This window comes from Oxyura jamaicensis, chromosome 6 (assembly GCF_011077185.1).
Source record: "Oxyura jamaicensis isolate SHBP4307 breed ruddy duck chromosome 6, BPBGC_Ojam_1.0, whole genome shotgun sequence".
NCBI classification, from domain to species: Eukaryota; Metazoa; Chordata; class Aves; order Anseriformes; family Anatidae; genus Oxyura; species Oxyura jamaicensis.
The window spans coordinates 22143176-22210899 of NC_048898.1; the positions used below are offsets into that span (position 1 = coordinate 22143176).

The 67724-nt window shown below is 54.9% G+C and overlaps 3 protein-coding genes across 6 annotated transcripts; all 3 read left to right on the forward strand.

The window, feature by feature from the left end:
* Nucleotides 1-1617: 1617 nt before the first annotated feature.
* Nucleotides 1618-29849, forward strand: KCNIP2 (potassium voltage-gated channel interacting protein 2). Of its 3 annotated transcripts, XM_035329689.1 has the most exons (9): nucleotides 1618-2086; nucleotides 26721-26816; nucleotides 27713-27837; nucleotides 28030-28099; nucleotides 28168-28238; nucleotides 28470-28577; nucleotides 28837-28941; nucleotides 29174-29236; nucleotides 29500-29849. In XM_035329689.1, the coding sequence occupies exons 1-9, from the start codon at nucleotides 2029-2031 to the stop codon at nucleotides 29545-29547; spliced, it is 744 nt and encodes a 247-aa protein (XP_035185580.1). In that variant the 5' UTR covers nucleotides 1618-2028; the 3' UTR covers nucleotides 29548-29849. The 3 variants fall into 3 exon arrangements, with proteins under 3 accessions (XP_035185580.1, XP_035185581.1, XP_035185578.1); XM_035329690.1 differs by lacking the exons at nucleotides 1618-2086; nucleotides 26721-26816 and adding an exon at nucleotides 19222-19324; XM_035329687.1 differs by lacking the exons at nucleotides 1618-2086; nucleotides 26721-26816 and adding an exon at nucleotides 22621-22908.
* Nucleotides 29850-32868: 3019 nt separating this feature from the next.
* Nucleotides 32869-55999, forward strand: OGA (O-GlcNAcase). Its single transcript, XM_035329662.1, has 16 exons — nucleotides 32869-33333; nucleotides 36855-36906; nucleotides 37229-37326; nucleotides 38539-38669; nucleotides 39405-39576; nucleotides 40634-40732; nucleotides 40893-41177; nucleotides 41696-41854; nucleotides 43117-43727; nucleotides 44106-44280; nucleotides 47660-47745; nucleotides 48610-48714; nucleotides 50202-50287; nucleotides 51254-51446; nucleotides 52805-52964; nucleotides 53689-55999. The coding sequence occupies exons 1-16, from the start codon at nucleotides 33135-33137 to the stop codon at nucleotides 53823-53825; spliced, it is 2748 nt and encodes a 915-aa protein (XP_035185553.1). The 5' UTR covers nucleotides 32869-33134; the 3' UTR covers nucleotides 53826-55999.
* A 2515-nt stretch (nucleotides 56000-58514) lies between these two features.
* Nucleotides 58515-62859, forward strand: NPM3 (nucleophosmin/nucleoplasmin 3). 2 transcript variants are annotated; one of them, XM_035330108.1, is made up of 6 exons: nucleotides 58515-58599; nucleotides 61169-61254; nucleotides 61454-61573; nucleotides 61964-62057; nucleotides 62145-62265; nucleotides 62381-62859. In XM_035330108.1, the coding sequence occupies exons 1-5, from the start codon at nucleotides 58530-58532 to the stop codon at nucleotides 62246-62248; spliced, it is 474 nt and encodes a 157-aa protein (XP_035185999.1). In that variant the 5' UTR covers nucleotides 58515-58529; the 3' UTR covers nucleotides 62249-62265; nucleotides 62381-62859. The 2 variants fall into 2 exon arrangements, with proteins under 2 accessions (XP_035185999.1, XP_035186000.1); XM_035330109.1 differs by lacking the exon at nucleotides 58515-58599 and adding an exon at nucleotides 59783-59932 and having other exon boundaries at nucleotides 62381-62858.
* The last annotated feature ends 4865 nt before the right edge of the window (nucleotides 62860-67724 follow it).

The window sequence follows — 67724 nt, forward strand, 5'->3', positions numbered from 1 at the left end:
AAATGCCCCGGACCCCTTGGGGTGGCACAGCAGCACCCCAGCAGCAGGGTCCCCCAGGGACAGAGGTGTCCCCCACCCAGCAAAGCCCCCAGCAGCTCCGCAGCCCGCTCTCTCCTCCACCGGGCACCCGGTGCTCCCCGGGGACGAATGCAGCCTCCCGCTGGGGCAGAGCACCTCTGCCCCTGAGCTGGGGTGGCCGTGGGGCAGGGAGAGGCTGAATATCACCCAGCTGCACCCCTACAGCACCCTCCCCCCTCACCCTCTGCCCCCAGCAGGGAATTGCCCGGCTTCCCACGCGGCACCGCAACCAGCCTGCCTCGCACCTTGCGCCCTGCTGTCCGGTAGCCGGGCTGGAGCCGCGACTCCCCTCCTTCCCCACGTGCTCTCCACGGATCCGGCCGAGCCCCATCCCCTCGCAGGGTGCCAGCAGCTGGGAAATGGGGCAGCAGTTTCCCCCCTTGCTTTTGGGGCCCACGGTGGAGCCAAGCCTCTCCGTGGCCGATGCAGTCGGGTGCCCTCGTGCCGCAGGCAGCGGGTGTGCGCGCAGGCAGGTCCCGTCCCCGTGGGGCTTTTCTGGCCATGCTCTGCTGCGGGTTTCAGGCTTCGCTTTGGAGCTTCAAGGAGGCAGTGGCAGCAGGGCAGGACCCCCACTCCGCTTTCCGAGCAGCCCCACGCATGGGAGATGCCGCTGGCTGCCTGCACGAACGTGCTGCAGGGAAGATATTTTTGAGCTGTGTAGGAACTTGGAACCCACACACAACTTTCGGTTTCTCCGGTAACTTTAAAATGCCCATATGGGTTTAAATCAAACCGAGGTTAAAAATAAATCCCAGTCTCTCCGAGACCTTTTCACACCTGGATTTGCCTCTGAGCAAGGCGTGCAGCAGAGACCCGGGTAGGGGAGAGCCGTGCCCACTGCAACGGGGCCGCTGGGGAGCAGGGCTGAAAGCAGCTGTCCCATGTCACAGCGTGGGAAGCCGAAGGAACGGGGAAGGCACACACCACCCACGTGCCATCGCTGTCCAGTCCCCCTGTGGTGGCTTTTTGGTGCTGGCTGAATGTGCTGAGGCTGTCCCTCCCTGTAGAGGAAAGTTGTTTTTCTCCCAGAAAGAGCGTGGAAGTGATGCAGGTAGGAGAGGGGACACAGCGTGAGCTTTGGGCAGGGTTCAATAGCTCAAGCCCCTGCCCGCTACCCTGGCCTGGGCTCTGCTGGTTCCCCCCAGGGACGCAGGGAGGAGCCCCTGGGGCTGTAGCAAAGCCCCAGGGTGGAGGTGGCAGCCCCAGCATGGGCTTAGTGTCTCCCTGGTGCTTGGTGTCTCAGCCCTGTTTGGGGACAATAACGAGCGCTCTGGGGTTTTCCTGCAGCCCCCTGCTCCAGCAGGGTCCGGGGATATCTGCAATGCGAGCTGTGAACCGAGAGATGATTTGATGTCAGACCTGACACGAGATGTCCCCACGGCAGCTCCAGTGGCTGCTGCTGCAGATGGGGCCAGCAGCTCCCCAAAAGAGGGGCGAGGGCGACAAGGCCCCCTTGTATGCACGAATGCAGAAGGGCTGGAAATACAAACAGGATTGGGGCTAAGGGCAAGGAGGGCCCCCAGCTGCAGGAACCCCCAGCGGCTCACGGGGATTTTTTTTTTGATCCCAAGAGCTGCTGGAAACCCGGCTGCACCGACAGCTCTCCCTTGCCGTGAACCAGCAGCATCGCCGTGCCCGGTGCCGGTCGGAGCAGCGGTGGCAGCACGGGAGCTGCAAGTGGCCGTGTGTGTGTGAGAGGCCAGGGCGGGCGTGCAAGCGGGGGGGAGAGGGGGCTCAGCGGGGGCCGCGCGCCCGCCGGGGTGTTAAGGAGAGAAACGCTTAAGGCTCCGCCGGTAGGAAATTAAAGCGGTCCATTTCGGGGATAGTTAGATGACGCCAGCGAGAAATAAAAGCCATCCATAAATTACATTATTCCTCCAGCCCTCTAATGACAGGAGCGATTAGTGCGCGAGCAGAGCCCTGAGCCCGTGTCTTGGGACTGCTCCGGCCATGGCGCTTGGTGCGGGAGAGATGGGACCCGAGTGCCGCCCTGCCCTGAGGACCAGAGGTAAATTCCCCGAGGAACAGGGGGGTCCCGGAGGGGGCTCTTCCTCCTGGCTGTCCCTCCGGGGGCAGCAGGGACGGGTGGCCCTGGGTTCCACGTCACCCCGTGGGGTGAGCCTTTCCCTGCCGTGTCCTGCGAGCGGGACAGCAGGCGCCAGCGTGGGGCCCACACCAGGCACCTTGCGGCGGGTCAGCCCCCTCAGCTGCTCGGTGGCAGGGCGAGGGATTCACCTCCAGGGCAGCTGGCTCCACAGGGGCGGGCAGGAGGCTTGGTTTTCCTCCCTGCTTTTTCCCTCCCGTAGCGTTTTGGGGCCCCGAGCAACAGCTTTGCTCCACCCCGAAGGCAGCCGCAGCGCTCGCAGTGGGTGAGCAATTGCTATAGAGACCAGCCGCAGAGCTTTGGGATCCTCCTGCCTGCCGGGGTGCCGCGGGCAGGTGGGCACTCCGCAGCTCCAGCACTTCTCACGGCCCCCGTGAGATGAGAAGTGCACGTCCCGGCACAGCGGCTGGGCAGTGGATGGGCAGGAGGAAAATCTCTGCAAGCTTTCCCCAGCCTAAAGCTCACACCGGCAAGGGGCCTGGTGTCAGCGCTAGTGTCCCGCTTAGTGGCGTGTACGGGCTGCTGGGACAGCCGGGCTGGGAGCGAGGGCAGGATGCGAGCGTGCGTGGCAGGTCCTGTGCCGTGCCTGTGTGCGTGCTGGGGTCCCGGGATGGGGATGGGATGGGGAAAGCCTCTGAGAGCACCTCAAGCTCCTTTTCTTGCCCGCACACGAGCACCCTGGGTGCGCGGCCGCCCCGCTCTGCCCGGCCCACACGTGCCAGCTGTCTGCAGCCCCCTGGCCAGCAGCAGCACACGATGGTCATGCCCCACTCCTCGCACAAGCACCGATGTCCTTCCCTGTGGGATCCGAGCCTGCTGCCCGTCCCCTGCTGCCCCCCAGCCCACCTCTTTCCCCTGCTGCTGCTGCTGCTGCTGCCGCCCCACGCGCCCACCCCTCCGCTTGCTGCCGCTGCTCCGCTGCCCGGTGGTGAGGCTGGGCTGGAAGCTGGGATGTCCCCAGAGCCGGGTCCCCAATGTCCCTGGGAAATCCTTGGTTGGGGTGGGGAACAGCAAGGAATGGGCTCCCACTGGGGTGGGGGCTCCCGGGGGGTCCCCCTGTGCCAATTATCCCTGCAGATGCTGCACCTTCCCAGGGCGATGGGAGCGTTGCCTGACCGCCTCGTCTGTCTGCTGCCTCCCTCCCTCCGCCGTCTGTCCTCCCCTGCCTCGGCCCTCTTTGCTGTCCTGGCTTGTTCACAGCTCTTCCACGCCGAGGGATTGCCTCTCGTGGGGCTTGGTGGCCTTTCCTAAACGGAGGCTGAGCTCCTGGGGGTCTCCGCTGGCAGGGAGGTGGGACGGTGACCCCCAGCAGCCGGGGCGGAGGTGGGCACCGGGGGCGATGCTGCCATGGCCAGGCTGGATTTTGCCAGTGGAGGGGCCGGGACCGAGGCTTCAGCAGCTGCCGCTGAATCCCCGTAGCCGGAGACAGATCGGGGGCCATGGGGAATTCGTGGCCCAGGATTAATTGGCAGGAAGCTCGTCGCCTTGGCCGGCAGCTGATTGCCGCAGACACCGCTGCATAATTCATGGGCGGTCGCAACTTCGGCCAAGGTGTGCGGGTCCTGCCCCACGTGGCTGGAGATGCTGTGCGGGGGGATTTGCTCCTTGAGCATCACGCCTCGTGGTGCGGGACACGATGAGGGGCCACCACGGGCTGTGCCAGGTCCACACGGAGCCGAGCCTCCTGCCTTTGCCCCGTGATTCGGGCACCAGGCGGTGGCACCAGCCCGAAGGACAGCAGAGACCCCGTTAGCGGAGCCACCCCCCCCCTCCTCGCTGGCTCCGTTCATTAGCGGTGTTTTCATTAGGAGAAGTGGTTTGGTTTCATTTAAGCCAAATTGCTGTGCTTGGGAGATGATAAATCCATCTGCTGGCAAATCGCTCTCCCGCCGCCGGCACGGATCCCGGCCCCGGGCTTTAATCGTGCCGCAGATGAATGAGCCTCCAGCAAAATGAATCTCCCTGCCCTGCCCGGGGGGGGGCTGAGCGGGCAGCCCCAGCACCACGGTGAGGGGCTCCAGCTTGGGCTGGGGGATGGAAATCCTCTGCTAAGGGGTTGCTGAGCCCCCGGGGTGGGTTTTGCTTGAAATCGGCTCGTTTGGAGACAGCCCGGCAGGATGGGAGCCGGGGGCAGGAGGGCTGCCTCGTTCTCCATGAGCTGCTGGGGGACAGGGGGCCTCACCTTCAACGTCTCTGAATTTTGGTCTCTCCAAACGTTTCTCCTCTGGTGTGGGCAGTGCCCATGGGCTGGGGCGCCATAGGTGTGCGGGGCTGTGCGCGCACCTCCCGGGCTCATCTCCGTCTGCCCCTCGATCCAGCCCCAGCCCCATTTTGGCAGGAGCTGCCCAGTTTCTGGACCTGCTGTGTCAGGAATCCCCAGCTCTGGCACGGCACTGGCACTGCTGCAGCTCGGTGTCTCGTCCACGCTGCTCCTGCTCCCTCATTTGGGGACACTGGGGCTGGGCTGGCTGTGGCGGTGTGGCCGCCTGCAGGCAGAGGGTGCTCGGGGGAGCAGAGGAGAGAGGACAGGGTGTTTCTGGCCAGGATACCCCATGCCACGTCCCCTCGGCCCCATTGCAAGATGGCAAGATGATGAGAGACTGGCAGGACCCGTCACCGAGCCTCCCTGGGGCAGAACAGGGCCTCTTGCTCCTGTCTCCCTTACCTGCCCCTTCCCATCCCCAAACCGTGCCCCCCAGACCCTGCAGGAGCCAGGGAGACCCTCAGCTGCTCTCGCCCGGTCTGCAGACACCCAAACCGCAGCGGGGTGAGACGAGAGGCGGCCCGCTCCCTAACGAGATCAGGCGATGAGAAGCTGCTCCTGGCCCCTTCGGATAATTGCTTCTTCCTAGATTGCGTTTTGAAAAATTGCATCTCTTACAGAAAGCCCCCAGAGCAATGATCCACCCAGCCCTCCGTCACCACGGGATTCCCCCTGGGGCCCTTGGTGGTGGTTTGCTGGCCCCCTCTGCGTGTCCCCTGGTGTCCCCAGGAGGTGTGTGGCTGGGCTGGCCGGCCCTTGATGGCTCTCAAGTTGCTCTGGGAGGAAATCCTGATGTGTTTTTAATGGTGTGATTTAGCAAAGGCTGGATGGGTCTTCCCAGAGGGGAGGGAGCATGGAGAGGGCCGGATTGTGCCGGACTCCCTGTGCCAGTTGTGCTCGGGTGTCCCTTTGTCCCCATGCTCCTGCCCTGCAGACCCTGGTGAGCAGCCGCCCATCCTGGTGTGCTCGGGGGGCACGCGGGTGGGCACAGCACCCCCAGCTCTGCGCACACCTGCGGGGACCTCAGAGGGACGAACGCTGGTGCTGGGTTTTGGGTCACACATGGGGCTCATGCAGCACATCAAGGGGTGCCGTGGCACGCTGTGGCTGACCCCGGTGTCCCTTGGGGACCTCTCATCCCTCTGCCAGATGCTGACACCAGCCCTCGGGCACCTCTTTGTCCCCCTGGAGACGGCGCCGCAGCGGCAGAGCCCAGCCCTGCACCACCAGTGCTGACCCGAGCACATTTCCCCGGCGCGTCTCCCCTCGGCGGTGCGAAGTGAGTCACTGCCAGGCTCCAGGAATCACTCATGTCATTTCCCCCTTTGCCGCAAAGTCATTAATGCGAGCGGAATAATTCGTTGCGTAACTCGGAGGCTGGGCGCGAGCGCTGCTCTGGGGGTGACGCCTGCCCGGCTCCCCCCTTTGCCCCCCGGGGTCAGGATGGGAGCGGACAGCGAGGTGCCACCGTCCCCCGGGACCATCCCGGCCCCGCTGGGGTCACGGTGTCACGGGCGCACGGTGCCGGCAGCGATGCTGGCAGCTCCCCGGGAGGTTTTCCCAAAAGGGCCGAGTCCTGCCCAGAGCCCGGCGGGGTGAGATGTTTGGCATTGCCTCGGCGCCTGCTCTTCCTCGTGTGGCTCCTGCAAGGGGCTCCGTGGGGTCAAGGAGTGTCCCCCCCCTTGGTTCTGGTGTGCGTGCTGCTGCTCCCCGGGGAGCCCTCACTGGAGATGCTCTCCCTGGTAGGGTCAGGTCCCCCCCTGCACAGGGAGCGGGGAGAAGGGCAGGGAAACTGTTCAGTCCCTAAAATGCCTCATAGAGGGTGCCCTCCGCCCCTCCCAGGGTGAATTTCCTTCTGTCCCGCGCCCAGCCAGGCATTAACCCATTAACCCGAGGATGCTGCGATGGGAGATGGGGACCCTGAGAGGGCTGGGCTGAGAGCAGGAGGATTTAGCGACGGGAGGGGACGTGGCTGGGGGCTGCGTGGGGGCCAGCGGTGTGGGACGGGCAGGAGGGAGGTGGCCGTGTCCCAGCAGTCCCCTGGGAGGGATGGGGCAGGGAGGGAGGCGATGGTGTCCAGTATTTAAAAGAAACCCATTGGAAACCCCACATCTCACTGGGGTCGGGGTGCCCAAGGTGCACGGGGACCCAGGGACCCCCCCAGCCCCGGGACGCCACGCGTCTCCCTCCCCGCTGTTTGTTTCCTCAGCCCGCCCTGCTGTAATTACAGCCCGCTGTCACTCGCCCGTAATACGTCTTCGCTTTTATCACTGCTTAATTAAATAACCGTGGGGAAGTGAGGGGCCGTTAACCCCTCGTTTGCTGGCACGAACAACCCCGGAGTGCTGGGGAGGTTGCTCGGGGCTGGCAGAGGGGGACAGGGAGGGCTGCTGGGGGGGGTGCAGCCGAACGAGGGTACCCCCGTGTCCGTGCTAGTGAAGAAGTGTTGGCATTTGTTGTCTGGGGTCAGCGGGGGTGTCTCAGCAGGGCAGCTGATCACAGTCCTTGGCGGGACGCTGGAGGATGCAGGGGGTGACAAAGGTGCAGGTGGGCCCGTGCTATGGGGTGGGAAAGGGTCCGCGGGCTGGGGAGCTGGCAGGCCTCTCCAGAATCCTGGGAGCCACCTCTGGCCGCAATTAGCTGCTGCTAACGAGACATTGGGCTTGGAAATGCTAAATCTGGGGATGGTGAGATTCTGGGGATGCTTTGTGGCAGGGTGCTGTGGGCTGGGGGTTCGGAGGTGAGCAGGGACAGGAGAGCAGGGGGCGACCTGCAGTTCTGGGGTGCCGGTGCCTCTCCTCCTCCTGGCGCAGGAGCTGAGCGCTGCCAAGCCCTCATCCCGGATTTGCAGCCCTGACTTTGTGGCTTTGCGCAGATCAAAGCCTGGGGGGCATCTCTCATCTCGGCTTACCTGGGCCCTGCCTGCCCCCCAGCCCGGCGTGCGGGGGGATTTGGAGGCAATCCTGGCAGCCGGAGGCTGCTGGCTAATTATAGCAGAGCCTCTCGCTCCGTGGGAACCACGGCAAATCGTCCCTCGAGCCCAGGCAGCGATGGTACAAATCTGCTGCTAATTAGACTCGAAAGTCCTCCCGTGAGCTCAGGCGCGGGATGGATATTTGATTATTAACATATTTATTTTGGAGCCTCTCGGCAGGTCTGGCACAAGGAGGCTGCGCTCTCCCCAGCATGCTCGCTCCTGTCAGGGGCACCTGGGGGCTCCTGGGGACGGGGTGGCTGCTCAGCCCCGTGTGCTTGTTTTTGGGGTGTCCCAGCAAGGTGCGTGCTGTGGGGACAGTGACGGTGCTGGAGCAGAGGGGTTTGCTCTGTCATCTTGGATCTGCTGTCTGGGGGACCCAAAGGGAGCCCCCATTTTTTAGGGGGGGTGTCCGGCTGTGCGTCTGCTCCCTCCTGGTGCTGATCCATCGCTCACCTGGCTGTGGGGCTGGGAGCTCCTGACCCTTGTGCCGAGGTTGGACACCAGGAAAGTGTTTTTCTCACCAGGGCTGGAGGGAGCTGAGCACCACGGCCCAACACCAACCGCCTGCCACGGCACCCCCGGGAGAGCCTCCCTCCCTGCGGCAGAGGCAGGCAAACAGAGACCGTAGCACCGCTTCTGAAACAACCCAAAATAGCTTTCCTGTCCCCAAAACGTCAGTTTAACACGCCATACGCTGGGGCTCCCCCCGGGGCTTGCAGCAGGCTGAGCGCATGCCCTGGAGGTGCCCTGTGGCCGGGGGGGGGCGGGGGGGGGGGGGGTGAGCCTGCCCTTGGGGCAGGAGCGGGCAGGGGGCGAGGGTTGGCATGGGGGGCATCAGTCCCAAGCATTTGGGGTTGGGGCTGGAGAAAGCCACCCCTGGATCCCCCCCAGGCAGGTTGTCACCCATCGGGGGTGCCAGGCCAGCTGGGGGGCTGCTGGTATGGGGACATCCGGGGGGAAAAGCCATCTCCAGCATCCCTCCCTGCAGCATCTCCCCCGCGGGCAGGGTCAGCGATGGGAACGGGGAGCGGGCCCCTTGTTGCAGCACTGGCGTTATTCATAGCAGCAAACACTCTCTGTGCCTTCAAGCTGAGTCTGTTCTGGGGGAGATCCCTGCCTTTTGAATAATATTTCCCCTCCCTGGGATCCCTGGGGCACCTTATCTCACTCTCCCAGCTGTGCAGCCGCTGTGTGCCAGAGTTCCCGGTGCTCGCAGCCTGGCTCCGGCTGCACCGAGGGGTCCACGCTGCCAGCCCACGGACACCCCCAGGACCCACGTGCCTGGGAGGTGAGGTGACATCCCTGGCACCTCTGTCCCCGCTGTCCCCACCTCCCGTCACCCCGCCGAGCTGGCGCTGATTGCACGGAAATGAGCCCGGTGCCGTCTCTCGGTTATCGGAGCACAGCCTGTGCGTAATTGCACGGGGCTTGTCAATTTGTGTCTGGCAGGTTTGGGGACGGGGGGGCTGTAACAAGGTGCTGCTCCCATCCCTGGGGCCAAGCTGAGGACGGGGAATCTTGGCCAGGCTCTGGGGGCATGGGAAAGTGTGGGGTGCTGTGCTGGGGATGGGAACCCTGCTGACCCCCCGTGGGGTGCCGTGGGCATGCAGCTGGGTTGGTTTGCATCCAAGGGGCAAAAAGCTGCTGGCCCCACTGCTGCTGTTTTGGGATTAGGAGATGCTGTGTCTGTGCTCTTTGAGGGTCTCAGGGTGGTCTCGGGGTGCACCCGTGGCTGGGATGAAGGAGCCAGCCTGCCCCGTCCCCCCCCTCCCCAGGTGCGATGCATTATTCACACCCCGCAGGCAGGGGTGCCGCAGCCCGCCCGTGTGCTGCGGAGCACAGAGAGCTTTTCTGTGTAAATCCTTGAAATATTTAGCAGAACTGACTTAAAAATACAGCCTGGGAGGAGTCTTGGTATAACTTGGGGGCTGGGACGGGAGCAGCTCGGCTCCCGTGGACCGGTGATGGGTGTGATGGATGCCCCGGCGTGGTGCTCGGGGGGCTTTGGCTGGAGATGCTGGTGGAGCTGGTGTCTGTCTGTCATCTTTGGGTCTTTCTGGACACGTCCCTCTCCCCAGCCCCCTGCCACCAGTGCCAGGCTGCTGCCCCACCTCCCGCTGCGTGCCAGCCACGGGCAGGATGGCAGTCGGGGCTGGCAGCCTCGGGGCCGGGCTCCTTCCCTGGCAGCGCCTCCCCGAGCAGCCGGATCGCGCCACATGCATTTTTTAACAAGCTCCACCAGCTGGGAACGAGCCGAGCTGTCACGGCAGGTCGCTGATCAAAGCCAGACGTGCAGTGGCAGCCCGCGGGAGGGTGGCCCTGCATGCCACCCCTCTCCATCAGCACTTACCCTGGCAAAGCGTCTCAGGATCCAGCAGCATCGCGGGCTGCACGTGTGCTGCCCCTGCACCCTGGGCACAGCGGGATGTCTGCCCCGCTCCGTGCCGTGCTCAGCTTCCTCCTGTCCCCGCTGCATCCCCAGACCAGGGGACAGGGCCACCAAAGGGCCCCTGCAGCTTGTGGTGCACCTGCTGAACCCCCGGGCTGTGACAGCGCATCCCATGTCAGATGCGCTGCAAATCCTGCCTGCTAATAGCTATGCAAATTACCTCATTAGCTGCCTTATTTATTTCCTCCGGCATCGTGTTTTCGGCACTTCCCTGCATCCCGGAGGCTGCAGATCCCCGGGGCTGGGAGGAGGAAGGAGGCAGTGTGACCAGGGCTGGAGGGACACCCCGACATGGTGCTGTTGGGGACCAGGGGCTGGAGTCATGCCCCTCCTCATCCCTTTTGCCCCAGTTCTGGGGTTCTCGAGCCCCCTCCAGTCTGGGGTGCTTGTGGCCCTCCGTCCTCCCCCAGAAAGGTGATGCTGGATTTAGACCCCTGAGCACCAGCTCTCAGCGCCGGGGTAGGAATATCTATCCCATATGTGTCCCAGTGTGTCTGTGTCCGTGCTGGGTGGCTCTCTGCCACCTGAGAGCATTTTCCAGGGGTGTTCAGATGCCCATGGCACTGTGACAGTGGGATGGGCATTGCCTGGGCACGAGGACCCCGTACAAGTGCCAGCCCTGCATACCTTGCCCCAGCCACCCCACGGGCTTGTCTGCGCCGTGCCGAGCCACCTGCCAGCGCTGTGCCTGCTCCCCCTGCTGCTGTTTACCTTTGATTTCCCCTCTCTCTTCGCGGCTGTGCCGATGAATATTTCATGGCAGGGAAGCAGCACAAATTCCCCCGGCTGCTCCCTGCCCCCAGCGCTCTCCTGGCAGCCCCACGGCCGTGGCCTGGGGAGGCTGTGGCTGCGAGAAGGTTTGGGGGACCAGGGCAGGGAGGAGGGTGAGGACTGTGGTGCGTGTCCCCTCCCCGACAGAGCTGTCACTGTCCCTGCACGGGACTGCCAGCACCGTAGTGGCCACGCACACACGGCTTTCGCCCTCCTCGTGCATCCTTGCACCGCCTTGTTAGGTGGACACACTTGCCTGCCTGCTCTGACACATCTGTACACGTCCCCCGCTGTCCCCCGTGTGCCACCAGCCAGCAGAACGAGCCATGTCCCCAGCTCACCTCCCCGTGGCCGTGCCGCTGGTTCTGCGCTGTGCGGGGGCTCCTCTTAGCGTCAGGCAGCAGCAGCAACACGGAGCCACCGCACGGCCTTGTCACCCCTCGGGCTTTGTCACCCCTCGGGGCTTGTCACCACGCAGGTGGCACAGGGAGGGGACAGTCCCTGGGCTCAGCCCGGGGGGTCCCTGCGAGCTTCTGCCTGCTGTCATTGCACGAGCCACCCCGGGAGAGCCGAGGGCTGAACCGGAGGGGTGATGCTCCTTTGGGAACCCCTCTCCAGTTCCAGACTGGTTTAGCACCCAAGGGTGCTGGTGGGGCAGCCAGGGCTGGGGGGTGACATCGGTGCTGGGCTCTTCTCCCCAGCCGTGTCCCCAAGGCCACCGTGGGGTGCTCTGCGCATGCAGTTTTGGGGCACCTATCCCCCATGGACATCAGGGCGCGCAGGATGGCGCTGGCATCTCCCACCTGCCGTGGACCTGCTCCCGAGGAGCAGGGCGGTGGGTTTGGGATTTATCTGCCAACTTTGCTGCTGTCGTGTCCTGTGGGCTCTGGCACCCTCCTGTGGCTGTTTGCCACCTCTCCGGTGTCCCACGGGTTTTTTGCGTGCTGGGCACCACAGGCGAGGACGAGGGTCTGGGCACCCTGACCTGTCCCCGTGGGGTGGCAGGAGGGGACTGGGCACTGTGGCAGCCCCAGTTTCTGAGCTTTTGGCTGACAGGGATAGGATGCCTCTTCTTTTGGGGAGCAAGGGGTGAGGTTACCCCATACCAGCCCCTGGGGGGGGCTCCTGCCCTGTCCCTTGGGGCTCCTGGCTGGGACAACTGCGGGGACCGGGCACTCTGGCTGTGCCTGGCCGGATCGTGCCTGCACAGCCTTTCCATCTCCAAGGGAGCAGAATCTATAATTTCCATCAAGTCCCTTTTTCTTCGCTTCCTCCCCCATTAATAAGAGATGAAGCTCATGAGATAATAGAGCCTGGATGGATGCGGAGCTGCGATCCTGCTGGCGCGGGGTGTGGAAGCGATGCGGAGCAGGAACCGCAGCTGGGAAAATGGGACTCAGGGAAGGGACGTGCTTGCCAGTAGGCACGGAGCATCTCGGGCTGGCTCTGGGAGCCGGGAAATCCCACCGCTGCCACGCGCCAGACTCTCTCCTGGCTCTGACATACCGTGCAGACTAGCAGCTCACTGCCAGGCTGAGCTTTGGAGCGAGCAGCTCTGAGTCCGGGCAGTGTGGGAGCCTGAATCCTCTTCCTCTCATCCTTGTACCTCTTCTCCTTCCCTGTGTGGAGCCTGCTGGAGGTACCTGGAGATGCAGGGTGCTCGCCGTGCTGGATGCCTGGGGATGTAGGATGCTCGCTGCGCCGGACGGATGATGCTCAGGGATGCAGGATGCTCACAGCGCTGTGTGGTCGATGCCCAGGGATGCAGGACGGTCTCCGTGTCGGCTCCCCTCCGGAAGGAGCATCCTTCGCAGCTCTTGGAGAGAGGCGGCCCCGGGATGCAGCAGTGCCTCATTGGCCAGCGGGACCTGTGGAGCCTGCGGGTTGCCATACCAACCTGCCTCGGCTCCCGGGGCGTGAAGTGCCGGGTCGAGCTGGTGCCAAGGGGCGGACCACGAGCCGGGGGCAAGCTGGGGCTCTGCCAGCCGGGAGGTGCCCGCCTGCTTCTCCCAGAGGCTCCCCAGCCCCGAGCATCCCCCGGCCGCTGCTCCCCACCTCTCCCTGCACCTTTTTTGCAGAGGGGGCAGCGGGCCGGCAAGGCTCTGGGGGTCTCAGCCTGGCACCCCACTGACTGCCCTGCAGCCGGCGGTGAGATTTGGTGCACCTCAACCCGGGGAGAGCCATCCCCGGGGGCACCTCGGCTGGCAGCCCGGCCTCCCGGGACCATCCCGGCACAAAACTTCCCGGCTGCCTGCCTGCCACCCGGGAGCAGGGCCTGGAGGCTGCCGCGCTGCCGCTGCCCTCCCTGCAGGGCTGCTGCACCCGCCGCTGATGCCCACGGGCTCGCTGCGGGCGAGGAAGGCTCTGTCCTGCCCCGGGCATCGCCGGGTGCTTGGAGGAGCCGGGGGCTGTTTGGTGGCTGGGTTCGGGGGGGTGGCGGCCGGGTCCCTCCCCAGCGCTGCGAGCTGGAGCCATGAGCCACTGCCAGCAGCGCTGCAAGAGGCAGCTGGGCCGGGTGATCCGCTCCTTCTACCAGTTCGTCACCGGGACCCTCTCCCAAGGTAGGTGCCGCCCTGGGGGCAGGGGGCTCCGTGCTGCGGGAGGGGGGCTCTGTGGGGCCGTGTCTGCGGGGTCATTTGGGGAGGGGGGCGTTTGGGTGCTGAGAGATTCAGCCCCAGGAAGGGGGGGTCGCAGCGTGCTCCATGGGGGGCAAGGCGAAAGATGCTTGTAGGGGTAATGAGAGCCCCCAGAGGTGTCCTGAGGACTTGGGGTGCCAGGAATATTTTAGCTGGGGAGGGGACCGCTGTGCACATCCATTGCAGCTGGCGTGCCCCTCCCTGATGCCCCAGGCGTTCTCTGCACCCTCCGGGCTGCAGGAGGAGCCCTGGGTGTGCCCAGGGCTGGGGCAGGGACACAGCCTGGGTGCCCTGGTCCTGCCCCTCCGCCCTGGGATGCCACCTGGCCTTGGGGACAGTGCTGTGTGCCCCTCAGTTGGATGGCACAGCCATGGCAGGACCTGCAGCCCTCCCTGAGCCTCCTCTGCAGCCCAGCCAGCCGGCCAAGCCCCCCTTCCCTCCCCGTGTCTGGTCAGGGCAAGGGGCCACCTCCTAACTGCTGTGGGCACGGCTCGGGGAGGTCATGGTGTGCCTGTGTGTGCTGGGACCCTGGGGACAGCGGCAGTCCCTGCTTCGGGGCAAAGCCCTGAGCTGCTCTTGGGGTGCAAGCGGAGCAGGAGCCGCCCTCATGCCCAGGATGCCCAGGAGCTGGGAGCACAGGGAAGGCCTTGCTGGGCCAACGTGGCCACGTCACTCCTTGGAACAGGGCTGGCACTCGCACCGCCTTCTCCAGGATCCAGTCTGCCCACAGAAATCCTGCCGGGCTCCGTCCCCTCCTCATCAGCGTGTCTCCTGGCCCCTGGGGCACAGGGAAGGCGGGGCACCTGTGGTGCAGCTCTGGGGCCGGTGACAAGGCTGTGGGGACACTGGAGTGCCATCTCCCACCTGAGCCATGCCAAGGTGCCATGCCACCCACTGCCCACATGTCCCATAGCAGCGCTGGGACTGTCCCCATGTCCATCGGGCACCATCCTGCTCGTCCTGAGCAGAGGATGAGTCAGCTGAGCGCGGGTGCGAGGGCAGAGCTGTGGGTGACGGGAGGACCTCGGGGTGCTCCAGTCCCCCAACATGCAGGGATGTCCCCCAGGTCCTCGTCCTGCTGCTCTGGGCTTCCCTACGCATCCCAGCTGGGCCCTATGGGGCTGATCCACAGCAGGTGTCCCCCACGTGCAATGCTGAGCAGCCCCAAGGGCTTGTCCCCATGATGTCCCCGTGGCCATGCCAGGCTGGGACAGGCACAGAGGACAGGGCTGGCAGCAGGGCATGGGTTGCCACTGCTCGCCCTCTTCTTGGGGTCCTCTTGTACTGGGGAAAAGCCGGAGGGGGTGGAAATCCCAAGCTGGGCAGGTCTGTGCCACCCCAAGGCTTGGAGTTTGGGGCTGGGATGTAGGGTTTGCACAGCATCTCCTCCACCCCAGCCAGTGCTCCGGTCCACATGGTGAGGGGGTGCTGTCCCCCTCCAAACTCTGCGCCCCCCATCTGCCCTTTTTTGGGGGGATGAGCCCTTCTGCCCTCCCTACGCAGGCTAAAGAGATGTCAGAGCTCACCGGGGAGGGCACCAGGTGCCCGGCCGCAGGGACCTGGGGGGGGGGCATGCCCCCCAGCCGGGCACCCTGGGGAGCAAGGCAAGGGCAGGTCACCGATGGGGGGGAAAGAGAAATGACTCAATCAATTAACCAGATTAAAACTGTGACTTCACCTCCCCGAAATAGCATTTCGCCAATATTTTAATGTGCTTATTAATAATCTGCTCGCGCTCTGATTAGCAGCGAGGTAATAAGGGATCGGCTGCAACCTAAATTTAACTCTCCCTAATGGATGATGGCCCCGAGAACCAAAAAAATAAGAGAGGCTCCTATCCATCAGGCTGCCCCCCAGGGGGCTCGGCAGCACCTGAGGGAGCTGGGCAGATGTCACCCAGCTCTGCTGGGGACGTGACCCGGCTGGTCCCATGGCACGTCCCGGGGGACAGCCAAACCCCACTGCGCCCCAGCACCCTGTGGCACTGGGCTAGGGGCACCCGTCCTGTGGTCAGGGCGTGTGATTTTCCCCTAAGAGATGGTTTCCTTGGAACAGGGGTGAAAACCCTGCTCCCTCCCCACCTGCTCCCCCTCTCCAGCAGCATCCCGTGCCCAGCTGCAGGAGGATGGGGACGGGGACCAGCTCTGGGTTTTGTCCCACGTGCGCCCCTGGCACACGGTGTGAACAGAGCTGCTTTGGGGCAAGAAACCCTGCTGCTGGCACTGCTCTTTATACACAGCGGGTGGCTGGCGGGGGGGGTAATTTTAGCTGGGTGGCAGGGCCGGGCTTCTGGCAGTGCTGGAGCATCAGGGTGGGGGTGGCTGGGGGGGGGGGAATGGCTTCCCGGCTGTTATTGTCACAGCCCAAAGTGGGACGGGTGGCACGGACACGTGGGAATGTGTCATGGGCACGCGCTGGGGGTACTGAAATGCGGGGAGAGTGGTTTGGGGACTGGAGGTGTCTCAGGCACGTGTGCAGGTTGTCCTCTGGGGTTTGGGGCTCGTGAACATTGGACTGTGGCACTGCCTGTTGTCCCCTGGCATTGCAGGGCAGGAGCCAGGCAGGTGGGTCTGGCTCCAAGCCGAGAAAAGATGAGGCTGATCCCAAATGCAGGGGGTCAGGGGATGAGCTGCTCGCGCCTCTCTGCCAGACCCAGCTCTCCAGGCAGGCAAGGCCGATGCGGAGATGCCTTCCTTCGAGGCACGGTGTCTGCAGCAAGGACGGGCACGCGTGTCCCGGCGGACATCCCGGCACTGGCTGCTGCTGGGCTGCAGCATCATCCCCCGGGGGATCCCAGTTTCCAGGACTCCCAGCTCCACCAGTGGGGTGACATCGAGGAGCTGAGCCCTTCCTCAGCCAGGGATCTTCCTGCTGGGGTCACCGGGAGCTGGCAAACTCGGAGCAGCCTTCGTGCCACGGCGATGGCCACACGTGTAGCGAGCCCTGCCCGTGCTCGGCCCCCCTCAGCCCCCTGCTTCGCTGCTCTGCCTGATGGTGCCAGGCTCCCCCCGGGGCCGGCAGGGTTATTTTTAACTGTTTGCCATGTGCTGCCTGAGCACAATTAAGGTAATTGGTTTGGGAGCCTGGCTCTCACACGCCGCCCCCAATTACCTGCCTGCGTGCCCGCCTCCCTGCCCGCCGTGGCCGGCTCCCGTGGCGGGGGCTGCCGGGGCAGGGCTGCCCCAGATAGCGTGGTGGGGCTGGGGGTGCTGAGCGGCTGCTGGGGATGGAGCCATGGAGAGGACATCCCTGCACAACGACAGCCTGCTCTATGCCTCCCTGATCGCCATCCTCCTGCTCATCTCTTATTGGTTCACCACCCGCTGCTTCAAAATCATCAGCGGCATCGAAGGTACAGGGTTGGGGACGTGGGGGCCATCCCGTCCCCTCCACAAGCCAGGTGGTGGGGTGACTTGGGTACTTGGTGCGGAAGAGGGAGATCAGGGACCTCTCCCTGGGGCACCTCGTTGTGCTCCCGAGGCACTTGATGACCTCCTGTCCTGGTCCTGCTGCATGAGAGCAGCCGGTGCCTGCTGCGGGGACATCCGGGTGCCTCCACCCCGAGCACTGGGATGGGGATGCAGGCAGCACCCCGGTGGTTCCCGTTCCACCTCGGAGCAAATCGGTGATGCTGGGGGCCCCAGCTTGTGTTTTAGGGCTCTTGGTCCCTCTGGGCATGACCTACATCTCGGCTCCTCACCTGCTGTGTTGGGCTGTGGGCTGGTGCAGGGGTCCCCCATTTGCTGGTGAAGCCCCGCTGCAGTGGGATGTCCACGCTGGGTGCGTGGCAGGGTGACACCCCAAGGCAAGCAGCGGGGTGTGACATGAGAGGTGGCCCTTGTGCTGTGTGTCCAGGGCTGTGCAGAGCTTTTCCTGCCCGGGGCACGCATTTATCCATCCACCCGTGTGACCTCTGCCGGCACGGATCTGCCAGGGCCTCCGGGCTCTTCCCGTGGCGTAGCCGAGTGCTGGGAGTGATGCTCCTGGGGGGGCTGGGGGGCACAGCCCTGCCCCACTTCTGCCAGGGTGTGCGGGTTTTGGCTGCCCATTCGAGCATCCCTTGCAGGTGGTGGTGGGTCTGGCTCCATGGGTTTGTCCCATGTGTCCCCTCCGTCCTCAGGGCAGCTCCAGCTGGGGGACAATTCCCTTGCAGAGGAGCTGACCCTCTTTGCTGGGACAAGTCCTGGCTGGAGGGGCTCCTCTGGGGGTGTTTGGGCTGTTTCTGGCCAAAATTAGGTTGCTTAAATAGTCTCGTAGCACATGGGACAGCCGCCTGTCGTGGGAGCAGCCAGAGGCTTGGGGAGAGGATCGGATGGATGCAGGCAGGGCTCAGCAACAGAAGTGGCTTTAAAAAAATGCAGTTTGCTTCAGGGAGAAACTTCCTTCGAGTGTGCAACAGGCCAGTGCCACCCTGTCCCCAAAGGAGTCACTCTGGGTGGTGGTGAAGCTGGGAGCTGCTGGCAAAATCCAGCCTCGGTGCCTGGGAACTCGCCGCTTTCCAAGAACAGGAGCTGTCAGCCCTGCAAACTTCCAGCCTGAGGGATGCTTCCCCGGGGAGGGCTTTCGCTGCTCTCCCCAAGCCACTCGGGATGCGTCGCTGGCATCTTCTGCTGGCAGCAGAAGCCCCGGGGCTGGAGGAGACGCCGAGCCCGGTGGCACGGAGCCACTAGGTGGCCCTGCCAGGCTGCCACCTCCGTGCCAGGGGACAAACCTGGTTATGGGGTCTGGGGGGAGGTTGGTGCAGGGTCACCCTGCTGGGAGCTGCCAGCATCAAGCACCTCTGCTGTCCCCTTTGCCCAGCGGGTACCTCCTGTGTCCTGGAGTGATGTTTCGTCCCCTGGTGACTTGTTTGCCCCGTGGTCCCATCGGCAGGAGGTGGAAGGACCCTATAGCTGGGCAGGGGGCTGCCCTATAGCCTGGGCATGGCCACCCCACCCCGACCTGGCCCCGCAGCACAGCAGGCTCCTGGCAGACAGCCTCGCTCCCCACTTTCCTCACCAGTGCCGGGGCTGCTCTTGCTTCGTCCCCGCACGTGGGACCGGGCCACCCTTGGAGCAAGGGCTGGGATGCTGTAAAAAATGCATGGGAGCTAAATATAGCCCTGCTGGCTGCCTGCTGGAGGCACTTGGACGCCCGGCTCCTCCGCCCGCCGCTGCGTGACCTTGGCCGGGTCCCTCGGGCTCCTCGTGCCCCGGTCTCCATCCTGCCACCGGGGTCGGGAGGACGTGGGGGCAGCCCCTGCCTCCCCCCCCCTGCTGCCTGTTGCTGGGCCTGGATGCTCCAGGGGGCAGATGAAGAGGTTTGGGGGGCAGCCCCCCCCCACCCCGTGCTTTTTGGGTGCTGGTCCTGCTGCTCAGCACCTGGCCAGCCCCATGCCACCGGTGCCATCCAGACGGGACACCAGACTGTCCCCAGATGAGGGTTGTGGGGACCTGGCCCCTTGGGGTGCTGGCCAGGTTGGTCCCCATGGGGCATGGGGGGGCACAGAGGACAAGCCTGAGTCATCCCCATCCTGGATGTTTACCCGTCCTGTCCCCACCGTGTGTCCCCCCCCCGGGAACCGAATGCCTTTTAATATCTGCGGCCCGTTTCCTTAGCAACTGCATTAAGCAAATCGATGGCGGTGGTGTCATTGGGATGGGAGGGCATGCCTCCTGCCCCCCCAGCCCGCCACCCCCCACCCCCCCCCGCTTGGCCTCTCTCCGCTCTCACGCGCAGGCACGGCCCTGCTGTGCCCGGGCTGTTGGCTCTCAGCTCCTGGAGCCACCCGTGACAGAACCCCTGCTCACCCCCAGACGTCCCCCAAAAAGAGGGGTGACAGCCACCACCCCCCTGGGTCCCCAGGGATGTGTGGGCTGGTGGCTGCTGCGTCGGGGTGAGGGGGCTCCAGGACGGGCGGTGGGGAGCGGGGACGGGGGCGCGGGGCCATGAGACGCCCCCACCATGAACCTGGAAGGCCTCGAGATGATCGCGGTGCTGGTGGTCTTGGTCCTCTTCGTCAAGGTGCTGGAGCAGTTCGGCCTCTTTGAGCCTGTGTCCTTGGAAGGTAACCGGGGCGGGGGGTGCTGGCCCCTCCTGGGGACACGGGGGGACATCAGAGGGGTGCCCGTCCCCCCCGGGGACCTGTCTGTGTGGGGAACCCCAGAGCTGCCCACAAGGATGCTCTTGGGATGGCCGCGGAGTGCTGGGACGCGGTGTCTGCAATCTGTAGGGGTGAGCAGGGGGGTCCCAGCGTGGGTGTGGGGTGTCCTGCCTGCCCCGTGCAGGGTCCCGGTGTATGGGGACGTGGGGAGGGGCAGGACGTGGTGTGGCACAGGGCCGGTGGGGTGTCTGCTGAGTTTGGTGGGGTGCTGGGGCAGGGATGGCCGTGCCCAGGGGTGATCCAGACCCTGGTTTCTCCCCATTCCTCTGCTTTCCCCCCCCCCCCTGCAGCCACCCAAAGCTTTGTCCTGGAACTGGTGGTGGTGGTCGAGGCTGCTCGGCAGCACGCTGGCTCCAAGCTGCTTTGGGGAGGGGGAGGCAGGGAGGAACCCCCCTGGTCCCAGCCCTGCCGGGAGGCACAGGATGAGGCAGGAGCCAGTCCTGGACCCATGTGGCTGAGCGCTGCTCCTCCGTCCCCTGGGGATGCTCCACGTCCCCCCCCAAGCAACTCTGCCTGTCCGAGGCAGGGAAGGGGTCCTGCGTCCTGCAGGGGGGGACCGGGAGGGATGGTGGCACACCCCTGAAGCCCTCAGTCCCCCCTCAGCCCCAGCAGGATGTGGTGTCACCGTGTGGCGTGGGGACAGCGGGGGCACAGGGATTTGCCCAGCTGTAAGGACAGGAGGGGGACCCAGGTGCCCCGTGTTGGCAGCAATTGCTCCATCGCCAAGCAGGTGAAGGCAGGGGCGAGGCAGATGGAGAGGCAGAAATTCGGGGCAGGGCTGGGATTTCTGACACTGAGCTGGGTTGTGGTGCTGTGCCTTGTGGCAGGAGCTGGGTCACCCTTTGGGCTCGGGAGGTGGCAGGTAGGACGCTTTGCTCCCCAGGGATCGTCCCAGGGGGTGTTTGGGGTGGGGAAATGCTGCGTCCCCTGCCTGGCTGTTGTTTACCAGCCGTGCTGGGCTGGCAGCGACAGCTCAGGGACCGCAAAGAGCCTGAAACCCTACACTAATGGCTCGGGGCCGCTAATGGATGTGGGGCCCTGACATCCGCTCGGGGCCATCGACACCGCCTGTGGCTCTGCCTCCCCTCCTGGGGGTGCTGGGGTCGTGGCTGAGCCCCCCCCCGCCCCATCCCTGTGGCTGCATCCGCGCCCAGGTGGTGCTGGTGCTGTCCCGGGGCCGTGGTGGTGGGCTGGGGATGGAGCTCTGGAGGAGACCTACAAAAAAAAAAAAAAAAAAAAGAGCCTCAGGGGGAGCATCTCGCAGCGAGAGCCTGTTCCTGATGCTGGGGGACCACGGAGAGCAGTGGGATGAGGCTGGGGGGTCTCCAGCCTCGGTGGGCTCCCAGAATCATCAGGATGAGGCCCTGAGCAACCCGTTCTCAGCTGCACGTCCTCCTTGGAGTCGCGTCCAGTGCCTGCTGGAAGCTGCCACCCCCATCTCCCATGGGTGCGCTGCGCTCCAGGAGGTCAGGGCGGTGGATGCCGGCCCCGGCGCTGTTTATCAGCCGGTTTATCACCGCCAGGCCTCCTCTCAGCCCTGTGCCACCAGCCTGGCCCTGTGCTCTGCTCCCAGCCCCTGCCAAAAGCCCGCTCTGGCCGAACGCTTGGGAGGGGCAGGCGAAGAAAAGCGCTATTGATTTTGGCTCCCGAAGCGCGATATCAATAATTCAGCGAGGAGCAATTGGACCTGGCTGGGAGGAGGGGTGGGCAGGCAGATAAAAAGCTGGGAGAGCTGCCCGTGTAAGCGAGCCTCGGGTGAGTGCTGGATGAAGCTGCAGGCCGTAAGCGGCAGGATGACAAGTGCCTTGGCCCCAAGGTGGGCAGGAGGGGGTCGTCTTGGAGAGCCCCCGGCATGCGGTGTGTTGGTCGCTGCCCTCCCCAGGGTGCTGCTGGCTGGGTGCTGCTGAGGATGTGGGGCTGGGGAGGAAGCGGAGCCCCTCCAGAGCATCCTCCTGGTGCCTAACTCGGTAAGCATCCCTCTGGGGAGGGAGAAAGCAGAGGATGGGGGCCATGCACCAGGTCTGCTTCCAGGCTGTGAGGTCTCAACCATCCCCACGGTGCTGGAGAACGCCAAGCCCTGCACCCAGCCCTGCTTTCCTCCTGCTTTCCAGGAACGCCTTTGGCAGGAGCGCAGTGCCCTGGCTGTGGGAAGGACCAGCTCTTTGGGGCATGATGCCAGGGGTCTCCGGGGGTCAGGGTGTCATCGATCCTGGCAGGTTGGACAGTCCTGGGGAGGTCAGTGAGAGCTGGCTGCAGCTGTGGAGATCTTGGAGCACCAAATCCCAGCCTGGCGTGGCTCCAGATGCTCCAGGTTGAAGTCTGGGGGTCCCTGGGTTGGGATACACCAGGGATTTCCCCGTGCACAGCTGCTTTAGCCTTTGCCTCCCCTTTCCCAGGGGCTTTCAGCTGGTCTGGGCAGGGACTGGCGGCTGAATCAGGAGAGAGCTGCTCACAGACAGGGATGGAAAGGGGCAGCGACCTATGGACCTATGGAAGCTGGGGCTGGGGTGTGTGCCCTCATTTCAGGACCTGGATCCATATCCTGAACCCCTCACCTGTAACCCCTACAGCTGGGGCTGGACCGGGGCACTTCTCCAGCACTGAGTGTCCCCGAGGACCGCGGTGCCTGCGGCGTGCACCGGTGTCACGTCCCGCTCAGCCCAGCCAGACGTAATTAGCTTGTTGAATCTCTTCTCCCTCCGGCCTCGCGTTAATCACTTTTCACACTGCTTCCCTCCCGATTCCCTCCGGCCGGGCTCTCGCTGTGTGTCTGATGTGCCCGGTGAGGGGAGCGAGGGGACACGGCTGGAAACTGGGGGCAGGCTGTGATGGAGGGGCACGGAGGTCCCTCAGCCACGAGGAGGTGAGAAAATTGCAGGCTAGAGATAAAATGGGAAATTCAGAGTACAGGAGGGTGTTGGGGCAGGTTTGGTGGTGAGGGATGGGGCACAGTACCATCCCAGTATGGGGAGTGGGGAGCTCAGGGGGGTCCCTGTGCACAGCTCAGCTCTGGGGTCTCTGCCACCACGCACTGTTTTTGGGGTGGCAGGAAGGGGCAGCCTGACATGCAATCCGTGCATGCACTGGCACCCATTCTGCAGCCCCACAGCACGGCTTTTAGGGCTGGGGGTGCGGAGATGACCAACATCTGCAGGATCTGGGCTCGGAGCTGGCCCCTAAGTCCCTTGGGCCCATGCATGGGCTCTCCCCTCCCCTGGGTGCCCCAAGGGACCCCAGAGGGTGCCAGGGTGGGAGGAGGGAGGGCCAAGGCAGCTCTCCCCTCCCCTGCCCTGCCCTCCCCTGCCCTGCCCTCTCCTGCTCACCGGGTCTGCTGCTGCCAGACCAGCTGGGGCTGCACTGCGGGGGGATGTCAGTTAATGGGGCACCCTGGGACCCTCAGGGGCTGCAAACGGTGGGCATCATCCTGCTGCTCTGCTCCAGCCTCAAGCTGCTCCACGCCTTGGGCATCATCGACCTGACCGGGGGAGGTGGGACGAAAATGGGGATGGGGGCGCAAAGGGGACGGGGACGTTGTGGTGGAGTTGCTCCTCACCTCCTGTCCCAGGACAGCATGTCCACAGGAGCTGCGAGGTGCTCAGGGGAGGCTCAGTGTGCTTTGGGGCATTTTGGGGGGCACTAGGGTGTGGGAGGGAGCCTAGGGTGTCTGGGAGCATTGGGGTGTGTTTGGAAGCATTGTGGTGCTTGGGTGTGGGGGCCATCGGGGTGTCGGGGTAACAGGGATGCTGGGGTGGGGGTATTGAGATATAGGGGTATTGAGATGTGGGGTTTTGGGGTGCAGGATGCCAGGGAGCAGGGTATCTGGGAGCATGAGGCTGGGGGACAGCATTGGGGTGCAGTGATGTGTGGGGGTCGGAGGCTATCAGGAGTGTTGGGGTCTGGGGGTGCTTTGTCAGATGGTGGGGAAAAGTGCTGGGGGTGACGGGCTGGGAGAGGTGTAGGAGCTGGGACAGGGTGGGATGGATGTGGGGCACAGCACCATGTGGGGAAAGCTCCCCACTGCTGCAGGGCTGGTGCCTTTTGGGGGAGCGTGGCTGAAAGAGCCCCCGGCCCCTTCATCCTGCTCAAGGGGCAATGGGCTGCAGCAGGTGCTGCGCTCCCTGCTCTGGGAAGTGGGTGCTGAGGGCAGGGCTGGATCTGGCCAGCACAAGGACCCCAAAATATATCAGGGTGAGGGATGCAGGACCTGTTGCTTGTGCCTGGAGAGGGCGGGAGTGCGGAGAGCCGCGTGGTGCTTGGGCTTGTCTCGTCTCCTCTGGCTGCCTTGCTGCTCTGTGCCACTGACAGCCCTGTCTCGGATGAAGACAGATGCTGGCGGACTTTTCACGGGTGTGATCTGGGGTTCGTGAGTCTCCCACTGCCCCATCCCAGCCGGTGCTGAGGATGCTGCGAGGGGAAGGGGCTGCGGATTGCCTCCCCTCCGTGCTGGGGGATCTCAGGGTGGGAGATGGGACAGAGGATGTGTGGATAGGGGGGATAGGGCAGGATGGATAGGGCAGGACATCTCCCTGCACAGGGGTTTTGTAGGGCTCCGCTGTTCTTTGGCACCTGTATCCCAGCCTGGCTGTCCCATGGATGCTGGGTGCCCACCCCCAGGCCGGGGACTGTTCCCCAGGCAATGTCAGCCCTGGTTTCACTCCTAATGGATGACCGTCTGCTGCCTCCTGGCCCCCGTGGCCACGGCAGGTACCTCGAGCCCTGTTACACTCGAATCTGTCACCGCTGAGTGATGAGGGCCATTTGCAGGGCTGCTGCTGCTGCAGGACTCATCCTGCACCCCCGGCGGCTGGGGCAGCTCGGTCTCTGCCTTGTGAGCGTGTGTTGGTTGTTGTGGGATATGGAGATGGAAGGGGAGCTCTGGCACTGCCTGCTGCTGTGTTATTGTAGGGTCTCCTCCAGCAGGAGGGTGCTGTGGAAGGGGTGAGTCCATCTCCCCAGCCAGTGATCTGTTGTCACCAGGAGGATGCTGGTGGCCGCGGTTCCCAGGATGTGGCTCCGCATCGGGCTGCCCCAGGTCCTGCTTCCTCTCTGGGGACAGCAGGGAGCAGCCCAGGCTCAGGGAAAAGGGATGCCAGCCCTGCTGCCAAGTCTGGATTGAGCCCCAAGAGCTCATCTGCTGCTGGTGGTCAGCACAGAGCTGGGTCCGTGGGTCCCTTCGCAGAGCCCGTGCCCATCAGGCTTCATTTTGGCAGCACGTGGAGGTGGGGATGGGGAAACCCTTTCCCCACGGGTGCTGCCCCAAGACAGAGGCTCAGTTCATGTGTGCGTTTTGAAGTCGCTGGGCTGTGGAGTGATGCATGGGAGGCGACAAGCCACTTAACCCGGCAGGCCTCCTGTGGCAGATAAAACACCGCCAGCGCTTTCTGTTTGCTCGTTCTGTGCCAGCCACTCGATAGCTCTCGGGGACGCTTGGAAAGGAGCCGTGTGCCAGGGGCTGGCAGCAGCAGGGCGATGCTCCCTGTCCTCTGCCAGAGCTGTGTCACAACCAGGGTGCTGGGGACAGCAAGGGGACAGCGTGTCGTCCCCAGCAGAACCTCGGGGGCACCAAAGCCAGGACAGCAAAGCCCCAGCCCCGGTCTCCCCTCTCCTTGTTAAGCTGCATGTGCTGAACCTGCTCCCTCCCCTGCCCTGGGTCCCCCGGAATCATGCCCTGTTCGGTTTCCTCCTTAAGAAAATGCCCACTTTATTTTTTTTTTTCTTTTTTTCCTTCTTTATAACAAACTAAAGTGTAACTTGCACCCGACCTGACCTACTGCACGTGCCTATACCTGCTGCCCCTGTGAGTCCAACCACGGTTTACTCTCTGTTGCATCTCTCGCTGTGTGGTTTCCTCCCACCCTCCACCGGCGCTGCGTGTCCTTCTGTCCGTCCATCCCGTCCCATCCTGTCCCATCCCTGGGGCTGCTCCGAACCCTCAGGGCTGGTCTTGGAGCTCGGCTCTGCCGGGGACACGCCTGGGTCCAGAGCATCCCTGGCAGGCTGAAGGTGCGACGTCCCTCTGCGAATTAAACCCCAGAAAAGTAGCTGGGCCAAAATCATGCTTTGTGCAGAACTGATGCCCGCGTTGAGGAAGGAAAAACCTCCTCAGCTGTAGACAGGACCAGGTTACGTGGTCCTGCCAGCACCAAGGGGCTGGCCCTCAGCCTTGCCTCTGTCACCCTAGGACAAATGCCAGGTGGGCATCCCTATGAATTTGTTCACTCCTGGCACTTGTGGCATCCTGCTGTGGATGCACCTCCCTGAGGACATATTTGCCCGTTTTTTGGTGGCTTCATGTGACATTTGTGTGACATCCTGCTGCCTTGGCCACTGGCTCTTAGAGCCATCTCCATCGCCTGAAACCCTCGGTGCCACCTGCCCTGCTGTGAGTTCAAAGGGACTTCGCACCTCCCAGCCCATCACCTGCCTGCCTTCGGGGGCTGGAGCCCAGCGTGGCCTTCCTCCCCTCCTCTTCCTCCCCTCCCTGCCTGTGCTGCTCATCCTGCGCCGTTTGCTGGCTTGCGGCAGCCTGCGGGGCCCTGGGCAAAGGGAGGAGTGGGTGTGTGGCCATGGGGCAGCAGTGGGGTCAGGGTGGGGGATAGAGGGTCATGGGGGGACTGCAGAGCGAGGGGACCTGCTGTTTTTACAGGGTCACCCAGAAACGATGGCAGTGGCCAGGGTGATGCAGGGGACCCCTGGAAAAGGCAGAAGCCCTGCTCCCCGTCCCCTCCTGGCTGTCCTCGCCCAGGGTCCCGGGCTCGGGGTGCACGTGGCAGCGGGGCTGCATGGCTGGGCTGGGCACATGCTTCGCGTTTGGCCCTTGAGGGCCAGCGGGACCAAACCTGGCCCTGCGCCCCGGGGAGGGTGCAGCACCCCATGAGGATGCCAGATGGTGCTCAACACATCCCATCTCGGGCTCCATCCTGCACAGCCCTGCGCGGAAATGTCCCCAGGGAGCAGCATTTGGCTCTGGGTCTAACGGGCAGAGCCTGGCCCTGCCGTCCCCTGGGCTGCTGGGCATCTCTGCTGCGCCCTGGGGTGCTCCCATGGGTGCACGGAGGTGCTGGGCATGGGTGCTCAGCCCTTGGCCCTTCCAACACGGGGAGCAGCAGGGCTGGGTTGGTCCTGGGATGGAGCAGAAAGGCCGAGCAGAGCCTGGGCTGGGCTTTGCCTCCCTGCTCCGTGTCCCCGTGTGCATGAGCTGCCTGTGGCCCCGCTCGCCCCCCCATGCCGGACGCCCCGGGTCCGGGGGCCGCCGCTCTGTTAACTCTTCTTCTGCTCGGTGACTCCTTCTTTCTTCCAGGCAACCCGCCGGGCCAAACTAAAAAAGCGCTGAAGCAGCGATTCCTCAAACTGCTGCCCTGCTGCCGGCCCAAATCCATCCCCTCGCTCAGCGAAAGCAAGTTGCTTCTTCTTGCCTTTGTGTGTGTGTGTGTCCCCAGCCGTGCTGCTGGCTGCCGCCCCCCCTGCCCCGTGGCTTTTGGGGGGGGGGGGTCAGGATCAATCCTGCCCCCGGAGGGGTCCGATCCGACGGGCTCTGCGCCCACCTCGTTCCTTGCCTGCTCCCGGGCTGTTTTTACCCCCTTCCAGTGCCCTGGAGTGGCTCCCAGGGGATGCACGGTGGTTGGACCCGCTTTGGAGCTGGCTGGGGGTGGCAGGATCCCCCCGGCCCGGTGCCGGTTGAAGGGCTGGGGGATGTGGCTGGAAGCTCGGTGTTGGTACGGAGACGGAGGTGTGATGGGGAGGGAGGGGGCTGAGCAGGGACAGAGCCCCCCAGCCTGTCCTGGGTGCATCTGGCACTTTGGGAGATCCTGACCGGGGGTCCCCACGGTACGAGCTGAGCCCCCCCAGGGAAGAGGTGAGTATGGGGGGCAAGGATGAAGGGATGGAGATGGGGAGAAGCTGTGGGTGGAGAGGGGGGCACAGAGGGCAGGATGGGGTCCAGACAAGGCTGGGGGATGTCTGGGGTGGGGAGCAGCCCTCCTGACAGATATAAATCCCAGTGCAGCATGGACATGTGGGCATCCAGGGTCTCAGCTCCATGGGGCAGATGCACTGGGGGTTTTTTCACACCCCCTATCCACCCAGGCTGGGCGGAGGGCGGCAGCAACCCGGTGCCACCCAGGCTGTCCCTGAGCATCCCCTCCTGGCATACACCCAGCCCTGACCGAGCAGGGCACCCCAAAAAGCTGTCGCCCTGAGCGGGCCACAGGGACCGTGCGGTGCAAAGCGCATCTCCTGCCCGCCGCACGGCGCTGGCCTCAGCCGCCCTCTCTCCCACCGGCTTCCTTGCAGACAGCGTCGAGGATGAGTTTGAGCTCTCCACCGTCTGCCACCGCCCCGAGGGGCTGGAGCAGCTGCAGGAGCAGACCAAGTTCACCCGCAAAGAGCTGCAGGTCCTGTACCGAGGCTTCAAGAACGTGAGTAGCCCTCGGGGGTGCTTTGTGTCCTGGCCGGTGCCCAGGGCTTGTGACGGCTTTGGGGACCTCAGAGGTGAAAGCAGCATCAGGAGCTCTTTGGGGATAGAAGGGGGAAAACTGCAGGGCTTTAGGGGAAGGGAACCCCGAGCCAGCCCCATGCCAACGGGGTGACACTGCAATTTGTCCTGGCAGGAGTGCCCGAGCGGCATCGTTAACGAAGAGAACTTCAAGCAGATCTACTCACAGTTCTTCCCGCAGGGAGGTAAGTGCGGCTCCCCACCCCTGTGCCCCCGCAGACTGGCACCCTCCCTCACTGTCTGCCTCCCCCAGACTCCAGCACGTACGCCACCTTCCTCTTCAACGCCTTTGACACCGACCACGATGGCTCCGTCAGCTTTGAGGTGAGCCAAGGAGGGGCTGGGGGGGGGCTCATCCACTTGAGTACCGCGGGCTGGGCTGCCCAGATGGGTGTGCAGCTTCACAGGTGCTGGAGGAGTTTGTTAATTCCCTGAGGAAGTGGGAAAAACAGTGAAAAGCAATATATATATATAAAAAATCTGGTTGGGGTGAAAGATGCCCAACATCCCTAAGCCCCCCCTGTGGCTGTAACCCCCTGCCTCCTGTCCTTGCAGGACTTTGTGTCCGGGCTGTCCACTATCCTGCGAGGCACCATCGATGACCGCCTGAACTGGGCCTTCAACCTCTACGACCTGAACAAAGACGGCTGCATCACCAAAGAGGTGGGTGCCGATACCCACCTAGCTCGGCTTTACAAAGAGGCCTGCCTATGCTATGGGGTCAGGGCCCCCTGACCCCACAGCGCCCGTGCGTCTCTGGGGTGGTGGCTTCGTCACCCACACCACGTGCAGGGACAGCAGGAACACTCCCGAGCACCTCACAGGTCCTTTGGGGACATCATGAACGGGACCCCAAAGGGCTGGGGACCGGGCAGAGGCAGAGCCCCGTGTCCACCCTGCAGCCCTGCTCCCTTCCCTTTAGGAAATGCTGGACATCATGAAGTCCATCTACGACATGATGGGCAAGTACACCTACCCGGCCATGCGGGACGAGGCGCCGCGGGAGCACGTGGAGAACTTCTTCCAGGTGAGCGGGGCTTTGTGGTGCCTGCTCCAAACGTGGCACCCAGGGAATGCCCTGTGATGGGGATGAAAGGGGCACGAGCAAGCAGCAGTGCTGGAGCCAGGACAAGAATATGTCACCTTGGTCCTGCCTGGTGCTTGAGGGGACTCGGGGTGGTTGTGTGCTGCATCCAGCCCCCATGGGACCCAGGCTGGAGCCATCCCTGGCATGCCCTCCGTGCTGTGTTTGTCTGCAGAAAATGGACCGGAACAAAGACGGCGTGGTGACGATCGAGGAGTTCCTGGAGTCCTGCCAGAAGGTAAAGCCACCACCAGCTCCGCTCTGGGGCTGTCTCACCTCCCTGTCCCCTGGGGGACCCCTCCGTGCCCCCAGCTCTGCTCTGGGAACAGTAGCCAGGATGAGGACCAGGCATCCCAGCAGAGCTTGAACACTGATTATAATCCCTGGAGATACTGTCCTGTGGGTCAGAGCTGCCTGACAGGAGCCATGGGGTAACGCCAGGTTTGGGGAGAGCTGTCCTGAGAGCCACTCTGTGCCCCAATCCCCTCCTCATCCCCACAGGACGAGAACATCATGCGGTCCATGCAGCTCTTCGACAACGTGATCTAGCTCCCGGACCTGCCTCCAGCCGAGCTCTCCTGCCACCGGGCCCAGAACCTGCTTCTCTCTCGACTTCTCCTTCGAGCCTCCCTGCTGCCGGCTGCCACCCGGAGATGTGGTCGGCACTGGGATGTTCCCTCCCCCCGGGCCAGCCCTGCTTTCCTGGGGGGGGCCCATGCAGGTGCCCCTGGATGCTGGAGTGTGGGCACGACTGGCACAGGGCATGTATCTGGCCTGGGCGAGCATCCTTGCACCCGATCCCAGAGAGAAAGCCGCATCCTCAGGCTGTTGTAGGGGCTCCCCCGTGCACAGCATCCCGACCCTCCCCGGGAGCCCCAGCACCGGCTCCAGCCCAAACCCTCCAGCACCACCGTCTAGGAACTAATAAAGAGTCTTGCAGCAGGCACCAGTGCCTCGGGCTTTCTCCCCTGCCCCAGCCATGCCCTGACCTGGGGCTGTGTCCTCTGTGTGGGACAAGAGCCAACCTCCTCGCCTGTCCCTCTCCTTGTCCGCCCAGGGTTAATTGCTGTGTGAGCTTTGGGCAGCAAGCCCTGCTCCTGGGAGACCTGGTTGTTAGGGTCTTGCTTGGAGGAGAAGGGGACTACAGGGACCCCGCAATGCCTCCCAAGAGGGGGGACAGAGAGCAGGGCTGGGAAGGGACTGCAGCCTCAGCCCCTTCACCCCATACCCAAGGACATGCAGCTGGGACATGGGGAGCAGCTCTGGCTGCGGCCACCCTGGCCCTTGGGCATCACAGCTTTGCTCCTGCCAGCGTTTGCAGCATGGGGGAGCTGCATTGGGATTTTCCTGCTTGTCCTCACCTGCTCCCATGAACACCCACCCGGTGGCAGGGGGTCCCTGCTGGTGATGCCCGGTGCTGGGGGCCAGGAGAAAGCCAAGGCAGGGTCTGATGCTGTGCGGGGTGGGCTCAGCCCCCTTCTCTCATCACAGCTGTGTCCTGAGGTGTGAGCCTGGGGGATGGAGCAGGGTGCTGGGTCTCCCCACTTTTGTCACCAACAGCCCCTGGGAGCTGGGTGCATGTAGGTGAGCCTGTCCTGTCCCTGTACACCTCTAAGTCCTATCTGGGATGGGGATGCTATGGGCTAATGACCCCACACCAACCCCTCTGTCAAACTCATGGGTTTTGGGGACGTGCCCAAGCCCACAGCCCTGGCTCTGCTGCTCCAGCCCCATGTCCTGAGCAGCTGAGGGGCAGCAGTGGCTGGGATGGATGGGGACGGGGCCAGCAAGGCCAGCATCTGGCTGGGCCCCACACCCAGGCTGAGCCCCTGGTGTCACAGCTCAAACCGCCCCGGGGGGCCCTGAGCTATGGGGCTGACCCCCACCGGGACCACTCCTGGCTCAGCCCTCGCAGATGTGCTGTGTTTTTTAGGTTCATTCAACACGTTGTTCATCTCACCGCCCTGCTCCTGGGTGGGAGGGCGGGTACCCCGATGCCTACCCCTCCTGTCCCCCCCATGGAGCAGATGCCTCCTCCCTCACGCTGCAGTCGCATGGCGTGACCCCCCCCCCCACCCCAGGGCATGGTGACCCACGACCCGCTTGGCATCTCCAGTCTGTATATTTTGTATTATAATAATAATAATATGGATTAAGAAAAAAAACAAAACAAAACAAAAAAAAACAATAAAATCTAACCACGATCGCTATGCACACCGCTGGTATGTCTTTGTCTCTGTCAGCTGTATGGGGGGAATAGGGTCCTGTGCAGGGGGTGGCAGCAATAATAGGGTGCAGGAAGGCTGCACGGGGATGGGGTCCTTGGGAAGGTGAAGCCTTGAGAAGTGGGAAAAAAAATGGTCTGAAGCAAAATAAAGAGGAAAAAAAGCAGAACTAAGAAAGGGATGTAGGACCTGGTGTGGGTTGGTGAAACCCTCCAGCAATGTGCCTTTTGTGCTCCAGGAGGTGATGGCTAAATGCAGAGCTGCAGAGAAAAACGTCTTAAAAGGCTGGGCTCTGGATACGGGGGAAATTGCCACTGTGGGACTGTGAAAGCCGTGAGCCTGCTCTTCCCAAAGCCTCTGGCTCCCCGGGAGCCATTTGGAGCTGCTGGCAATGTCCTGGGTCTGCATGAAGGGATGGGAATTTCTGAGTGCATTTTCTCCACCCTGCCCAGTATCACCTAAGAACTGGGTTTTGCTGGTCTGGGGCGATGCCATCCGTGGGCTCGCCGTGCCCTCTTGCGGCACGGGGCTGCCATAAAGCCACCTCGGGGGTCCCTCTGCTCCTTGTCCCCAGGGGCAGAGAGGGGACTGGGATGGCAGGGGGCAAGGCTGCCGAGGGCCCTGTCGGGAGGTGGTATTTAAGGGAGGGATAACAGCAAAGCTTGGTGTGGTGTTGGTTTCTGACTGGAGAAGGGCGGCCTTGTTCTGTTTCAGGTTTTATCCCCTGCTTTCAAAGAAAAATGGGATCGTGCTGTGTGAGGAGGCAGCCGAGCAACGGCGTGAGGCGGCAGGGCAGCGAGTCATGGCAGCAGCGGCCTGAGCGCTGCCTGGGGCACAGGCATCACATAACAGGATGAGATCTCACTCTGGGGGAATTATCGCTTCGGGATTATTATGGGATGACCACAGCAAAGAGCATGATGCCTGCCTCAGGCTCCTTACAACGAGCCAGCTGTCCCCCTCTGTGTGCAGTAGTGCCAGGTACATGAGTGTTTTCCACACAAATTCTGTGCTTTTCTCCACCCTCACCCTTCCATGGTCTCCTTATACAATTTAACTGGTTGGCAAGTAAGCACCGAGTACAACTAATATTTTTGCTGTCTTAAAGGTTGACATTTTCTCCTCTACCCACCGCCTCCTTAACGGTCTCCCATCCAAGCGCCAGCCCCGAAGGGCCCTGCTTAGCTTGCGGGGCGCAGCGGTACCGCGCGAAGTAGGTCACGGCTCGCGGGAGCCCCGCCGAGCGGCGCCGCTCCAGCACCGCGCATGCGCCCTCAGAACCCCCGCCCACACGGCTCCCGCGCGCCGACGGCGGCGCGCATGCGCGACGCCGGAGTAAACACTTCCCGCCCCACCCACTCCGCCTCCCCCCTCCGCGCCGCTTCCCTACACAAAGCCGAGCGCGCATGCGCGCTCCCCCTCCGCGCACCTGCGTGCTGCCCCACTGCCGCCTCCCCCCTCCCCCGGGGCACTCCGCGCACGCGCACCACGCATCCCACATTCCCCCCGCGCGTGCGCTGTGATCTTCCCCCACCTCCCCCCTCTCCCCGCGGGCCTTCCGAGCATGCGCGGGGCGCGCCCCGCCGCGCTCCCCGCGTGCGCGTGGTGCGCCCCCCCCCCCCCCCTCAGTCCGTGAGGTAACTCCCGCCGCGCAGCCCGCCCGCCCTCACTCTCTCGCTGCCGCTCGGGACGCACGGGGCCGGCAGCGCGGCGGGGGCTGTTAGGCCGCGGCGTAACGCTCCCTGCCGGCGGGGCCTCTTCCCCGGGCGGCGCGGACCGGTCGGGACCGGCTCCCCGCGCAGGCGCAGGGCCCCGTAAACAGGAAGCGGCGGCCTCCGGGGCGGCGGCGGAGACAAAGGGGCCCGGCCAGGCCCGGCCCGGCGAGCGGGGGTGCTGGCGGCGGGCGGCAGGATGGTGCAGAAGGACGGGCAGGCGGCGCTCGAGGAGCCCCAGGGCAGCCCCAACCCGGCCGCGGTGCCCGGAGCTCCCTTAGAGCCGCCGGGAGCCGCCGCCGCTGCCGCCGTGGGGCCGGTTCAGGGGGGCGAGGAGACAGACACCGAGACGGAGACGGCGCTGGGCTCCCGCCGCTTCCTCTGCGGCGTCGTGGAAGGTGAGAGCTGGGGAAGCTGCTTCCCTCCCCCCCTCCTCCCGCCGCCTCCGCCCCGTGGTGCGCGGTTTTTGGCCGCTAGAGAGGGCTTTGGGGCGGGGAGGAGCCGCGGCTGCCGGGCGGGGCGGCGTGGCCGCGGCTGCTGCTGCTGCCCCCGGGGCGGCTGGGGCTGGGAGCCGCTCTCTGGCAGGGAGCGCTCTCGGACGGCAGCTGCTCGGCGGGGGGAGGGCAGGCCTGGCTGGGGCACTGCTGCTGATTGCTTTCTGGTACGTGTTAAAAGGGGAGGCAGGAGGCAGAAAGGAGCTGCCGTGCGGGTATTGCAGCTCTACATGCTCTTCCTGCACGCCAGGGGCTCGCATTCGGTTCCCTGGGTAGGGAATAGGTGATTGCAGAGACGTTTGCTCTGGATTTAATATTAAACGCTCCCTGTTCTCTGCAGTGATGCAGTGTAACGTTTTAATTGTGCTGTACAACGGGTCTTTTTTCTGTATGCTGGCATAGGAGTGTTATTAAAAGGTTTAAATTGTTCTAGAAGGTTCATAATAAAGGGACTCCTTTTGTTTCTCAGTAACTACAGAATATATGTGTGTTTCTGGCAGGTTGGTCAAGGTAGATATTGGAAAGCCAGCAAGAAAAATGGTTTGCTCCCTACGTAAATGTTGACTTGGAATAGCTCTGAATTCCTGCCGACTGCTATTATTTTTGTACCTATAATGAATCTCCAGTAGGAGACCAAAACAGTTAACAGATGGAATAGAGTGTGAAACAGGCAGTTTATCAAAGTCAATATCTGCACTGCTTGCAGAATGCCTTTTGTTCATATCTTAACAAGAGAAGGCCATTTGGCTCTAGCAAATGTCCCTGTGCAGAGTGCGCTAGGCCCAGTTAATGCCTTTAGTTTTTAGCGTTGCTAGAGCTTAAATACAGTCAGCATGGAGAGAAATTCCTCAGCCTGCTTATTAAACTTCTTTCCATAAAGAAAGATGCTTTGGAGACAGGTAATAGAAAACAAGAATATAGATTGTGGCAGCGTTGTTTCTTACACTCCTAGCAGTATGCCTTGACTGTGGTATCACATGTTCATCCAGGAATGTGTCAAAGCAGCTGTGTATATCATAATCATTCTTTTGTTGTCTTAATTATTGTAGATCTCCTTTGCATGTGTTTTGGTGCAGCTGCTGTAAACAGAGGTTCTTGGCTACATTGTAAAACAAAGCGAGAAAATGGCCCCTGCCCACTGAAGCAGTCTAATGCTAGCCAGGAGTTTTCTGTTTAACCTTAAAATATGTGCAGAAAAAAGGATTAAGGGATTGTAAAAACAAAAGCAGTTGCGGTGAATGAGGTAAATGGTAGTGGGTGAAAAATAATGGTCTCTTTAGTGACGCAGGAAAGTCACGGGGTTCAGAGAAAGCAGGAATTAACTTCAGGAGTGAAGATACACACTTGGACATAGCGCAGCAGTTATACCATATCTCTAGTCTGTGTTAATTGAAATAGCTGGAGAGCCTGCGTGTTTTTCTTGCAAGGGATGTGGGGAGTAGGAAATAAGCGAGATATCAGGCAAGGATACTGGGTATGCGCTCCAGAAATGGGAAGAACTTGCGTCCAGTGCACCATTGTGGGAGTAAAAGGATTTTAAGAGTTCTGGATGCCAAGCCATGGTGCTCAGCCTCCAAGAGATCCTAGCTTTAAATGATGGAGAGCGTGGCACCTGGGATCAAGTGTTTGATGTGATCTGTTGCCTTTGGAAGACACTGCCATGCAGTCTTGAGGGATCAACACAAAAGAGGTCAATCTTAGGTAGAAGGATCCAAGGATTTCCAACAGCTGATGACATCAGTAATGTAAGAAATGTGGTGACAGATGGAGGAACTGTATCAGTGTGTTCTCTCCTGTATTAGTGTGTTCTCCTCAGTCTTCTATTGAACCAGGTTTGGTTGTGTTCTTTGTGTCTCGTTTTGTTTTATAGGAGGCCTCTGCTCTACTTCAGTTTACTAGGTGTGAAATAATAGTACTGTAAGGAAAGCAAAAGTGTTGGGCATGAGCTATGAGATGTGGGTGGCACTGACTAGATACTGCAGTAATTCTTTCCGTTTGTGGATTGTTGAGCTTCCTCAGGGCAGCATTAGTAAGAATTAGGTAACTAGTGAAAAAGATAAATTTGTTCTGGGTGAAATGATTTTTGGAGTCTCTTATGCATAGCAACTGCTCTCTTGTTTGTTACGCTGCTTAATCACCATCAGTTTGTCATCTAGCAGTGTCAGTGAGAAGTACTAGTTAGCTTTGCCACTTTGTGGTGCCAATTAGCCCGAGTTCACTTTCTGGGAAGCTAATTTTTAAAACTTGAGCCTGCTTTAAGCTTCTTAAAGTGAGCGTTGGTCACTTAAGTAAATGAAATACTTGTTAATACGTAGAAAATGCTTCAGCTGCATTCAGGCCTTAGGAGGGCATCTTTGGCCTCCTTAAGAGCAGATATTTACAGTGGTGAATAGCTCTGAAAATGAAGATATCTACCTTTTGAACTGATGTTCTGTGGGAACTTGTGAGCTTTGTGTATTAGGAATATCATTCATCATTCATGTTTGGAAATAACAGCTTATTAAATTTCAGTGTTATTTTAATCTCGGGTCTTCACACAGACTGCCAAGACAAAGCTTCGTTTTGAAGTGCCCACTTGTGATTGGACTGTTTGCACAGAGGTCTAAGTGGATTTACTTGAATAAAAATAGATTGAGAGTGCTTTTTAAAGTGTTATGTTTCTAGAATTGACGGAATTTAAACAAGAATCCTTTAAAATATTTGTAGAAACACATGACCCTGAAGATACAATACTCTAAAATTACTTGTGTAGGTATTTTTATATGATTATTCAAAGACATTGTTGGCTTGTGAAGATGTGGGCATTTGGGAAGTGAAATATCAACATCGGAGTTAATTTGGACAATAAACCCGTTAATCTGAATAAAAAAGAGTGAAAACCTAACCATTTTGTTGGCTCTTTCACATTTTTTAATTATCTACCTCAGTATGCATTTGTATACTCTGTGTTTGTATTTAGAATTCTAATCTGTATCAACAGTTGAGTGTATTTGAGCTGGTGAATATTTTTGGGTATCTCCAGTATTCACGTTATAATCAAATCTACTTTATAGGTGTCTGGGGTGATAGCTTAATTAGGTTCTGACTGTTCAGTCCGCCCCTGAAATAATGCTGACTTGACTTGCGAAGGGCATCTGCTCAGGAATTCAGCTTGGATTCTGAAAATTAATTGCTTCCGTGGCCAAAATTATCAGGCCTCAGATCATAAGAAATTAAGTATGTTATAATTGCATTTTAAATTTAGATTAGATTATTACACTTTCCTAATGCTGTTGAGCTAGATTTTTGTTTTTGCTTGGGGAAGCTTTTTGATGAATGTTCAGAAAAAGCTTATTGGCAGAGAAGAAGATGGTTGTAATAGAATGTTTCATGGAGCAGACATTATCTAACATCTAACTGGATAACTTTCATCTTGTTTCCTTTAGGATTTTATGGAAGACCTTGGGTTATGGAGCAGAGGAAAGAACTTTTTAGAAGGCAAGTCATGCTTCTTCTCACTGCAGCACATTCCAGTGTAATATAATCATAATCTTCCACTTGGAACAACAATTCTCTTCAGGCCTAACCTAGAGCAACCTTTTGCATAGTGTCTGTTCTGGGGTATTCACTTTCCTATCTTCCTAATCTGCATTTATCAGATACCAGGTGTATGCAGAGATCATAAAAATGTGATTTGATAGCATGGCACAATATTCAGTGAAGAGAAAAAAAAAGGCCTGATAATTAGATCAAATAAAACACAGGTTTTCTGAACTTGTAGATTGCTCTCTCAATTAAGGCTCTTATCTTCTGTTCATAGACTTCAGAAGTGGGGACTAAATACATACTTGTATGCTCCAAAGGATGACTACAAGCACAGGATGTTCTGGCGAGAAATGTACTCTGTGGAGGAAGCTGGTAATTACTTCTATTTCCCCTCTGCACTTTTGATACGTAGATTGTTTTTAATGAATTGGTCACTGCTGTATACGCTTGTGCATTTAATCACAGTAGCCAGTTTCAAAAGTGAGCTGAGACCTGTTCTCAGTACCCTGCAGCTGTATTTAATGGAGTTATGGTAGAAGCATGGATTTGCTTCTTATAACTGTAACTCCACAGATGACTCCTAAAAATGGTTTTAAGGCTTTGTCTCAGTAAATTTACTTTTCTTTCAGGAAAAGGTTGCTTAGAATTGTTCCTCTGGCTCTTGATCATCTGGGCCATATTGTGAAGCAGAATTACTTGCTTCAGAAAATAAAAAGATGGAGAGAATAGTATGCCCTTCTATGTGATTCATTATGTGCTTGTTTCAGTGAAGAGAGTACCGGTTAGAAAAGCAGCTTCTGGCTAGTCAGAACATAAAAGATCTGTGTAAAAGGTACTGCGAGGCTTTTTATCCACCTCTGGCTTTTACAGGATCTACAGTGGTGTTTTTTTTTTTGCTTGTGGGATTATCATTGTCCTTGGGTGAGGGGAAAAATGATACCCACTTGAAATTAAATAATCCTTGGATACCACTTTCAATTGCTACAGAATTTTAGGGGTTACCACAAGGTAACTTCCAATAACAATACTGTTAAATGCTCTATAACTAATTCTCTTCATTTATTGCATGGAAGATTAAATTTGATTTTTTTCTTAAAGCAAATAATTCTACCCTGTGATGTTAAAAAAAAGCCCTTTTCATGTGTACCGAGCTTCAGTCAAGGGAATAGTATGTGAACTAGCGTCGTGCAGGGTGATATTACTGCATTGGATTGTCTCTTAGTATGCATGACAGAAGTAGAAAAAATGAGTAATGGTTCTAGAACTGTTGGTGTGCATGCTGTAGAAACAGACTGCATCCATATTTGTCACACAACATTGAGATCAAGAGGATTTTTAAAATATCTTAAAAAAAAAATGAATGTGGAAAATAATAATACTGGGTCAGTTCTGTTCCTTTTGGCATCATTTCTGCGAACTCTTAAGTACTTTGGCACTCTTCGCTATGTTAGTTTTCAGGAATTCCAGCAAATGCCTCTTTTTTTTTTATTATTGCAGTAACACTGACTTCTGCATTTTAAAATGTATGTATAATTGAGAGTTGTTTGTTGTTGCATACCTCAAATATTTGAATTTGATTTTCAGAGCAGCTAATGACTCTAATATCAGCTGCACGAGAACATGAAATAGAGTTCATTTATGCAATCTCGCCTGGACTTGACATCACTTTCTCAAATCCCAAAGAGGTATCCACATTGAAACGCAAGCTGGACCAGGTAAATGACACACGCTTACTGCAGTTACACTGCTACTTAATTTGAAAACCTCAGTGTCTTACTCACTCTTGCAGATTTTTCCTAGCTGCTTTAATGTTTTCAGCACTAGCATTAGTTTGGGTGCCTTAGTGAACAATTTGAACGGGTACGTTTGGGTTATGTTGCAGAAATGACCATTGATCATCTAGATTGAAAATAAAATCTTTTATCAAGCTGAAAGCTGTTCTGGGGACGTTGTCTTCAGACGATTTTAGGACCTTAAAGCTAAGATACATTTACAAAGCAGGATCTCTTGTCCACAATAAATCCTTCACGGGTAGACCTGACATGTATATATGCTGTCTTTGTTCTCATAATTAACTCATCTCCTTTGTCCGAAAGCTGTTACGGAGTTAGTTTGCTCTTTTCCAGCTGTCTGTCCAGTGAGATCAGCTTTCGATTGTAAAAACTGGAACAGATTGCAAGTCTTCAGAGACAACTTTGAGAAAAGCAGAGCGGTGGATCAGAGACGGGCATTCATTGTAAACAGATAACAAAGCCTGTCTTGTCTCTCATGCATTTTCTCCCACATTCCTGTATCTTTTCCTTTGTACAAGTTTATAAACTGAAGAGTAATTCCTCAAATGCTTTTTTCTGTTTTTTAAATGTTTTTACTGTCTTGTAAATTCAGATTAGATTTCAAAAATCTATAGCATGTTTTTTAAAAAATAAGCTTTTACTCTTGTCTCTTATTAGGTTTCCCAGTTTGGCTGCAGATCTTTTGCACTGCTGTTTGATGATATTGATCACAACATGTGTGCAGCAGACAAAGAAGTTTTCAGTTCCTTTGCTCATGCACAAGTCTCAATAACAAATGAAATTTTTCAATATCTAGGAGAACCGGACACATTCCTTTTCTGTCCTACAGGTAAAATGAGCTGAATTCATTCAGACGTAAAGGAGGGGGCCTGTTATCTCACTGTTTGAAAAGCTGGTTTAATATTTCATCACTGCTTTAAGGAATATTTTGGGGTCACATGAAGAAATGGACTTCTGAAGAAAGGTTCAAGTAATTCAAATATATGTAGAGGTTTTTCCAAATCTATGCATCTCTGAAAAGCTTATTGCCAAGCAAAGAGGGCAACTTGATAGAATGGTTCAATAAGTTTGAACCAAAAATAAGGTTAAACTTAGACTTCTAATTGGCATGTACCAGTCTGTTTCCTTTTTGGTTTGGGATAGCTATTAGTTTGAGAATTTTCTTTAAATGGAGATACAGCACATGGCACTGAGCCTGCCAGAATTCAAGCAGTGTTTGGACAATGGTCCTTTGGGGATCTAGGAGTTGGACTCAATGATTCTTGTGGGTTCTTTCAAACTTGGATATTCTATGATTCTATGATTTATTCGCTTCTCTCACTGGTACCAAGTTTTAGTAAGATTACTCACTTTTACTCATTACTGACTTGCTTTTTTGTTTCTGAAATATCGGATGACTCTCAGGTCTGATCACTGCTTTTAGTTTTAATTTTAAGTTTCTTCTAACGCCTGTAAGAATATCGTATTGTAAGGGAGCCAGTATCAATAGGTTCTGTGGTGTGGGTTGTTGGAAGGCAAATTCAGTTCAGTAGTGATGTTATTAATTACTTTATCCCCTTGCCTGTGATACTTTGGTTCTGTTGCAGACTTCCTCTTTGAACAAATCATGTTCTGTTTTTTAAAAGTTTATTTGCACTTTATAATCAGTCTTATGGTTTCTAATTCTCTTGCATGTTGTCTTCATTAACATGCACTATTTTTTTTTAATTTTGATACTTGAGTAATTTTTGGCTTTCTGATGTTTCTGCTGTGTATCATTTATAATGTGCTTTTTATTTAGACTTGTGGGGCTTTGGGGATTAATTTTATTGAGGCTTCACTTCTCATATAGTAGTACATAGTCACACGTGCACCTTTCCAGTAAGTGATGTTCTTTTCCTTTGCAGAGTACTGTGGAACTTTTTGTTACCCAAATGTTGCCCAGTCTCCGTATTTACGGACAGTAGGAGAAAAGTTGCTCCCTGGCATTGATGTGTTATGGACAGGTAAAAGTAGTTGGCTTATTTGCTTTTAATTCAAGAGTTCTTGTTATCATAAGTAGTTTCAAAACAAAACAACAACAACAAAGTCACCCCCTGTCCATCTACTCAGGCTGGGGGATGTATATGCAAAGCCTGCTGATTGATCATCCTGTTTCACTCTTAGGTCCGAAAGTTGTATCCAAAGACATTCCAGTAGAGTCCATTGAAGAAGTTTCTAAGATCATCAGGAGAGCACCAGTTATCTGGGATAACATTCATGCTAATGATTATGATCAAAAGAGGCTTTTTCTTGGACCTTACAAAGGTCGTTCAACCGAGCTCATCCCTCGACTAAAGGGAGTTTTGACCAATCCAAACTGTGAATTTGAAGCCAATTACGTTGCTATTCACACACTTGCAACCTGGTACAAGTCTAACATGAATGGAGTGAGGAAAGACGTGGTAATGAGTAAGTATGCATAACTTTCTGCTGCAGCATATGTTTAACCACATACATCATACTGATTCTTGATTATTCTAGCCTTTTCTTACCAACTGTCTCTTTTTAAGACAGCTTAGCATTTTCTATACTGTAAGTAAAGGATGATGTTTGCCTGAAAAATAGCAAGCATCCAGATTGTTTACTGAGAGCGCTTTTTATAACATGCTACAGATATTTTTCAGGAAATCAATAAAAACAATGACAGTAGCTTAAATATGACAGAAGTGTCCCTGGGTTTTATTTCATTGTAATAGAAGCAGATCAGATTAAGAGAGAAACTGGATGCCAGAATGACTAATTCCTGTATCCTGTTTCTGTGCTGATGGAGGTGACCATAGTTTTCTATTTTGCCTTAGTAGGATGTAATTCCTTGTCCTTCCTTGTGAAGTAAGGCTGTTTGAGAGCTCTTAAGTGACTTGTCTAACATCTCTTTATTTTAAGTGAACTTTGCATGATAATGTTTTTTTATAAACTTTTATTTGTAGCTGATACTGAAGACAGTACAGTTTCTATCCAGATTAAACTGGAAAATGAGGGGAGTGATGAAGATATTGAAACAGACGTTCTCTACAGCCCACAAATGGCCCTGAAGTTGGCCTTAACGGAATGGCTACAGGAGTTTGGGGTACCTCAACAATACAGTAGTGAGTTTGATTTTTAGTCTCATTCTGGTAGAAAAATGTCATTAAATGACCAGTTCTTGCATTTAGATTAAAACTATTTGACAGATGGCAGCAATCTGTATACTTCTCATTTGTAAGTATTTACTACCTCACTTAGTGGGGAAACCTTAATAAAGGCTTGACATTCTGCAGCATGCCTGTAGTGGCCCAGTTGATCAGCTGAAGTACCCTTCAGGTGTGATCCTCTGCCATTTCTGATACGAGACAGGAAAGAGCTTGGATCTTGTCAGTCTAAGTTGTTACTAGACTTCCATGGGACCTCAAAAAAAGACTACTCTGTTTTCTGAAGAGAGTGTTACAGATCACTGTAAACAGTAGTACTCCCCCAGAAGAGTCCATGTTCTCCCTGTTGCTTTGAGCTGGCTTTGTTTATCTGGGTTTCTGTCTGCAGAAACCAGTTAGGTTCCTTCTAGCATTGTACACCTCTTTTTTTTTTTCTTGTAGCAACGGGAGCTTGGTATCTGAGGTAAAATTTGTTTCTCAGACATGGGTTTTGGGTCATCAGAGTGCCCTTCTCTAACTCGTGGGGGAGCTGGAAGAACACCTCCTGATTTCCAACTCTGCTCTGTCAAATTATCTCTTTCAGCTACTGTAGTGTTTCAGAGCTTTCTAAGTCTCAACTGCAGCAAAAAAAAACATGGAATGAGGAGTGGTAGTTAAGGTGTCATTTTCTTTTGGTTTCATGGAGTTTAGGTTAGAAGATACCTCTTAAAATCACCTACTCCAAACCCTCTGCTTGAGTAGGGTTGGCTAGAATAGGTTGCCCAAGACCATTTCCAGATGAGTCTTCAATATCTCCGTTTCCTCAGGTTAAAGACACTCTTGCTATTGAAGTATTTAAGTATCCTTTTATTTTGAAGTCTATTTTCTATAGAAATAGAAACACCAAGTCAGTTGATGCAGAGGAAAAAAGTTAACTTTGAAAGCTTTTTATTCTACTGTCATAGACAGAACTGATGCTGACAGTACGTTAACTATTTTTTTGTAACTTTTTTCCCTCCTCCTTATCCTTGCTTAGTGTTTATCTGAATGGGGAAACTTGCCAAAATGCAAAGTCTGTAGTTAGAATTACAGTGACAGAAGCCAACAGGCAAAGTGCCAGAAGGGATCTGCACTGATTGGATGCTGTGACAGCAGTCTCATCCATGACTTGCAGAAGTTGCTGTTTTGAATGGCAGTTGGCAGATACTGAAAACTTTAAACTTGTTTCTTCTTATTCTCAGGTAGGCAAGTGGCCCACAGTGGAGCTAAAACTACTGTAGGGGATGTAGGGCCTCTGGTGGCACCATCCTCTTTAAATGCAGCAACTGTGGTTACCACAGTTTACCAAGAACCCATCATGAGTCAGGGGGCAGCGCTGAGCAGCGAGTCACCAGCTTTGGTAAAGGAGGAAGAGAAGAAGCAATCTGATGAGGAGCCAATGGACATGGTTGTGGAAAAACAAGATGACGCAGACAAGAATGCTAATCAGATATTGACAGATATTGCTGAAGCAAAGATGGCAGAGGAGTTGAAGCCAATGGATACTGATAAGGAGAGCATAGCTGAATCCAAGTCCCCAGAGATGTCTATGCAGGAAGACTCTGGTAGTGACATTGCCCCTATGCAGACTGATGAACAGATTAACAAAGACCAGTTTGTGCCTGGGCCAAACGAAAAGCCTCTCTACACAGTAGAACCAGTGACTTTAGAGGACTTGCAGCTTCTCGCTGACTTGTTTTATCTCCCTTATGAGCATGGGCCCAAAGGTGCACAGATGCTGAGAGAATTCCAGTGGCTCAGAGCAAATAGCAGTGTTGTCAGTGTTAATTGCAAAGGAAAGGATGCTGAAAAAGTGAGTGTCACCTAATCTTGTTTCCTTTTTAAATCAAAAGCAATATTGTATGTTGTCTGCAATAGAAATGAGTGTTCTGCTTCCTAGAAGCTGAAGGGTAGTGTGTAACTAAACACAGGTCTGTGTTTAACAGTTAAAACAGTAACTGTTTTAAGCTGTGTAGCACTGAAGGCAGTTCGGTGTCTGCATTTGGGCAGTAATTACTGTACTGGCTTCACTTTTAACAGCAGTAGAGAATACCCACGAGTCACACGTGGTGTGGTATTTTTTGCTGGTAGAATGAAATAGGGAATTGTATAGTCATCCCTCATATTTAGAGTGCTTGTCCTCCCTATAAGGCTGTGTTTGATCTTGTGGATCTTTTGCCTCCATCCGTAGATAGAAGAATGGCGTAACCGAGCAGCTAAATTTGAAGAGATGTGCAGCTTGGTGATGGGAATGTTCACTCGCCTCTCCAATTGTGCCAACAGGACAATCCTGTATGATATGTACTCCTACGTCTGGGATATCAAGAGTATTATGTCAATGGTGAAATCTTTTGTGCAGTGGTTAGGTAGGTGCATTGGGAGCCATTATAATCCCAGACAGCATATCTTTTTTTTTGTGTTTTTAATTAGCCCACGGGGAAAACAAAGTGTTATGCAAATGTGTTTTCTTGGACGTGGGGTCTGGTTTGACCCTGTTCAAAGGTTTTCCCGTCTCACTATTTGAAGCAATGAATGCTGTGAATTTGCTTTGGTATTAAAGTGAAGTCTGCTGGATGCTTAAGATTGGAGACCTTGATTTTCTTCTTGGGCTAATGAAACTTGAATCTCATCTGACACGTAAGTGTTGACTTTAACTTACTCTTGACTGAATGCACACTGGACTAAGCCACGTTACTCCCCGGGTAACCTTGGTATATGATTGGAAATGACGCTACGAAATGTGACCACATCAGCCACCTGCTGCTTGCTCTGTCTCGATAACATTACTGCTGTCTTCAACAGAACAATTGCAGAAGCGACCTTTCAATGGGCCTGGCCAAGAGGAAGCCGATCCTCCCAGCCCTGTGCGCATGCGAGCTTTAGTGTAAGGCTATTCTGGTGCAAAATGGTTTCTTTTAATCACTTTCCAAATTGCCTTTTTTGTTTTTTTTTGGCAGAGGGTGGAAACTGCGGAGCTCTCTAGACAGATTTAGTCTGAGACTTAAACTGGTTTTTAAATGCTTTTTTCCTGAAAGATTTTTTGGGGATCCTAAGTTGGCAGACAGCACCAGCATGGCCTGGGTAATTTTAGTGACCTCATTTCACTTTCAGGTTTCAATCCAACTGTAAGGAATATGCTGTGGACTTGCTTGACATACACAGCAGGCAGCAAACCTGATGGTCTTAGTCACACTTTTTGTAGCTGTCACAAACCTCACAGTGGTTAACCATTACACAGCCTTGTTCCAGTCCTAGTGTTTGGATTGTCATTAAGTCATACTCTTAAACACTGACAAGTTTAAATAGGAACAGAGTAGACCTATTAAGTCATCAAGTCAGTCCCTACTCAACAATTTCATTTGTTCTGTGCTTATTAAATATCAGATCTCTATATTTATGGTTGATGAATTGAGAAAGAAAATGAGCTTTTAGAACTGCCTTAGGCAAAGTACAGAGAAGAAAACTAGCTTGGAAGGAAAGCTAGTAAGTTAAAATCTCTGCCTTTAGTGCATGTGTATTCTTAAGACCAGTGTAACACAACTCCCCCAACTTTACTATTCTTGCTGTATGTTGATCATCACCTATGAAGAATGCTCTCTTCTTGATAACCTAACCTGTTTAAAACTCTAGACCAAAGCTTTTTTAAAAAAAAGACAGCAGTGATTCTTGTGTCCTCTAAAGATTGTGAGCCCAACTTATGCCTGCATTTCAGAATTCTGGCTGAAATTATTTCCAGTTTTCTGTGTTCCTGTAAAGTTGGTTTCAAGTCTTTAAATGCATCAGGCATTTGGAATAGTTTGCCTTAAGCCAACTCTGTAAATAGCAGCTGTTAACTTTGGCACTGTCCTTTCCAGTACTGAAACTGGCATTAGAGAGTTGAAAAATTCAATTTAAGAGTTTTTGATGCGTACAGGTAAATAGACTTATGCTAATAATGCTTCTGTGAGAGGAGGTATTTTTGTCTTTAACTTGCATTTTATCATGAATATGAATACACATGAAGCAAAGTACGTGCCAAATCCAAACAAATTAGTTTTCACAATGGTGTGCTTAATGGTCCACTGAACGTTCATTTTTTCACCTCTCCTCCCAAGTCCAGCTAGCATTCAGTCCCTTAAATTAGTGTGGCTGTACAGTACTATGGATTACTAATGACTTCTATTGTCTTCTTCCCCATTGTGTACAGATGGGAGAATCCTCAGCACAAGTATCTTCTGCTATTGGATGGACAGCGCCAGATGTTCGCAGCGCGTCGTCATTAATTAATTAAAATGGAAAGGTTTTGTTTGTGAGGCAGCTCAGATAGATTAGATATGTGATAGGCATGAACTGAAGTCACATTTGCGCAGCGACTAAGGCATTAACTATGTTTTTCATTTATACAGCTCTTCATTCACACAGCTCGTTACTGTAATAATTGGAAGTGCTAGTTAAGTTGTAGTCTCAAAGGAGAGACAGATACTGTCTTCCAAGTTATTGACTAAATTCCCTTCTGGAGGGAATCTTTATGTGAGAACTATAAATGTGGGAACAGACTAAAATCAAATTCTGATTTTTGGATCGCTTTTGATATTTTCCATCCTTAGGGTAGTTTGTATTTAATACATATTCCTAAACTCTCATAAATGTCAAACTTGGCACACTTTGGGACTCTCTGACTAGCACAACACACTTGTCTGTACTGATCTAGGACTGTTACTTGAACTGGAGTTAGACTGCTGTCTACAAAAGGAAAAGAGTATTTGCGCTGCTCATCTTGTCAGAAAACTAGACAGGTAATTTCCATTTGAGATGCTGCACAATTTTTCCTCGCCCAACAGAGTTGTCATTTATAATGGCCATCGAAGGCTGTGGTGCCTTGCTTAGTGGAACAGTATTACAAGTCAAACAGCTAGTGGAAGTTTCTTCTCTAAAGCAAGTGTAAACTAATGCTGAGCATTTCTTAATGGGCCTGCTGTGGCTGGTTGATCAACAGGGACCTTGGTTCCTCTTGATATGCTTGAAGATGAAAAACAAGAGGCTAAAAAAGCAGAGCTAGTATTATCTGTGGCAAACAGGGTGTACTAGTTAAATAGTGTTAGCTGGAATTAACTCACGGCTTAGCTTTTTTAACTTGCTGACAACATTGTGAAGGTGTGGCCTGGATTATGTAAATATGTTCAGTCTCTTTCAAGAATGCTGTTTCATACAACTGTCCTGGCTGTCCAAACTGTTCCAGACTGCACATATTGCCAGTCCTAGTTTTCTGACAAGATTAGAAACAATAATTACTAAAATGTGACTTCAGAAAGGTCCATTTCTTTCAAGAGGCTGTGATAATGGAATTCTATTTGGTCTTCAACTGCTAAAATTTACAGCATTAGTTTTTGAGACAAGCAGCTTCCAAGATGTTCTCTTTTTGGAAATGAAACGTACTTCTGCCACAAATGGACAAACGAATGTACAAAAAGCCTGGTGAGGTGGTGCAATTGTATGTAGCACCATTCTTGTGCCTTCTGGTCTGGAATGAGATGTGTTATTAAAAATTAGTTCTTAAAACTAGTCTGTTGCGTAACATCAAAAGCTGCATTTAGTGCACAAGCACAAAATCTTTGTAAATCATACATTATTACAGCCTCTACCAACCCCTGGACTATAGCTCAGTTAGAGAGCTTTTTCCACAAGTGTGTTAGCTTTTTGCACATGTAAGACACCCAGGAAATCCCCCTTCTCGTAACATTCTCCGCTTGGATCTGATCTCAACAGGGTGTCGTAGTCAATCTTCAGCACAGTTCTTAAGTGGAGACCAAGAACCCTGGGCCTTTAGAGGTGGTCTAGCAGGAGAGTTCCAGGTATCAATATGACTTCACAACTGAATGACATTTTCTTTGTTTTATGAGAAACCTTTTGTTGCACATCAGAGGTCTGGAAGGATTGGTCTGCCGAAGGCTTTCTGGTCCAAAGCCCATTAGCCTTACAGCTTGGTTTAAAATAATTTTCCTCCCCTCTCTACAGTAATTTCTCAAGGAGATGCTGCCTGTCCCACGCGCATGCGAAGCGCAGCGGCTTTAGTTGTACATTTCACATTGTTTCTTTGCAGGTCGCACAGCATTTTTATCTGCGCCCGCAATTGCACAATGCGCGCATGCTTGTCTGCCAATGGGAATTCCATGAGCAAAAAAAGGGATAGTGATGCAAATTTTGGCTCCTCTCTAAAGCTGTAACACCTTCTGTTGGAAAGATTTCAATTGGCAAATACTCTAAAATCTGTTTATGCCATGTTCGAATTTGTTCATGGATTTTTCAGGTGCTATACTTTTCCCCCCTCACAGGTGCTCTGCGCGCAGCAAATTGAATCAGCGCATTGCTTTTGGGATAAAGCGTCTCCTCTGGCCAGTTAACCCTCTTCAGACCAAACCTTTCCTCCTGACATTCTATGTTCCTGTGCAGAGATAGTGTAGATGTGATTGGTAAAAGTATTTTAAAGTAGATAAGATTAACAGACTCTTAATATGCTGTTTCAATTGCATATTTTAAAACACCAATTGGATATTTCCTATTCAAATAAGGTCTTTGCATTTGTAAAGCCTACCAACCCCACCTTCTTCTGGGGTGCCTGCAAGTAGCAAATGTTAATTTGGGAGTCAGCAGTGCACGCCCAAGAGCGATGGGTTGTTGTTGTTCATACACTTATATTAAGTATTTTGTTTTCACAGCGTTTGCTACCTATTGATGGGGCAAATGACCTCTTTTTTCAACCACCTCCATTAACGCCTACTTCCAAGGTGTACACCATAAGACCCTACTTTCCTAAAGATGAGGTAATTGCTTCTGGCTCTTGTTATCATTGTTGTTACTGATACATTTAACACCAGTTCCTACCGAGTCCCTTCAGCCCCTAATGAATGAGATGTCCCAGTATCTTGCATCAAAGCACAAATAAATGCAGGCTCACAGGAAAATGGAGGTTAAGTGACTTGCCTACCATTCAGCAGCCGGCTGTGCAACAGTACAGCTATACCCACAGCTTGATTCCCAGTCTCCCACCCTACCCACCTCTTTTTTATGTGTGGTGCCTTACATATTTCTGAACTGCAAGTTAAAATTAGTCCCTGCTAGTAGTGGAACTGTTGCTGTGGGAACACATGCGGTGATTTAATTGTAGAGGTGGGTGTATACCTGTTCACTTAGTAATCATTCTGGTAATTCCTGGTGTTTTCAGAGCTACGTAGGCAGAACTTTGAGTTGATACTGCATCTCAACATGTAGCTGTAAAAGTGTGCTATTTCAGCCATTATTCAGACTTCTCTGACTGATTTTTGAAAGGATTGTTATCGAGCCTGTCTTGGAGCATTTGATATTTTGAAACAGGAGCTTTGTATTAATCTTAAATTATAAGAGTTTTCTTTTCCTTATGTCCCTCAATGGATCTGTAGTGTAGCTTCATTCATACTGTCTCAGCATAAAGAATACTTTAAACTGATGTGGCAACAGTCAGCACCCTTTGTGAATATCATTTAAACAATGTAAAGATTAATGTAGCCTAAACTTCGCTTTTGCAGCTACCTTGAGATGAAACGTGTTTAATTTGAAACATAACTATCTAGGTTGTTTACCTCAGCCTAAATGAATCCTGACTTTGAAGCCCATTAGGCAGACTGAGCTATCATATGAAGGCTTGTCTTTTGTCTGCTAGTTTTAGTCTAGCTCTGTCTAATGCTGTTCTCATGGGCAGCAAAGCAGTCCTTTTCAGTACCTTAATGCAGGACTGTACTGAAGCTGCTTTTGTAAAAGTGTAAAATGTGTGGCTTTTCTTATATAAAATGTGACTGATACAAGTTTTCTCTTTAAAAAGATTCTTTAAAAAGATTAGCTAAAAGCCTTTTAAAATAAAGAAGTCTATCAGGATGTACCTGTCCTTTAATGGTTAAATTTATTGCACTGAAACCTTGAAGATTTTGCAAAGCAATCTTTTTAATCAAGGGTATTGTGATGTGCACTGAGTGGTAACTAATACTCAGGATTAATCTCCTGCTGTAGCAACGTGGAGGAAGTTGATCCCCAGCTTTTCTTTCCCTGCCATTGAACTTAACCACAGTGGTTTTTGATAGGCAACTTCGAGTTAACTTTGGAGGAGGAAAAAAAAATAATTAAAAATCAATCCTTTCTTATTGATGTGCACTCTTGTTCCGTGTAACCTGTATTTCTGTCAGTACTAGTTTACAATAGAGCTCTTAATGAAATCTCTAAAACAAAATTGTTATCCTTTGAGTTTGGTGACTTGAAATCATCTGTTCTCTCCTGTTAGGCATCTGTATATAAGATCTGCAGAGAAATGTATGCTGATGGAGCTGATCAACCTTTCCATAGTTTGCCAGACTTGATTGGAGACAAGTATGTATTAGAAATGAACAGCCTGACAGAAGTGGTTCTGAAGAGTGAAGTTCTGGCACTGTATTTAATTTGAATTTTAAAAAGTATGCATGTGTATGTAGAACAAAAACCTCTTCTGATTCAAAATAGAAAAATCTGCACTCTGCAGTCCTTAAGAAATTGAAGTTTTAGTTTCTGAAAGATACTTCTATCACTTAGGTGTCGGTTTATGCTCTAGTCACCTGCTGTGAGCTGTTAGAAAAAAGACTGAGCTGAAACCTATTATGAAACGTGTGCATCATAATGTCACATTGCTTCAGATTTTGTGAAAGTATATCAATGTGTCTGTAGTCCATGGTTACCCTTTGGTATGTTTTCCAGCCTAGTGTGGTTTTTCAAAAAATGGGAAATTCTTTTTGAGGATCAATCTACCAGCCAACAGCCTTTAATATTTTTTTTTCTGAAATACATTTGATCACTTTGACATTTTAAAACGATGACAAGTGAGATGAAGCTTTTTTGAAAAAAAAAAAGTTATAGCTCCTTCTACTCATTCTGTAGCTCAAGATACTTAGGATATTTTGCTGTCTTGAGTGATTATTTTAGACTGAACTCTGTAAAGAGGCTGCTCCATGAGTGTCAGGAAGGTAGTTAGAAAAAGATGTGTAACAGTTCTCAAAAGAACCAAAAAGAACAGGGAGGTAATAGTAGCAGATAAAAATGACACACAAACTGAGGAAAGTTTGTCTGAGTCAGAAGAGCGGTATGTAAAGAACTAAATGGTGGGATCCTGAGCTGCTGCTGTTGCTCATTGCTCAGTTTTGACAGCGTATCAGTCTGCTAATTAATGCATTGTAGAAGTTTAATTACACTGCTGGAGGACTCTGTCACTTCTTTACATGACCCCAGAGTTTCCTCCAGAATACCTGAACAGCATACCCGTTCAAATTGATCTTCTTTTGCCTGAATTTGGATGCTTTTTTTCAGGTTAGTAGGAGGTCTGCTCACTCTCAGCCTGGACTACTGCTTCGTCCTGGAAGATGAGGATGGCATATGTGGCTATGCTTTGGGAACAGTTGATGTGACTCCTTTCATTAAAAAATGCAAAATGTCTTGGATCCCTTTCATGCAAGAAAAATATACTAAACCAAATAGTGACAAGGAGCTGTCTGAGGCAGAGGTTGGTATAACCCATGATACTAGAACTCTGTGCTGAATGGTGTTCTTTCTTTCAGAGGCAGGCCTTTGTATTTATTTTGCATGTTCCGCTTGTGTAATTCAATTTTCATACTTACCTGTAGTCTTGGAGCATGTTATCTGTCATCTTAGAGGGTGATGCTAATATTACTAACTACAAGTCAGATACAGTTGTTTGCTATAATGTGCCCGTGAGGTATGCTTCAGTAAAAATGGCTGCAGTAAGTATACGGTAGCATTTTGGAAGTGCAGAGTGCCACGAGCTTTTAAACAAAGAGAGAACCTTAGCTTAGAGAAGACTACATTTTGAAAATAAAGGATCACGTGTGCTCTGCAAAATGAGGTATTAGTTTCTGCATGCTGTAAGCAAGGCCAAGGCCTGAGAGTCACGTTAAAGTGTGGAAAGCAAATGAAAGAGCAAGCTAGTTCTTGATGTTAAAATCTGTGAGGTGGTTGTAGAGTTTGATAGCTGTTAATGGTGCAAAATGGCATCTTGCATATAGCAAATGCTAAAGATCGATATATTTAATTGGTTTTGGAAGAAATTAGAAAGTAAGGTTACTGAACTGTCAGAAATCATAACAATTCTAGTTGATGCATTCTTGTCAAGAAAAGAAATCTTAATGCTCAGAAATGCTCCTTCTGTACATGCTGAAGGAAGTTTGGACAAAGTTGTAGCAGAAACAAGCACAGAAACACGACTTCTTAGCCTTTCTTTTCCTTGCAAGCTTTGGGATGAACTGGCAGTCATTCAAAATGCTGATAGCGTAAGAATTAGGAGCTCCCCTTTCATTCATTCACTAAGAACCCTAACCCTATTGTGAAAATCAGCCACTACTTCCATGCATGTTCAATAAGGGAGAAAGGGAAGTAGGTTTAAAAAAAAAAAAAAACTTGCAGCAAATGGTGTTCTTTCCAAATGTCTTTTCTCAAGTTGGGTATGACTAGGAAGTATCATAATTGCTCAAGTACTGCAGTTGAAGTGGTGCTAATTCTACAGTTAAAAGTTTTCTGACTTTATTCTTCTACATCGCACAGTGTGTTGAATAAAGGGGAATGTATTTAAACTTGACCTGAAAAAAAAGCACATAGGTTACTAATGTTATGAGTCCTCGTGTATGAAGCCTTAGTTCTGGCTTTTACCATTGGCTACTGTGAGCCAATGAGTATGTGTGGAAGGAGGATGGGGCACTTAAAGTTAAAACTAGCCATCAGGTAGGCTATCAGGTGTAGCTGAAAAGTGTGCTTAGAGGCGTACTCACTGAGCAAAGCAGCTTTCCTTGAAGCTGAATGAAAATGAAAAGCTGAATAATGAATGTCTGTTTCCCATATTCTTCTCAGAAAATAATGCTAAGCTTCCATGAAGAGCAAGAAGTGTTGCCAGAATCATTCCTTGCCAACTTCCCATCGTTGATAAAGATTGATATTCACAAAAAAGTGACAGATCCAAGTGTGGCCAAAAGTATGATGGCCTGCCTGCTCTCTTCTCTAAAGGCTAATGGTAAGCCTATTGCACACAGAATTGCTTGTTTATAATTGCATGTTAATTCTGGGATGCAGGACAAATTTGGGATCGTTACACTAATATACTGTTAATCTCAGCCTGAGATTGGATTCCTAACGTAGTTGGCACTCTGGATTTAGGTAACTTCTTATGAAAGACTTTTGGATAGAAGACTTCTGTCTTCAGTAAAAGGCAGCTTTTTGCCTTAGCTGTTATCCTGCAAATTAGAAGATAGGAAGAACTGAGGGAGCAATTTGGCAATGAAAGCATGTTTTGTTGCATCTTGAACGGTACACAACCATTCATATTTCCTCTGCTGGCAGTGGTATTTATCTGTGGCAGTGTGCAGTGGTCAATGATTACCAAAACCTTCAATATGGGGAAGTTCTTGGCCATCTGCCTCACTGCACACCTGAGGTTCACAGGTCTTCTGCGCTTTTTGGTACCCTCCTGTAGTGCTGTTTCCTCAGGCAACATTAGGGTTTCAGGGTGCTTTTTTTGTTCAAACCAACAGGATGTCTGCACTATGCAGTCCCTTTAGGGAATGGTCAGCTATGTTGCCATAAATCTGGTCTCTTGGGGCACTGTGCTGCATACGGAAATGGATCAGTGATTTTTATTGGGCTTAAATGTCAAACTAGATGGGGGCTCTAATAATATTTGATGTCTGTGCTTTTTACAATAACTCTCTGTTACTGGTTTGTCTTTCTTCCCTCTTCAGGCTCCCGTGGGGCTTTTTGTGAAGTGAGACCAGATGATAAAAGAATCCTGGAATTTTACAGCAAGCTGGGTTGTTTTGAAATTGCTAAAATGGAAGGATTTCCAAAGGATGTTGTTATCCTTGGGAGAAGCCTGTGAAGCGCTTGACAGTGAACTGTTCCAGTACTGTAGTCCCTTAACAGCTGGGCAGGTAGTGGTGGGGATCTTCATATGGTCTAGCTACACAAAGCCAGCAGCAATAAGCCAGCTTGGTAGAGGGGGCTATGCGAAAATCACCCATCACACGTGCAGACTATGATTTGTTGGAAGGGGATAATGCTGCTGAAAACACTGTTTTAACAAAGAGAAACCTTGTCCTCTCCTGGTCGTGTGTGAAGTGCCAAGGAATCTTGCATGGGCTACAGCTTCTTGGAGGAATCCCTCTCAGTCAGCGTTGTGGTCGACAACAGTTCTCTGCATTCAAGCATCAGAAGTGGTCTCTATCAGAAGTATCTGTAAAGATGCCGTTTTATTTCTGTTGTTGACTAGGATGCAACTGGAAGTTGCAGAAATGGGAGGGATTACTTGTGTCAATCAGCAAATTTAAAGATAAGTAGCTACAGTTCTGTTTTTGACTATCTTTATGCTTGTTGATAAAGCAATGACCCATTGTCACTTCTAATGACCATTGGTTCAAGCTTTGTGCTTTGTTAGGGACAAATGTGCAGTGGTCTGTGGCAGAAGTCACTTAAAGACAAACTTGTAAATTTCAGTGTATATAAACTTAGCTGTATGCTGACTAACTTTTTGTTTACCAGTTTTTGTAACTTTTTCTTTTAAAAAGTGAAAAGGTATAGGTCCAAGATGGCACTTTTGAATAACAAAACCACAATGGAGAGCGAATTTGTCCTCAGCACTGACCTGTTTTTTCTTTTTTTTTAACTGTGCCTCGTGTCCAGGGCTAGAAACTGACCATCTTGGGTAAGGGGTGCTGATCCCAAAGGATCCTTCCTTCAGATGTCAGGTTGTTCCCCGCAAGGCTGCTGCTGCTCGAGGCTATCATCATTCTGGGACTGAAACAGCAATTCACAGGGTGGTCTGCTGAACCTGTTAATTTTGGTGGCATTAGTACAGAATTGTGGATGGAAGATGGTGAGGGGGGAGAGCTGGCCCACAGCTGGGATTTATCCTTGGAACAGTCACCATGTTTCACAGCCTGTTCGTACTAGTTTGATTAAATCAGGGTCCTCAAGTCCTGCACATTTGTATCAGATAACTTTTCTATAAGAGATGCCACAATAAGCACATTTTTACACATTATTTAAATGGTTACCTACTTTTAAATGTTCCAAGAACTTAATGTTTTTATCCAGGTCTGACGTGTTTGGCTATGTGATAAAATCAGCATGGTATGGGATCTGGCAGCGAGGTAGTTGTATCACTTGTGAAATCAGCATTTCACAGAAGTCCCAGTGTCCCAAGATACGCGATTGGCCAACGGTATACACCTTGCAGTACCTTGCTTCTTTCACCTGCCACCATCAGCTGTCTTTATCTTCCTTTTTTAAATTTCCTGGGTTATTTCAGTGGTGCACAAAGGAAGTTCAGATCCTTGTATGAGCTTCCATCTGCATAGAAGTTACGCAACCTCCAATGAACGGCATTAAGACTACAGTAATGTTGTCTGCGACCTGTAAGGAGATGCTGTGGTTGGCCTTCCGGTACAGTCACGTGCAGGATTATTTTTTTCCTTTGCAGAATGTGAACGATTTTTTAATGCGGTAGCAAAATATTTAAGTTTCAACAAGTTCATTTCATTTTTTTTTTTTAGAGAGAGGTACGGGGTTGTGCTATGGGATTTCATGTAAGTCAGAGCTGAATGCCACTAGTTTTTAATCCAGCTTTGAGTGCATGTTGAGTAGCTGATAACTTGGTTTATCAGGTGGGAGAGGTTTTTTTTGTTGTTTGTTTCTTCATGGATACCAGAGTCAACTTATTTTATCTGGGTTCATAGCATTACAGCATAGGATGCTTGTGGCCTTATTTTTTGGCTCGTAAGGAACTGCCACATTTTCTCTTCCTATGACTTTGTTATTATTATAGAAGTTAATTGTATAAGCCTATGGAATGTCAGGCCAATACCATCATTCTAGGATTGTAAAGTGATACGTTGACATATCTTTCATGGTTAAGAATTTTCATTAAGGTTGGAATGCCACTTTCATTAATCTGTTTTTAGATCAACAGTATCTGTAGCAGAAAAAACGACCTGTAAAACTGTATTTGAAGACCATGCAAGAAATAGAATAAAAATTGAGAAGTGAATGTAAATACAAAATGTGTATTTTGTCGTGTGAGGTTTTTCAACCAAAAATGGCTCGGCAGTGTATGTTGCATCATGCCATGTGTGATCAGCTGTCACAAACTTGTCATGTGCTTTGGTGGCAGTGTTGCGTGGTGGACACTTACGTGTGCTGATGCTTGTCATAGGTGAGTTTTCCATGACACTTTGGAAATACTCACCCCAAAATCTTCAGAGTGGCAGTGCTCAGAATTACCACCAAGCAAAAAAAGATGGGTTTTACAGCCCAGTAAAAGGGTGTATTTAAAAAACAAAACATCCCTCCACCTGCCATGGAAGTTCACAGTTATGTGTAGAACATAATGTTCAAACGAAGTAGGGTGATTAGTAATTAAAATCTTTTCTCGTAATCCAGTAAGCACGTGTTACGTTGAAATATTTTTCCTTCAGAAAATCAGGTGTTGCACGCAGCTATCTGTGGTGTTGAAGCTTTTCTTGTGAAGTTGCAGCAGAAATGGCAGTGACTTGGCTATGTCCAAAGCAAGCCAACTGTAAAAACTGGAAGGTCGTGGTTCATACCCTTTCTCAAATGTGTGCTGTGTAAAGAATCAAGTATGCAAAAGGAATTGAAAATACAGGGAGGTTGTTGTGATTAAATGCAGCAGCCACTGCTCTTTCACGGAAATAGAGCACTGAAGAGATCACTGGTGAGCATGGGAAGTGCTTGAAAATTGGCATAAGTGCTCTTCAATTGATTCAGCAATGAAATGAAAATTACTTGACTAGGTAAGTATTGGCAGATACTCTTATCAGCAGAGGAAATAATCTCACAAATTAGCAGTTGCAACTGTAATTGTGTGTGTGTGTTCTGTTGTAACAGCAGAACATTCTGCTCTGGGGTTGAATGTGTGTGAGAACCCACATCTATCTGAGAACCCACAGGTAGATCTGATGGTAGTAAAGCAACTGCAGTTGTTTCTGAATTGAAAATGCTTTTATCAAAAAAGCTAAGATAACTGGGTTACTGATCTGTCTGTTTTGTAGCTCTTAACATCAAATAATTCAGGTTGGAAGGGATGTTGAGTGGTCATCTAGTCCAGCCTCCTGCTCAAAGCAGAATCAGCATGGAGTTCAACTCCGGTTGCTCAGGGTCTTAAAGAACCCTCAATTCTTTCAAAAACATCTGAAAGCAGAGAGCACTGCTTGTGTTCTGTTCCTTGATCGTTGTCATGAAGAGGGTGTTCCTCTTTATGATGGTCACCTTGCTGTCCTGTTGAGCACCTCCATCAAGAGCCCAGCTCCATTTTCATACCCTCTTATGGGGAGTGCAACCTTCCAATACCCGCGTCTTCTCTTTCCCGTGCTAAACAAGCATATTTTCTTCAGCTCTTCATCTTTTCTTTGCAGGCCACGTGCTAGAACATGCTAGACAGTTAACTGATGGCTGCAGTGAAGATATTGGTGTGAATCCGCCTGGCTTTGCCCAAGCACACATTTGGTGTTGCGGGCACTCCTGCTACCTTTGCTCGGTGCTGTTGTGTTTCGCCTGAGCCACTGCCCTTGTCAGAGCCCTGGGCTACGTTGGGTTTGGCACAAAGGGACCTTGCTGCTGGAATGGCTGTCGGCAGACCCGTCTGCCCCATGAGCAGTTTGTTACACTTTGTCTTCAGTAGCCACTATGTTTTATTTTCCTATTTCAAGGATTCTCTGCTGCAAGTGGGACCAAATTTCCAGGGCTCAGGCCTAAAAAAGGTGTGTCCAGCGTGAGTTTTTCAGCATGAAAGGGACTTCGGTCACTTCTACAACTTCTACACAATGATCACAGTACTTCCCAAAGCAATCAAATTCTGTGCATCCCCCAGTCCTGGGAACAACTAATACCTGAAGCCAAAAATAAGTGGGGCAAATATTCTCCGGAGTTTGAACTGTCTGCTCTAAAAAATAAGTTGAAGTGTGTGTGTTTATCTTCCTGGAGAGTAGCTTTTTATGTTCTGGTCCTGTGTGTGGAGTGTCAAACAGGAATAAAAGCAAATTTAAATGTATATCTTAGGTCAAAATCTGATTTCATTTGTTTAAGGAATGTGTCTGGTGGGAGCTGAGTGGCTGTAGCTGGTGGTTGCAGACCAGAGGGTGGCTGTGGGGGGAAGGTTAGAGCAGTGACCTCGGAATTAAGGCTGAGGGGAGGAGGGGGTTGTGCCATGTTCCCCTCTTTGTGGGAGGCGGTACAGGAGGGAACAGGGGTGTAGTGTAAATGCCTTCGGGTGATGTGAGCTGAGAGAAGGGAGGTTCCTGCAGAATTTGGGGTTGTAAAGCTAGAGAGGGAGAGGAGCTCGCACACGTTTGTGTGTTTTGGGGAATGTCCCATCTGACCGGTGTAAGATGGCAAGAATGATGTGGAAACTTGTGCCTTGATACTGCTGAGGATGGTCATAACTGCCAGGTATTAACACAGTCAGCTGGAATATCTGGCGTGCTCAGGAGGAAGAGGACTGCCTGTTCTGAGGCTTAATGCATGCCTTACTCATTAAGGATCGAATTCTCTGCTTTTACCCTCACCGTGCATGGACAGGAGGCACTGGATTGCTGTCTTGTGCTCGCTGCCTTTGCCTGCAGCCCTACACCACAGAGCAGGTAAGGCTTTTGCTGCCTGTAGTTTGTGCTCTTGGACGTTCTGCTGGCACCGTGGTAGTGTTAAAGAAAATGTACGGGGGAGTGGGTGGATCCGAGTAGTGTTTCCACTTGCCTTTCAGTGCCAAGCAGTTGGGAAACTGTTACAAACACAGGCATCTCTGCTCCCTCTGTCGCTGCATCCTCTGTCCCAGAGGGAAGTTGCATTTTCCTCACCCCTTGATGTGTCCTGGACATAGAAAGTGGGCTTAGGTTGGCACCGAGGGAAAGAAAAGCTGTGCGTGCACCTTGAAACTCTCAGCATTTGGAGCCAGGCTTGATGTGGATATTTCACTGTTTCCTTTGAGGGAACACGAAGCAGAATTTTCCTTGCTTCCTTCGCTCCGGGTGCGTGGCTGCAGATGGCACATGTACCTGCTGTGTGCTGCAGCCAGATGGCTGCGGGAGCTGCTGCAGGAGCAAGCGAGTTCAGAGGCGTGCTAGGTGTGCTTGTGTAACACTTGTCTTTTTCTGGGCCTTGATTCAGCTCTTCAGAGCTGCTGTCATGTTGCTGTTGGATCAGCTCCAGCTGGAGCAGTGCAAATGGCAGGCTGGTGGAGGCCTCCTCTGCAGTGGGAGCGGGGCCAGCTTCTGACCGAGAATGTGATGTGAGCTCACCCTATTGAAGGGATCTCTTTCAATGCATTTCAATGCAGTTTCTGCCCCCAAAACGTGGAGCAGGCTGCTCTGGTCCTCTGCTCCCTGCGCTGGATCCTGAAGAAGGACATTGCCTTCCCTTCCTCTGCAGGTGGAGGCCCATGTACTGCACACAGTCCCTGGGCTCTGAGATCAAGCAGTGGAGATGAGCTGTGCCCCCTCCCCATTGCATCTTTGCTCCCCTTGCACTGGGCTTTCTCACCCCCAAGCTGACTTCTGGGCCTTTCCCCACCCTTGCCATTTAGGATCCTGTCCCCTCTTCTGCTTATCCCCCAGAAAAACTTCTGACGGCGAGGGTCGCTTACTAGGAAAAGCCATTAGCCTCCCCCTGGGCTAATAACCCATCACCGTTTATTGCGAGGAAACGAAACCCCATAAATGCGGCATTTCACCGGGTACAGCTGCGCGCTCCCCTGAGCCCTTCTGGGGCGCCCCAGGCTCTGCCCTGCCACCGGAGGGGACAGGAGGGGACAGTCCCTTCCCTCGGCAGCCGCTGGGTGCCGCCTCTGAAGGCTCTGGGGGGTGCGGGGGCGGGCACGGGGCGGTGCATCCCGGCACGGCTCGGCTCGGCACGGCTCTGCCCGCCCCACTCCCTGCGCCGCGCACATGGAGCCGCACGGACCCGGCAGCGTCCTGTTCGGTGAGGGGCACCGGGGGGTTTGGGGGGAGAAATAAATGGGATGGGGGGGCAGGACATTTCGGGGAGGTTTGGGGGAAAGTTAGCAGGCGGGTCGGAGGCGGGGGAACACGTGGAGGAATGGATTGGGGGGGATAACACGTGGGGGGGGGGGGGGAGGAAGCAGGGTTGGGGACAGCGGGAGCGCACGGGGAGGGCTGGGGAGGGCCACGTGTAGGGCCGGGATGTGGGCGCACGTGTAGGGCCGGGGGGGCACCGGGCACGTGGCGGCGGCGGCAGGGGGGCCCTCCTCCTCTTCCATACCCTTCTTCTTCCTCCATACCTTTCCTCTTCCATGCTCTTCTTCCTCCTCCTCCTCTTCCTCCCCGTCCTCCCCCCGTCCCGCCGCCGCTCTCCAGACTGCGCGCACGTGTCCGGGGCCGTTCGCAGCCCAAAGCGCCTCGGCAAACGCTTGCACAAAGTGGGGCAGCCCCCGAGGCTTTCCTGCACCTGGGTTTCGTTCCTCGCCCCCGTGAGCTGAATGCATGAGCAGGGTTAGGGACGGGGCTCGCCCTGAGCTGTTTGCTGAGCCTCGTGCCTCTCTCTCCGCTGGAGATGCCGTGCCTGGTGCGCAGGGCTCGGCCCCACGTTTTTTCCCCTCTGCTTCACATTGGTGAATCATCCTGCAACAAGCAAGCACGCCCAGGGTGCTCTGCCTGTCCTTCCTCGCCACGGCTGGCTGAACCCTGACCATAAGAGCTCAGGACGTCATTTTGCCTCTCCCTTCTTCTTGTAGCTCCCTGGGCACACACATAATAAAACATCTCGGGACTCCTGCTGCCAACTCCCAGCACCCTGCACCCTTGGGTTGTTCCTTACCTCTCATGTCTCTTCCTCAATGTCTTTGCTTCTACCGCCAGCCTCTCCCTAGAGCAAAACTTCGCTGATGTTGGGGAGAGCAGAGTATTTCTGTCTGCTGCCTCTTCCTACCTAAGGGAGGGCAACCTGGCTTTGCTGAGCTCTGGAGGGGATGAGCATCGTTCTGTGGGATTTTGGGGGCAGCCATTTAGGGGACACCAAGTTTTGTCCCTGTAGGGTGTTGAGCTGGGTTCACAGTGCTCGGGGTCACTTCATCCTGGAGCCATCAGAGAGGCCCTGTGTTTCAGGGACACCACGAGCTTGTCCACCCAGGGCTGGGGCTCACCCTGGAGACTTTTGCTGTGTAACCCTCGCTTCAGCTTTTCTGTCTTCTGCTTCCAGGCTGCGAGCTGACTGCCAGTACCAAATCCTACACGTTTCAGGTGGATGAGGAAGACGACTCTGACCACGTCTTGGCCCTGTCTGTGGTAAGAGACATGAAAACAAACCCCAGCAGCTGGCAGCCAGCATGAACAGAGGTTCACGTTCCCTGTTCTGTGTAGCAGCAGCTCACCTCGCGTGGCAGCTGGGCTGGAGCATTGCTGCGGGTCACTTGTCCCCTGGAGAGCCCCGGCTGTGTCTCCTGGGGGAGCAGTACCCAGGATTTCCACTCCCCCCCCCCCCCAGGTTTGCCTCACGGATGGTGCCAAGGACGAGTGCAACGTGGTGGAGGTGGTGGGGCGAAACCACGAGAACCAGGAGATCGCTGTGCCCGTGGCCAACCTGAAGCTGTCGTGCCAGCCCCTGGTAAGAGGTCACTTTGAAGGCTCAAACGGGAAAGCTGTAGGGAACTGGACATCTCTGGGTGTCTGTAGGGCTTTCCACGAGGGTCCTGCCTGTGAGCCGCTCACGGGGAAATGCCCTGGTAGCCTTGGCCTGGCTGCAGGTGCCCCCAGAGCCTCCCTGCGTGGGTACGTGCTGCTGCCCAGCTCTGTGGGGTCGGCCCTGGCCCCAGACCACCCTCCCAGCCCCTGCATCAATGGGGTGGCCTGACGGGGCTGAGGCCAAGGGCTCTGCCTGTTGCCCGGGCAGGGGTGGTGTGAGAAGGACGCAGCCGGCTGGCTGAGCGCTCTGCGGGGGCACACGGGGCGCTCTGCTTCTTACCTCTGCCCCTAACTCGGCTCCGTCTCTTCACAGCTGAGCCTGGACAACTTCAAGCTGCAGCCCCCGGTGACTTTCCGCCTGGCAGCGGGCTCCGGCCCCGTGCACCTCGCCGGCTGGCACCAGATCAGTAAGGGCTCGTGTCTGGGGAGAGGCCGGGGAGGAGCAAGGGCCAACGACCCCCCTGGGGGGTAACATTGCTCTTTGTGTGTCCCAGCGCACAGGGAAGACATTTCCTTTGAGGAGGACGACGAGGACATGTCTGAGGAGGAGGAGATTGCTCCCATCGTGCCAGCCAAGAAGGAGCGGAGGAAGCAGTAAGGGTGGCTCCGGGCGAGGTGAGGGGCTGGGCATGGCAGGGTCATGGCAGAGGGGTGCTGCCCTGCCACGGGGGGGCTGTGCTGGGGGACCCCCTGCAGGAGGCTGCTGCTTTCAGTCTGCTTCTTCCCCCAGGTGCTCGCTGAGACTTCCTCCTGGATGACTTTTACCTCAGACACCTCTTGCCAGGACCTCAACGTTTGCTGCTTTGTTTTTTATTTTTTATTTTTTATTTTATTTTATTTTATTTTATTTTATTTTTCTGTTGGACCTTTTTTGGGACTGGTGAGCTCCCAGCACTGGGGTGTCTCCTTCCCCACCTCCCTAGGAGGTTGATCCCAACCCCAGCCGGGTGCTGCTGGTACCTCCCCTCTCCCCATCCCTCTGCTGGGAGCTGGGGCTGGTGGGGGTGCTCCTTGCCCTGTGCCTTTCTGCTGCCCTGCACCTCTGCTCTGTGCACCTGGCTCCGAAATGCCCAGTCCTGGCCCCTTCCCCAGCAGCTGGACGTGGAGCCAGAGGCAGTTTCACTGATTCTTGGCTGCTTTTCTGTACTCACACCTTGTTTTTATACATTGGAAATGTGGAACCGGGGCCCAGGCTGCACCTTCACCTGCGGGCTGGCAGCTCAGGGCCTGCCTGTGGTTTGGAGGGGGGGTGGGGGTCGACCTGCTTTGTAAGGAACCGTTTTTACACCAAATAAAGGTCTCAGGTGTCAGGTCTGGTGGCTTGGCAGGTTCCTCCCATGCTCAGGGTGGTGGGAGATGCTCCTCCGTGTCCCCCTGCTTCCCATGGAGCTGCTGCGGATGCAGAGCACCCAGGAGGGGCTCGGGGTCTCCTCTCTGTCCCATGAGCTCTGCAGCTGGGACACTAAGGGACAGGGGCTGAGCTGGTCAGGGCCCCAGCTCCATGTGCTCCACCTGCGTGCTGTCCCTGCGAGGAGGTGAATCCTCACCCCGCGTCCTCCTCTCCTCACCCCTGCAGCATCCCGGGGAGTGATGAAGCTCCAGCACCTGCACAGCGCGGGGCTGAGCTTTGCTGGGGAGCCCCAACATGCCTGGGGGGGGATTTCGGGCTCCCTGTGCTTTGCCTAGCTGGCTTCACCCCCCTGGGGGCTGGCAGCCCAGCTGGCCTTGTGCTAAGGGTTTCACCGGGGGTTTCTTCACATCCTTGACCCATGGCTCTATGCCTGTTCTGGTTCTTGACATTGGCGGATGTCCCTGAAAAACACTGTGCCCTTTCCAGCCCTGCTGGCCTTTTTGGTACCCTGGGACACTGAGTTTCTTGGGATATATGGACTCTGGTAGGAAATCCTCCAGGGCAGATCCTTTGCTCCTGCCCCATCCTGGGTTATGAGTGTGGCCGTTCCCCTCCTCCAGGACCCGTGCAGCCCCCTCCCCATCCCTCACCCCTGTTTCCTCCCGGCCCCAAACACCCCTTGACCATCCCAGAGGGAAACCACACTCACCCCAGCCCTGTAGGACCGGGGGACAGTGGGGTGACACCGGTCACTGCCGGGGGGGGCACAGGGTGGGGGTCTGGGTGCGTGTATGGGGCCGAGGAGGCGGCGGGGGCTGGCGGGTCCCTCCTGGGGACCGCTAGATGGCAGGCGGGCAGCGCCGTGCCCTTGTCCCTTGCAGAGGGGCCGGGCAGCCCCCGGGATGCTCGGGGAGGTGACATGTCCCTGCCCTGTGTTCATGGCGCAGGAGGGGAGGTTGGGAGGGGAACAGAGCTCTGGCTGTGCCCGCGTAGGGTCAGCATGGTGCCCAGCCCCTGCCTGGGCTGGCGTGCGCAGGACCTTATAGAAGCTTGCATGGGGTCTGCAGAGCTTCCCGGTTACAAACCCCAAATCTGCGTCCCAACATCCCCACCACCCCCTGGAGCTCCCAGGGTGGTGATGCTGGGCAGGGTGCTGGGATGTAGCAGGGGCCAGAGGGGACATGGGACAAAGCTTTGGAGCTGGGGCTGTCTGGCCAAGCCGCTCACAGGGATGGAGAGGAGGGATTCAGGGCTCGGAATTGGGGCTCATAAGGGTATGGGTACAGCCAGGGCTGCACCCAAGGCACTCTCCAGAGAGGTGAGCAGCTCTCCCAGCTCCTGCACTGCTGCCAGGGGTGCTCTCAGTGCCTCTGGGGGGTTTGTTCCCCTCTCTCCAGCCACGTCCCAGCCTCGGTGTGCTCGGAGGTGAGTGCCGGGAGGGGGGGGACGCGCTCGCACCCGGCGCTTAATGGGGAAGGATGGGATTACAGGGGTCACGCTAGGTGAGCAGCTTCCTTCACCGAGCTGATGGTATCAAAGCAGGTGCCCCCGGCTGCAAATACCTTGGGCAAACAAACAGGGCTGCCTGAGAGCAGGTGAGCTCGGGCATGGCTGGGCTGGGGGGTGTCAGGGAGGAGCAGGAGGCTTGGGGTGCTCCTGGGGCTCCTGGTGTGAGGGCTGAGTTGTTTTGCATGGGGTGGGGGAAAGATAAGGGTGTGTGTGTGTGTTTGCATATGTGGGGTGTGGGAGCACCTCCAGAGCTCCTCCATGGGGTGCTGGAGGTGCCCAGGGAGCCAAATGATGCCCTAGACATGATGCCCCAGACCAGGTGGCTGTGGGGTCTCTGGGGGGTCGGTGCCTCCGAGCACCCTTTTTGGCTGCATTTCAGGGCTCTGCACGCTGACATCTGGGGATGGATCCCTTCCTGCTCTGGCAGCACCGGGCACCCCGGCACTGTCCAAACCACGCAGTGCTCGGAGAGGGGCTTGGGGTGGCTGTGCTGAGCCAGCCCATGGGACACCCTCATTTCGGGGGTCAAGCGTGAGTCGATTTTCAGGGATGGAGGAGAACGATGGGGAGCTGCTCTGCTGATCACGGCCAGGGAGAGGTTTTCCTCGCGATGCCCCAGCTGTTCTCGCCCCCCCAAACGTGCTCACGTTCGCAGGCAGTCCCCGGCTGGCCGGGAGGCGCAGCTGTGGCCGTGCTGTAGGTGGGGCTGGTCCCCCGCTCCATCAGCGCTCCGCTCCTGCCGCTGCTTCCAAGGGCGAGCCCGGGCAGCGCCGCTTCCCTCCGCAACCGGGAGAGGCTGCAGCCCATCACCACCACCTTCCGGCGAGCAAAATGCCCCCGGTGCGCTGTGTGGGAGCAGCCCTGGCTGCTGGAGAGGCCGAAATTCAGGGCTGGGGGCGTTTTGGTGCTTGGATGTGGGCTGGAGGGTCTTCGTGCCCCCCCGGAGGGGATGGGGCTCCTCTGGCTGGGTGCACTCCAGACAGGCTCTGCTCCGGGTGCTCGCAGGGTGTGAGAGCCGGTCAGTGTCTCTGCTAGCGTGGGGACCTGTCCCCAGCCTCACGAGGGGAGCTGTGTGTTTGCAGGGTTAGAGCCGGGACACCCGTGGCTTTATGGGCTGCAGCAGGAGGTGCTGGGGGCGCCTGGGGGATGCTGGAGCAGGGCTTGTGCCACGAGACGGGGCCAAACCCACAACACTTAAAGGTGAACCCAGTTGGGCAGTGTTAAAGAGTCGGGGTCCATACCTGCAGCCACGTTACTGAAATTCCCAGGGCTCTTCCCGTGACAGCTCGGGCACTGCCCCACCACGCCATCCCCTCCTGCATCCCACTGAAGCCAGCTGCACATCCAGGCAGCGACAGCAGCTTTGCTCCCGACAGCCGCAGCCCAAATACCCTGGGGTCGCAGGTGTCGTGCCCTTTGACTCTTCCGTGGCACAAATCTGATCACTGTGGGCTGGGACGTCCCTGACACTGTCACCGCGCTTCCCTGCCAGGGCTGGTGGCAGCCGTGGGGACAGGGGGTGCCTGGAGCAGCGGGGCTGTGCCCCAGGGGGATATAAGGTCTGTGGGTGGGACCCTCCTGTGCAGTCCCCTGATCCCAGCCCCGCTGGTGGCAGCCCCAGAACGGGCAGGATTTGGCCTCCGTGGTGCCCTTGGTGGCTCTGTGTTGGTGCTGTGGGGGCTCTCTGGAGGGATGGGCTTGGATAAGGGGGTTTGGGGCAGGTCTGTGGGGCTGGTCTGGGATGCAGCAGGTGCAGTGGGAGCATGCCCACCTCGCTGTCACTCCTTTGGGGTTCACTCTCACGGGCCCCACCACATCCCCCCGTCCCCCATGCGGGGTGCCCGGGGCTGGATCCCCCGGACAGGGTCAGGACGAGCGGACAGGCTGGGATGTCAAAGGGGCCATAACCCTGGTGTTTTGCAAACTCCTGGGGTCAGCAGTTCAGCTGCCACTGACACAGGGGCCCGGAGACACACACGGGCATTTTGGGTGGATGCTGTAAGCAAACAAACGGAGGTAGAGTTACAGCCAGCCGACAGCCCCCCAGCCACCGCTGTTAGCTTTAGGCTTAGGCCCTAAGCACCCGTAGGCACGGGGCTGGGTGCAGGCTTCCTCTTCCCAGGAGGACCCAACCCCAAGCCAAATCCCCTGGTGCTGCTGGCTGGGAGCTGGGCAGCAAAGGGCTGGCATTTTGGGGCTCTGGCTCAGCTCCTGGGTGGCCGGGGGAGCCCCTCCAGCACCCAGCCTGGCTTTGAGCCCCGTCCCAGCCCTGCCTGGTGCTGCAGCCCATGGGGATGGTGCTGGGCGAGTCGTGCCAGCTGGGGATGCCTTGGGACCGGGTCCTGGGGAGGCTGTTTGGTCTGTGCCAGGCGGGGAGGAATGGGGTGGAGGTGAGCAAACACCACGTGTGCACATCCTCACCCACGTCTCCACGCGTGTCACCCTTTTCCCATGCAGGTGTGCCGTGGCCATTTGTGGGCAGGCTGCTCATTTACCAACCCCTGCTACACGCAGAGCAGATTTGCCCAAAAATGCCTGTTTTGGGGATTAAATTATTCAGGGCTGGGGATGCCATCTTCTCCCTGAGTTGATCTCACATCCTTGCTGGGAGCCTTTGCTTTTTGTTGCTGGCTTCTCTAGCTCAAGCCCAGCTGTGGGACTGACATGGGCCTTTCCTGGGCTGGATGGCCATGAGAGATACCAGTTCTCTTTCCTTGCAGGTATGTGTGGTCTGGGGGTCTGCCTCCCCATCGCTGCCCTCCACAGGGCTCCTGGATACTCCCAGCTCTTCACGCATCTCTAGGAGGTTGAGGCTCATATATGCCATATATGAGAGTTGTCTACAGGAGGATGACAGAGCCAATATTGCCACCAGCACTTCCACAAGCACATTTCCAGAAAGCTGCTGAGCAGGAGGTGGCAAAATCATCTCCAAAGGGCAGAGGAAAAACCTATTCCTTGAAAAAAAGCCATGTGAGCAGGCTGTCAGAGGGACCTAACAGGGCCACGCCACCCTGGTCGGTCCTGCGCAGGGGTGGGTGCAGCTCCAGGGGGCTGAGCATGGGGCTATTCCCCTGGCCCGGCGTTCCCACCACCTACAAACCATTCCTCAGCCCTTTTTCTAGTAATTGAATAGAGAGGAGAAGGAACTGTGAGCGGGCTCTATCTCCCCTCCCCGCTCTTGGCTTGCCCCGGGGCGGCCCCGGCGCTGTGG

Coding starts and splice junctions, on each gene's coding strand:
- KCNIP2 (XM_035329689.1), top strand. CDS start 2,029: ATGGCGCTTGGTGCGGGAGAGATGGGACCCGAGTGCCGCCCTGCCCTG. Junction 2,087..26,720: donor CCCTGCCCTGAGGACCAGAG/GTAAATTCCCCG, acceptor TCTTTCTTCCAG/GCAACCCGCCGGGCCAAACT. Junction 27,838..28,029: donor TGTACCGAGGCTTCAAGAAC/GTGAGTAGCCCT, acceptor TTGTCCTGGCAG/GAGTGCCCGAGCGGCATCGT.
- OGA (XM_035329662.1), top strand. CDS start 33,135: ATGGTGCAGAAGGACGGGCAGGCGGCGCTCGAGGAGCCCCAGGGCAGC. Junction 33,334..36,854: donor CCTCTGCGGCGTCGTGGAAG/GTGAGAGCTGGG, acceptor TGTTTCCTTTAG/GATTTTATGGAAGACCTTGG. Junction 37,327..38,538: donor GTACTCTGTGGAGGAAGCTG/GTAATTACTTCT, acceptor TTTGATTTTCAG/AGCAGCTAATGACTCTAATA.
- NPM3 (XM_035330108.1), top strand. CDS start 58,530: ATGGACAGGAGGCACTGGATTGCTGTCTTGTGCTCGCTGCCTTTGCCT. Junction 58,600..61,168: donor AGCCCTACACCACAGAGCAG/GTAAGGCTTTTG, acceptor TTCTGCTTCCAG/GCTGCGAGCTGACTGCCAGT. Junction 61,255..61,453: donor ACGTCTTGGCCCTGTCTGTG/GTAAGAGACATG, acceptor CCCCCCCCCCAG/GTTTGCCTCACGGATGGTGC.